The 71706-nt window shown below is 40.1% G+C and overlaps 3 protein-coding genes and 1 non-coding gene across 6 annotated transcripts; all 4 read left to right on the plus strand.

Moving 5' to 3' along the window:
• The first annotated feature begins 5979 nt into the window (after nt 1–5979).
• Nucleotides 5980–13021, plus strand: KRT222 (keratin 222). The gene is made up of 6 exons (XM_063109058.1): nt 5980–6075; nt 9180–9308; nt 10035–10255; nt 11832–11908; nt 12094–12229; nt 12793–13021. Exons 1-6 carry the CDS (start codon nt 5980–5982, stop codon nt 13019–13021), a joined length of 888 nt encoding a protein of 295 aa, XP_062965128.1.
• A 6674-nt stretch (nt 13022–19695) lies between these two features.
• On the plus strand, nt 19696–39093 carry SMARCE1 (SWI/SNF related, matrix associated, actin dependent regulator of chromatin, subfamily e, member 1). Of its 3 annotated transcripts, none has more exons than XM_063110807.1 (11): nt 19696–19797; nt 21715–21766; nt 21942–21985; nt 24975–25079; nt 30116–30196; nt 31247–31378; nt 31672–31843; nt 34913–35085; nt 35631–35732; nt 36527–36737; nt 38822–39093. In XM_063110807.1, the coding sequence occupies exons 2-11, from the start codon at nt 21760–21762 to the stop codon at nt 39028–39030; spliced, it is 1236 nt and encodes a 411-aa protein (XP_062966877.1). In that variant the 5' UTR covers nt 19696–19797; nt 21715–21759; the 3' UTR covers nt 39031–39093. The 3 variants fall into 3 exon arrangements, with proteins under 3 accessions (XP_062966877.1, XP_062966878.1, XP_062966879.1); XM_063110808.1 differs by having other exon boundaries at nt 38802–38879; XM_063110809.1 differs by lacking the exon at nt 21715–21766 and having other exon boundaries at nt 19761–19797.
• Nucleotides 39094–52906: 13813 nt separating this feature from the next.
• Nucleotides 52907–62951, plus strand: LOC134389704 (AP-1 complex-associated regulatory protein-like). The gene is made up of 3 exons (XM_063113284.1): nt 52907–52936; nt 53405–53446; nt 61961–62951. The coding sequence occupies exons 1-3, from the start codon at nt 52907–52909 to the stop codon at nt 62795–62797; spliced, it is 909 nt and encodes a 302-aa protein (XP_062969354.1). The 3' UTR covers nt 62798–62951.
• LOC134389810 (U6 spliceosomal RNA) lies at nt 59164–59269 on the plus strand. The gene has a single exon (XR_010024778.1). It is a non-coding gene; the product is annotated as a U6 spliceosomal RNA (small nuclear RNA).
• Nucleotides 62952–71706: the final 8755 nt, after the last annotated feature.

The raw sequence follows: 71706 nt of genomic DNA on the forward strand, positions 1-71706 counted from the left end.
GTAGAGGGGAGAAAAGAGGACCGCTGAGACAGGGGCAGAGGTTGAGGCCCGGAGACGGGAGCCCCAGGTCCTGCTTCTGAGTTTGAGACCCTGCAAAGCAGCAAAACTGGAGGTAAGTTCAGGGAACTGACTGTTTAGGACAACTGTGCTTTGCTTTCTGGACTGTAGCCCCAGGAAAGGGACAAGAGCCAAATAGGTTATGGCTGCACAGTGTGTCTGGGCGGATGGAACCTGATAGATCCGTGCCACCAGCATACAGGAGCATCAGAATGATTCTCAAGCCCTCAAGCAAGGTAGGGAGTGTGGGAGAGGGCAGCTGAATGCTGTAAGGACAAGTACAAATTAAAAATAAGAGGCTTAATTCTCACTTTTGAACATAAGGGAAGAGATTTTCCACCCTTCCTTTTTCTTTGAACATTTACTTTTTTAAAACATAAATATTATTGTGTACAAGTATATTTGAAGTTTACAACATGATGTTATGGGATACACACAGACAGTGAAATGATTACTATAATGAAGCAAATTGACATATCTATCATCTCATATAGTTACTTTGTTATGACAAGAGCAGCTAAAATCTACTTACTTAACAAAAATCCGAAATACCACACTGTTTTATTTTATTTTATTTTATTTTATTTTATTTTATTTTATTTTATTTTATTTTATTTTATTTTACTTTATTTGGTGACAGGGTCACACATGCCATCCACATAATTTTACTACCTATAGTCCTCATGTTGTACATTAGATGTCTAGACTTGTTCATCCTACATAACTCCTTCTTTGTATCCTTTGACCTTCATCAGCCCATTTTCTTCCCCCGCCCCACCCCTGCCCATGCTGACCACTGCTTTATTCTCTATCTACCACCATTTTGTTTTGTTTTGTTTTTTAAATTCCACATGTAAGTGAGATCGTGCAATATTTTTCTTTCTGTGTCTGGCTTATTTCACTTAGCATAATGTCTTCCAGGTTCATCCATGTTGTGGCAAACAGTCAGATCTACTTTTTAAAGGCTGAATAATATTCCATTGTGTGTGTGTGTGTATGTGTGTGTGTTACATTTTCTTTATCCATTCATCCATTGATGGACACTTAGGTTGTTCCCATATCTTGCCTATTGTGAATAATGCTGCAATGAACGTGGGAGTGCAAATATCTTTACAAGGTGGTAATTTTAAGTTCTTTGGGTATATACCCAGAAGAAGGATTGCTGGGACATCCAGTAGTTCTATTTTTAATTTCTTTAAGAACCTCCATACTGTTTTCCACAATGGCTGTACCAATATACATTCTCACCAACAGAGTACTAGGATTCCCTCTTCTACATACCCTCACCAACATTTGTTATCTCTTGTCTTTTTAATAATAGCCATCCTAACAAGTGCGAGATGGTATCTCAGAGTAGTCATAATTTGCATTTCCCTGATAATTAGTGACGTTGAGCACCTTTTCATATACCTGTTGGCCATTTTTATGTCTTCTTTGGAGAAATGTCTATTCAGATCCTTTGCCCATTTCTTAACTAGATTATTTCTTTGTTTGTTTGTTTTCTATTGAGTTTTAAGAATCCTTTATAAATTTTGGATATTAATCTATTATCATATATGTGGTTTGCAAATATTTGTTCCCAGTCTGTACGTTGCCTTTTCATGTTGATGATTGTTTCCTTTGCTGTGCAGAGCTTTTTGGTTTGATGTAGTCCCATTTATTTACTTTTGCTTTTGTAGCCTGGGCTTTTGGTATGATATCAAAAAAAAAAAAAAAAAAACCATCATTGCCAAGGCCAATGTCAAGGAAATTTTTCCCTATGTTCTCTTCTAGGAGTTTTATGGTATCAGGTCTAACATTTAGGTCTTTTATCCATTTTGTGTATGGTGTGCAATATGAGTTCAATTCATTCTTTTGCATGTGGATATTCAGTTTTCCCAGCACCATTTATTAAAGAAACTATTCTTTCCCCATTCTGTCCTCTTGGAACCCTTGTCAAAAAATTAGTTGACTGTACATGTTCGGATTTATTTCTGGGTTCTCTATTCTGTTCCATTGGTCCATGGTTCTGTTTTTATTCCAGTTCCACATTGCTTTGATTACTATAGCTTTATAATATAATTTTAAGTCAGGTAGCATTTACCTTGGAATACTTCTAAATACTTTCCCCTCTCTTTGAAATATACATAAATCCTTTCAAAGACCAGATAACAACCCTACCTTCCAGTTTCTCTGAAAGAGTAGGAGCCTAACATTGGTGTATGCCTTGCTCCAGATTGCAAAATTACTTCCTGTCATAAAGATATGAGAAGTTTGTCTTTCCTCTGGATAAGGAAAAACAAACTTCTCATATTAGCTGACACAGATGATCAAACCCAATTACCAGGTAGATTTAGGATGAACTATGTGTGACAAGTGGTGTTGTCAAGCCCTCTTATTTGAGGACTAGTTATTGTTTATCTTGAAAACATGCATGTGATGTTTTATCTACTTGGCAATATGAAAGGATGAGATTTCCTTCTGCCCTCGCAATTTCTTAGCAGATTGGCTGTGATGCACGTCACATTCTGCTTTAATGCTTATTCCAGAATAAAAGTGTTTTCTTTCTCTACTACCTTTGTGGAGAGGATTTCCGGATTAGGAGAAGATTTTTGTTTTTAATTATATTTCCCCAACAATGTGAATGGGACAGGTGGAAAGAATAATGACTGTATTAGTGGACACAGATTTAGACAGATGACATCAAGGACAATATGGGTCCCCTAGTCACAATTATGTAAGTTCCCTCAAAACTTAGATACAATGCTTTGGAGAAAAGTGTTTTAATATACATCTTCTATAGAATGGGAGCTCAAAATAAAGATTGCTATGTTATAGAAAAATAAAGTAATGTATATATCTTCTCTGCCTGAGTCTATGGACTCAGAATTGTGGTGACTACAGCATAAACTACTTGCTAGTGTTTGGCTACAGGAATCTTACTTCAGATGCTTGTACTAACAACTCGTTTCCTCTGGATGAAAAATGAGGAAGAAGTAGAAGGAAACTTACATTCATGACAATGATTCAAACTTGGCTGCATATTAGACTGACGTGGAGAGCTTTTTAAAAAATTCTTATGTTCAGGCCACATTCTGAGCTAATTAAATCAGAATCTCTGGGAGAGAGATGCACTCTGCACTATGTTTTAAAGTTTCCTAAGTGATTTCAAGGTGCAGCCACACAGACATCTCGTGGACGTCTCTAGAGCCAGAATTCTCAACCACAGCATTTTGGCAGTTGTGAGATGTGTTAGAACTAATTTGTTCCTATTAATAAAGGATGACATTTACAAATTATTTACTTTTTTAATAACCAGAGTGGATTTATGATAATCCCTATAAGAATGACACCCTTGCTTGCTTGCATTCTGTTACGATTTCTGAAGCATAAGAGAACAAGGTATACCTATAGCTCATGCACCCAGAATTGCATGGCCGCCACAATTTTATATGTGCCACAGCTTTTAATGAGCTATTATTATTGATTCTTTAATAAAGGGCAGTGTTTTTTAAAAGTACAGTAGCAATATTTTTTCCTTGAAGAATGGAATTTGAGATCTTAAAATAGTTAAATTAAATTCATTACTCACACGTAGAATACCTTTCTAAATACTACACCCCCCCCGCAAAAGAAATCTGGCACTATTTTCTTTAATCTAGTATGCACGTGGAGTGTTCCAGTGTTCTCATCTGAGTGAGCCAGTAGGTCCCAAATTCTAAAGCAGCATTGTCCAGTCCGGTAGCCACTAGCCACATGGCTATCGTGCACTCTAAATGTAGTTTGTCCAAATTAAGATGGGCTATAAGTATAAAATATACTTCAAGTCTCAAAGACAGTGTCAAAAATAAAGACTAAAATATCTCATTAGTATTTTATATTGATTACTATATTTCAGGTGTATCAGGTAAATAAAATATATTATTAAAATTAACTTCACCTGTTTCTATTTATATCTTTTGATATGGCTACTAGAAAGTTGAAAACTACATATCTATGGGCTAGCTGGTTAGATCAGTTGGTTAGAGCGTTGTGTTATAACAGCAAGGTCAAGGGTTCAGATCCCCATACAGGCCAGCCACCAAAATAAAATAAAATTATGTATGTGGTTTGCATTTTGGTTCACGTTATATTTCTATTGGAGAGCACCACTTTAGGGTGCATAAAAAATACCTGAGAGACCTGTTTAAAATGCAGATTGCTCTGACCAGCCCTCCATGGGATCTAGTTCAGTTCTCTGTGTTTTAGGCAGAGATTAGCAGGAGCTACATAAAGGAACAAGGAGCATTTAATTCATTGCTCCCTGGATTAAATTTAAAAGTTTAATCCATTGCTTTCTTCCTTCTCTTCCTACTATCAAGTACCTAATTCTCTTTATATTGCTCAGTCTTAATTACCGAGAAAGAGAATCAGCTTGGCCTATATAATCATCAATGACCCTCTTTAGTCAGAGCTTTTTATATCAGGCTACTTCATAGGTCTCTGGCCAATCTATGGTTGTCAAGGTGTGACTGGTGGAGAGGAGTGGGGTGGGGTGGGGTGGGGTAGATCAGATCAGACAGAACAAGGAATGACCTGGAACCTCTCCTCTCAGCAGGGGCTGTGGGTGGGCCAGCTTCATTTGGAGAGGGCTGTGGGAAAGCCTGGCACAGACTGGCCTGGCCAGAAGTGAATTAATTGAGAAATTAAAAGAGCAAAATACACACACAAAGGCCCTGCAAGGGCTGGAGCCAAGGTCTGATTATCCCCTGAACTGTGCCCTACACACAATTCAGTCAAGCCACTCTACAAATAACAATAATGATAGATTCATTCTCAGAAATATTTCAGTTACATCTAGCAACAAGCTGGCCAAATTGAACAAGGAATTTAGGTGGAGAGAGAGAAGATGCAGAGGCAGATGGGCAAGATATGGAATACAGCCAAGTAATCAAAGTTCCAGCCCCAAGGATGCCATGATGTCACTGTATGACCTTGAGCAAGACGACTTCACCCCCCCCCAGCCTCAGTCTTCTCACCTTTGAAAGTCATAAAATATCAGAGATTGTGAAGATCAGATGGAATGACAGATGCAGAGGTGCTTTTTGAAATTACTGCACAAATGTACTTCCAGGTATGAGTTGTCATTAACTATATGTTTACTATCCCACAATAAATCTTATCTCAATGAATATACCCTCCACAGAGACCAAATGGTTCTATTTCTTCAACCTTGCTAAAACATTGGAATTGTCAGCTCGCAGCTCTCATACTCTATTAGTGCTTTTCTCTAGCTATAACTTCATCTGTCATATGCCTTCAGGAACTCACCTCAGTACATCAAACTCTGCTATCAGGACAGCAGTCTGCCATGAGCTCCACAGTATGCATCTGAGGGCAATCAGTCCTGTAGCTGATGACAATTGTCAACTTAACCTGATGGTAGCTTTTTCCAATATCTGTCAACATTCTAATGACCTACCACAGCATTTCTGTTTAAAGAATCCAAATGGTGAGAAAAACTGCAAAAGAAAATTTTAGCCATCATGGTTTAGGCCCAGATTTATTTTCGTGCAATATCTTGAAAGAACTAAATATAATTTTCCATATGTTATGCCTCATTTTCTTTCCACGAAATAAATGAATTTTTTTCCCTCTAAAGAGCTCGATTTTATAGGGAAGCAATGCAGGAATACTGAGGATGGTTTTACTTTCCTTCTTCGTGGAGAGTCTGACATTTCTACCATACCAACATCAATAGGAGTGAAGGGTTTACCATATATTTGCGTAATTGATTAGAAACACAGGAATTTCCATGGCCTCTGAAAAAGGAGCTCTGCATCTTTAAGGTTCCACGCTGCTCTGGGCTCTGGGCTCTCCACGCAGGCAGAGCAGACAGGCTCTGCGGCAGCGACTCATCCTATCGATAAGGTTCAGTTAGCCAAGGTGGAGGATGGGAAAAGAATGGAACTGTCCCAGCTACTCAATGAGATCAGGGCAAACTATGAAAAGCTCCTCACCAGAAATCAGATAGAGACGGTGCTCTCAACAAGGATCCAGGTAATGATTTCATACAGACAGGCACCTTCCAGGATAAAGAGACAGTCCATGTCTACCCAATTCCTGTCCCAGCCTCTCTGAGGTACGGTATTTCCTTTTCAATGCAGCATATACTGGGGAAGGAATTTAGGTTTTACTGCAATGTGACTGGGACTACAGGGGGAAAAACTGTGATTATACTGTTAAATTACCATTAAATAAATGTTGATTGATGCATTCAATTTTCATGTAAATTATGAGGCTACTATCAGTAATAAAACACAGGCTCAAAATATAATAAAATGGTGCACTCTAACCTCTTTTAGACATTCTTCAGGAAGGAAGCATTTCAAATACCCGTCAAAGGAGTATTTATAGAGATCATTTAAACAACATCTTTAAAATAAAAAGCTTTCTAGAAAGATTTATTAGTGTGGAGATGAAACTAAGTGAAATGTTTCTAAAAGGTTTCTATCATCTTGTTAATGATTTCAGTTTCATACTAGATTGTTATAAATAGAAATCATTTGAGTATGTGAACATAGCATTCAGAAACAATGATATCAATTGTGACAATCAAAATTCCCCCAATTGGTAATGGTCCTTCACTTATATTATAGATTTTTGCTTTTGTACTATAAAATGAGAAATGTTTATTTCTGATACAAAGCTTGTAATATTTAAGTATTAAAACAAAAGAAAGCCAATTTAGATAAGGGCTAAATACTAATTTCATAGATTTCGTTTTAAAGTGACAAACACCTTTAGCAATTAATTAAGGTCTCAAGTCTTTAAACAAATTTACAAACAAATATTTTAGAATCAAAGATTCAATAATTTAGGATTTTTTTTTTTTTTTTTTTTTTTTTTTTTAGTTTACCTATTTGACTTCAAATTCTATTCCAAGCACTCAAATACAGCAAAAAGCTTACTTAAGCACTTCACCGAAAGAGAAAAAACATTGCTAGGAAATCACAGGTCTTTATTCCAGTAGCAACTCATTTTTTTAGGAACATAAATTTCACCTCTGGATAACATTTTCAGTCTTCATAAAGAATGATCAGTATCCTAGATTAAACAAAGTCACTGAGACATTTAAGTGTTGGAATAATTCATTCATCTTTTACAAAGAGAAAGGAAAAAATGAATAGATGACAACTTCTGAAAATGATAAACCAAATAAACACTTTATTTTGCAATAGAAGAAATAAAAGGTTAGTTTACAAGTCACAATGCTAATATGAGTAAATTCAAATGAAAAAGCAAACTAAAAGTAAGTTTTGTTTAGAGTACTTTTTAACTTAAAACTACTTTAGAGGATTTTTTTTTCCCAAAATAATTCAGAAAGTCAGCTGGAATAAATTCAAGAAAGTCTGATTATTTAATTATCACAAAATAAAGAAACATAAGCTGTTTTAGTTACTGACTTCTATATAACAAACCACCCCAAAACTTAGTGGGCTGAAGTAACCATTGTATCCTCTCTCGTGATTCTGTGGGTTGTCTAGGCTCAGTGGGAGAGATTCTTCTGCTGCATGTGATGTTGTCTGGGAGTGCAAATCCTGGGGCACAACTGGGCTGGAACATCCAAAGTGGCTCACTCAGGTGTTTGCACCTTGGCAGGGGATCGCTGGAAGGCTGGCTCAGCTGGGACAGCAGGCCTGTTTCTCTCTCACTCTATGTAGCACCTCAGAGTCTCTCCCCATCTGGCCTGTACACGATCTCTCCAGCAGGGTATCCCAATTTCCTACATGTTGGCCCAGGGCTCCCAAAAGCATAGAAGTAGAAGCTGTCGGGGCTTCTCAAAGCTAAAGCCTGGAGCTGGCACAGCTTCACTTCTGCCACATGCTCCTGGGTAAAGCAAGACACAGCTCAGCTCAGATTCAATGTGGAAGGGGACCACACCAGGACATGAATTTAGGACATGTGGTTCGTTGAGGGCCATCTGGGAATCTAGTCACCAAACAAGTTTAACTGCCACTTCCATACTTGAAATCCAAAAGACCAGTAGATACCAGCATTTTTATGTCCTCATATTTCAAAATTCTTTACATTCTCTTTTGTAGTTGCTCTAGTATGTGTTGCTTGCTATATAACTTTGCCAAGTTAACACTAATAACGAGTGATCAATAAACCAAAACAAATGTATGAATTGTGTTCTCTAATACCTTGCCCTAAATTTTATTCATAAACTTTCACTTTCTCCAACGTTTCCTTTAAAAAAAGAACCTCTTATACGATCAAATTAAATTTTTTTAATTTTAAAATGTATTTATATAAGAATGTAAAAAGTTATTTTTTGCTTCAAAATACTACAGTCAGTTCTACACATTGCTCCTACTGTTCTTGGAGCCAAATGCTGAGAATTCTGTCAACAGATAATTTCTTTTAATTTCAACACCAGCATAAAAACACTTAAAACTGAATAAAAATATTCCAATTGTTTTTTTTTAACATGAGGACATTTGGAAAACAACCTTTAAAGATTTCATTTTTGTTACTACCCCAGATGCCCAAAATTAACATGCCTTCTAAAAAGATCATTTTTGAAAAAGGTAAATCAATGTTGAGTTTTCTTGATCCAAGTCTATTTCAGAACTTTAATGTCTATGATAACTTAATTCTCAAAATTACTAGTAATATACTTTCCAGCAGTATTTACTCCCTGTCCATACACCCAGTCCTAGAATTGAGCAGTTTTGGATATAAAGTTGTTCATTTGCTTCTATAAAGCGGCCTAAAAGAAAACATGAGGGGAAACTAGTTAATTTTCAACCCTTCTTTCTTAATGATCCATAAATGATGAAAAGCTAAGAATGACAGGTCACAAACTTGAGGTCCTGAAAATTGTTTATTTTCATTAAAATAAATGTATTTTTCCATATTTCATAGATTTTCATAGTTGAAAGGACTTTTGGAATCATGTTACATCAGAGAAAACTGAGGCTGAGAATGCAATTGACTTCCTCACTTATTTAATTAGTAACTAAGCTTTAGGACACACATTTTGTAATTTAAAGAAAAAAAAGTTTTGATTCCTGTATAATTTTTCTATAATTGCTTTTAAACACCTGGTTTTCAAGAGCACTCTTTGTATTTGTTTGTGGTTGTTGGCTTTCTTATAGCTAGAGGAAGATATAAGCAAAAAAATGGACAAAGACGAAGAGGCTTTAAAGGCAGCTCAAGCAGAACTCAAGGAAGCCCGACGCCAGTGGTACCACCTGCAAGTGGAAATTGAATCTCTCCATGCTGTGGTGAGAATGACCTCCAAAGTGACTGCCCACTGAATCCCCAGATGTTATGTGATCAACAGAGGGAAGGGAATAATGTCCATTACTTCATATGAAACATGAAAATCAAGGCCACTGAATTCTATCCCTAATTCGAGTTCAATTACCCACCCCAGCGTCCTTGCATCATGGCAGTCACTGTTATCAATTCAATCAAGATTTGGTTCACACCTACAAAAAGTAATACTAGCTTATCACCCTGGGGTTCTCCAATTGTTAAAGCTGGAGAATAGAACATTTGTTATTATCCCAAGTCTTAAAGACAGTGGGAAGTCTTTTGTCCATTCCATTGAGACGTCCAATAGAAAAATATTTACACATTTTCCTGAAATGCCTATACAAGCAGTCTGCTCTGGCATTGATATTCAATATACTATTTAATATTTTAAAAATCAAATAACTCAGAGTGCTAATAATTGCACTACAGATGATTGTTTTTGTCATAGAAATTATCACAAGATTCCTTCGAAATACTTGTACAGTAAACTCTCTAATTATGCATATAAAATATGAATGTTTTTTAATTTGCATCACACACAAAGCTGTAAGGAAACACCTCTTGCATAAGTAAGATACAATTACTGCAACCTTTTTTTAAGAAAGAACACAATAGAATGAAAACATTGCAAATCAGATTTCAGAAATACATTTTGTATCTCTGTTTTACTGATGAGGATCTCTATAAAACAGGAAAGAGGCCTTGAAAACTCCCTACAAGCCAGTGAGCAGCATTACCAGATGCAGCTGCAAGACCTAGAGGCTGTGATTGAAGGACTAGAAAAGGAGTTACAGGAAGTGAGGCGCGGCATCGAGAAGCAGCTTCAGGAGCATGAGATGCTTCTCAACACGAAGATGAGGCTAGAACAAGAAATAACAACATATCGCCGCCTCCTAGAAAAGGAAGAACTCAGGTATCTAATTCCATATGATTAATAACAAGGGGCCAGAAATGCAGAGCCACTTGTGTCATTATTGATGTGGTCAGAGAAATTAAATCTAAAAAGCCATCACCACCATGGCATACTCACAGAGCTTATACAATAAAAGGGAATTACTAAGTACTGCCAAGAATATGTGGAAAAACAGTTTCCAGCCTTCTAAAATTAGAAACCAAATAGTCAAACAGGGCTATTACAAAGTCAGCTAAAAACAAAATGTAAACAATTCTCAATCACTACAAAAATGACCTTTCTTAACTTTCCCACTTTCCTTGCCATTCATCTCTTTTAGGATTAATCTGTGCCTTCTATGGAACATCACAAAGAAAGCCTGAAAATTTCACATACGATCACCACAACCCCCCCCACCCAGGAGCCCACCCCTCACCACACATCAAACACCAAAATAATAATAATAATAATAATAATAATGTGATTATATTACAACCATGAAAAGCAAAATGGTTCTGAGTCATGATGTAAAAAACTTCCAGATGTCCTGATAAGAAAAAGTATCAAAAGAGAAATTCTTATTAATTCACGCAATATCATAATCCACAATCACTTATAAGGTCATATAGCTTTGAGCATGGCACAACCTCCAATTTTCCATATTCCCATAAAAAGAAATCTTTATGTTTGCTTGTGTCAGAATTCTGAGTCCTCTACAAAGCTAGATGAAATAACTTCAGTCTATAATAAATCTTGACATTTACTAAATCTTTAAAAAACGAATTGAATTCAAAATATACTAAACTAGCTGAGTGATTGGGCAAGTTAGGAGCCTCTCTGTGCCTCAGTTTTCTCATATGTAAAATGGGAATAATAATATTACCTATCTCATAGGATTGCTGAGGATTAAGTGAGTTGATGCTTGTGAAGTGCTTAAAACAATACCTGCCACATTGTAAGTGCTAGGTAAATATATATTTATGTATGTATACGTGTAACTATATATATAAATAAAATAAATGGTTGTGAATTTTATTTAATTCCTAATCATTTAAGATGTTAATAAATTGGGCTTTAATATTCCTGTAATACAATTTTTTTTTAATTTTATGATGCTATATTTAAGACATACAAGAAAATATCAAGAAAAATATAATGAACACCCATATACCCACTTTCCTCAGTTTAAGAGGTAAAGTGTTTGCAATGTTGTTGAAGTTCCCTGGACACCTAAACCACATCCCCCAACCTCATTCTCCTCCCTCCACCTAAACCGGTTCCTGAATTTGAGGCATATTAGTCTCATACATTTCTTTATAGTAATATGTATATATCCCTAAATAACGTATAAATTCTTTTGCATATTATTTTAACCTTCCTAAAACTAGCTGCAACTTACATTCTTTTTTCACTCAATGTAATGCTTGGGAGATTCATTCATAAAGATACAGTGTAGCTTTAGTTCATTTGTTTTCACTGCTAAATAATATTTCTGTTGTATGAATACACAGTTTATCCATCTCTATTTGTTTCATTTATTTGCTAATTCGCTGTTGCTCCTTATATTATATTACAATATAATTCTTTCTAATTTCAGGTATTATGGTTGTATCCAAGGTGGGAAAAAAGACCAAAAACCTACCACAAGTAGAGTTGGTTTTGTTTTACCTTCAGGTGAGTTTCTGTTATAAATAAACTAACTTGAAAAGTGAAGTGCCATTTACAGGTATTATTAAAAAATTAGATTCTCTAAAGTACCAAAAAACAAGCAGTATTTGAATAAAAGTTTGACATACAATTTGACCATGAACAGTACTTCAGCATTGTAATTTCATATATCATAAATACCATTTTCACAGCAATTATAAATGAAATATCTTTTTCAACAAAAGCCCCACAAAAGTGTGAGAATGAAAAAGTGGAAACAGTGACCAAACAGGCAGCATTAAATGGAAATATCGTGAAGGAGAGCGGCGAAGCTCATGGCACTATTCAGTAAGTAAGACAACTTTGACTGAGAAATAGTAATAAACATCTGTAAAGAAATTAAGATCAGTTGAGTAATCCCAACAATTACTCTTCTTTCTTTGAATGTTTCCAAACATAGTTTTCATATACTGTGATTTTTAATATGAAATAAATATATTTATTTATGTTATATATTTTATATTTTATATTATATATACACACACATGAACACTTCAGAAAATTCAGGGGAAAAAAGAATCAAAAGATAATATGAATCTTTCCATGAACTTTTTGAAGTACCCCCGTATATATATATATATATATATACATACATTCAGATGAAAGAGTACTCAGTCCTTAATTCACCTTTTTTTCTAAAAATACAACCAAAACATGAGAATTCTGAAGAAATCCCACAGAATGCCTCAGAAATTATATTCATATGATTTTTAAGTACATATATTATAAATTCCACAAACTATAAATTATACAAATTTCTTGATTTGTTTTTCATAGAAATGGAATACATATTATACATTTTTAATATACCCATACATCTTCATATAGAAAGGTTTACTTTATCATTTCAGGACAGAGAAAGTGGATGAAGTTATTAAAGAATGGGAAGGTTCCTTCTTTAAAGATAACCCTCGATTAAGGAAAAAATCTGTTTCTCTTCGATTTGATCTTCATTTAGCAGCTACCGATGAAGGGTGTTTACAGACTAAACAGGATAATCTACCAGATATAGAAGTCAGGCTCATCATGAGAAGGTCATGCAGTATCCCCTCTATCAAACCTCCACCAGCAGCTAACTAATCCAAAGATAGCATTTGACTTGCTTTGAAAATGATATTAGGATGGACCGAGGTGGGCCATACTCACCCCCTTCTGTCTCAAAATGTAAGTTACTAAGTACGTATGGAAAATGTTATGATCAATATGTGATTTTCTTAAGAATAAAAATCAGTAAGGGACAAAAGTTTCTCTGAATCTAATTATGGATAAATATTTTTGGAGAGGGGAAGCTTTAAAATAAAATCAGAAATTCAGTATGGTTTCTATTTTATTCATTCTCCAAAAAGTCAGCTTTTTCCTTTGAAATTTTATCAGGCACTATAAACATTAAGCTGGCTTAAAGTCTTTGTAATTTTACTCAATGACTAAATAAGAAAAAAAGAATAGATTGTTTGAATATGATTGAATTACATTAAGTGTCGCACTGAGTTACTCATCATTATTTCATGACTGGTTAAACCTAAAAAGTTTGTTCTACTTAAAAAAGAAAGCAAGTATAAACAAACTTTTAAAGAAGGACTCACTAATCACTTAACTAGGATTTTTCCTTTTGAGACAATCATTTGTGCACTTACAAAAATAAGAGTTTTTTTTTTTCCATGAGCAATTCTAAGCAAATTATAGAACACACCCCAAAGCTAATTTGATGATTAAATGAAATCAAGTTAATCTACATCTGAAAGTTTTTTGTAATCAGTATCTGATTTCTAGAAGTTACTTTATTTGAAGAACTTTAAAGGTTGTATTACCCACCCACCCCCCAAAAAAATCGGAAGACCATCTGCACAAAGAAAACATGAAAAGCAAATTGAAAAGGTAGTTACTATAGTTACTAGAACAGTTACCAACCTCTCACCATCCCAATTTTTCCAACTGTAAAGTTAAATGTGATTATAGAGTGTTTGCTACAAGCCTTAGATAAGATACTATATGAAGTATTATATATATTTCTTGCAATCATTTATGTAAACTAAGATAACAATATTGTTATCTATGCTAAGAGTATTTGCAGGATTTGTTTTTAAATTGTTCAAACTGTAATAACTGTGGATAGAAAATACATTTGTGAATAAGTGAATACTGTTACAAAGTTTTTAAAATAACCTAATCTGTTTAATACAGGTTTATTTATTTTAAGACCTTAAATAATAAATACCTGTTTTAAAACATTAGAAATTTATAGGCTATTAATTTTTTCTAAGCAGAAAAAAATGGTTGAGTACCACTCACCATACTTTTTTCCAGCTGAAGTATTATCTAAGGGCTACAGCTATGTTAGCATTTTAGCACAGCCTTTAAAAATCAGTCCCTCTCTCTGTCTCTCTCTGTCTCTGTCTCTCTCTCTCTCTCTCTCGCTCTCTATACATATATATATATATATATATATATCAGAAAAATATGTTAAACTTTAACATAATACAGGGATATAAAATTTTTAATTTTCTTTCAATTACTTCAGATTTTTTTTAGCCTGGCTTATTCTATTTAGTGAAAAGTGATGATTTTGTTTTGTCAAGCATACAATAGCATGTTACATGCTTATTCTTGCATAAGCATCTGACCTAAAATACATCCTATATATAAAAGTTTCTTTCAATATTAGTTAAATGCTACTAACTTTATTAAAGCTTTAAAAATGCAATCATATACGCTATTGTACTAAAGTTACTGTACTAAGCAACAGTGATCATAATAAGGCAATATATCCAGTGTAGTCTATTGCAGTGTTAAAAACTCAGTACTGGGCATCATGAATGTAACTGCTTGTTATAGTAATTCCACTATGCAGCTATTGTGTGTGTAACATGTATGTTTTAAAATACAGTACTGTACTTGAATTTATAACAAAAGTTTTATTTGCTTTGGGACATTTTAAATTGGGATATGAATTTACCAAAGCAAATGATACCATTACAATAAAAAAAATCGAAACATAAACTCTAAAGCTGTGTTGTATTTGAGTTTGGTACACCATTCTTTTAGTTCAAAGATCTCTCTGCATAGTTAAGCAAAACAAATAATTAATTGCTCCAATACAGTTAGCTTATTTGGAGAATAAAGAAAGCTGCAATCACATCAGACATATTACGGTTTTTAACTTATTTTACACAAGAAAAATTTTAAATGGTATCTTAATATTTTATTCTAATAAAAAATCAAAATAATTACATAATCCCATAATTCTGAAGAAGGTATAATAATGGTAGCCACCATTTGCAAAATGCTTACCCAGCTCCAGGCACAGTGCTTAGCAGACTCATACATAATTCTCTTATCCTTACAGCAGTCTTACAAAATAAATAATATTATCCTCATTTGATAGAATAGAAATTAATATTCTTCAGTCTCTCTGGAATATTTCAAATGCATGCTTCCATAAGAAAAAACAAAAATAGAGAATAATTGCAGTTACTAACAATTGTAGGATCCTAGCCCTGACTCTGTCACTAACAATGTAACCAGGAGGATCACTTTAAATTCCCTAAGCTTCAATTTTCACACATGAAAATAAAGGAAAAGGTGATGCTTGCTAGTAATTCCTACCTTCCCTACCTCACAGCTGTTTGAAATATTTGGTAAAGCACTGCTCAAATACACAGAACTATTTGGGTGAAGACTGTCTCTGGGAGTGAAGAATTTGTGAGAAAACTTATAGCTGACAATGATTAAATAATAGTTCAAAATGCAACCGGTAAAGATAATACTTTTAATTCTTAATTGCTGCCAAAAAAAATTATTCTTTCCCAGTGAGGTACCCAGCTTGAACTACCATGATAGTTTTTAAAGTACAAAAATGTTGCCTAAAGATAATAAATTATTATTATTTTAAGCCAATAAGTTTTGGGATAATTTGTTACATGGTAATATACAACTAATACTGCACACAGGTATTTTTCTTATTCATTTGTTGGAGATCTTTATATTGTGAAGTTTCACAATTTACCCTCCAATTTCTTTGTTTTCCTAATACCGTTATTTTTAAATTAAAAAAGACTTAAGTTATAAAATGGTTAAATTAATTTGTAAGTTTCAAATGGAAATTTATTATGGTACATGAGCCAAAATTAAACTTTAGATAAGTAATTTGCATATACACATTACTCAAATTCTCAAAACATGAAATCAAAGGAAAGTTTGTTCACAGGGCAGAATTTGTTTCTATGTTTACAAGTTTGCATTATTAACAGACATACTACAAAGGTTCTGAAATAAGGTATATATAAAAAATCAGTACAAGCCTTTCCAGGTTTCCTACACACACTTAGACTCTAGACCAGGGTTGGCAAACTTTTTCTGTAAAAGCCTAGATAGAAAATATTTTGAACTTTTCAGGCCATAGGATCCCTGTAGCAAATATGCAACTCTGCCCTTGTAGCCTCAAGCAACCATAGTCCATATATAAATAAATGAATACAGCTGTGTACAAATAAAACTTTATTTACAAAAACAGGAGGCAGCCCAGATTTGACCTGTAGCAATAGTTTGCCAACCCTGGCCAAGACCTGGCCATATTGTCAATGGCTAATAGACCCTACCCCACATTCTCCAGGACCAATCTGTTTTCTAACATGTTCATTCTTTTCCATACTGTCAAAACTCATGTTCCAAATCCACAAGTTTATTTTCAGGGTAACACAAAGGGTTGCAAAAGCAAACCAACTTTGTTAAGTTCTATAAAACATTGTGAATCACTCTGTCCTGGAAATCTTTTAGGCTTCAGTATTTCACAACTATTTCTAGTGATAGAAACTGAATACCTGAAGGTCCTTCTGCTTTTATAGAAATAGCCAAAAAAAGTAGACAGTTGCACCATTCTGTGTATAATCAGACTTTTATGAGCTATTTGGCTCAGCTATATCTCTGTTCTCCCTTTTCCTATTTTCAGAAGAGAAAATCCATTCTAAAAGCTTCATCAGAACTTGTTACAAACTCCATGGCTCAGTGGTTGGTTTAAAATCTTTCTTGAGTCACAGACCTTGTGAAAATTTGTAAAAGGGAAAACCTTTTTTCCTCTACCTAGAAAAAAGTACATAAAAATTGTGTACAATTTTAAAGGGTTCATAGACCTCCTAGAGTCTATTCAAGGACTACTAGGTAGCCAAGGGCTGCAAGTTTTTCCTTTTCTCTCCGATTTTCTCCTTTTTTCTTCTTCCCTCCCAGTCACACTTCTTGAATTCTGTCTCCCTCACCAGCTTCTTCCCACAGCACTATGGAAAGAAATCAAAGAGATCTGGGCTTGAATCCCACTTTATCACTTACTAGTTTGTACTTTCCTGTCTTGAAGGAAGAACCCCCAAGAAAGTATGAGTGTTGTCAGAGAGGAGAGCAGGCCAAGTTCCTGGATCTTGCTGCCAGAAAGAAAACTAAATTACTTGAGCCTAAGACTCTGTCTGAGGTTAACTACTAGGTCCATGTGAGAGCTCCCAACAACCTTTATAGTTACATATAGTTTAAATAGTCATATTAATGCTGCACTCCATAGTTTCCAGGAATAATTACAATTCCAAACGTCTGTCCTGTAGCTTCCATAAATATCCTTATGCATGCAAGATCATATGTTCTGATGTTTGATTTGGTAGGGGAAAAAACTCAATGTAAGTTATGTCCATCTTGCTGGATATTTCACTCTTCAATTTTAATTTCTTCAGGACAAGGGAAGACTTTTTTTTCTATTATCTTTTGCCTATATCCTTCCTTTCTTAATTCCTCAAATCTTTAAGAGTATAGAAAGAACCAAGGGAATAAAATGAAATAGTCACTCATTTATTTAATCCACAAATATTGAGCACCCAAATGTACCATGCACTGTTCAAGATGTCCAAAGTCCCCACCTTCAAGGAGCTTTCATTCTGATGGGAAGAAAAAGACAACAAAAAAAAATAAACATGTAAAAAGTATAATATGTTAGCTGGTGATAAATGCTATAGAAAAAAACAAAGCACGAGCCATGAATAGAGAGTGGGGGTTGGGGAATGAATTGCGGTTTTAAATAGATCAGGAAAGACCTACTAAGAAGATAACATTTGAGTAAAAATCAGGTGAGAAAGTGTATCAGACAATGTCACTGCTCCAGTTAGATCCCCTCCTTTCTGTTTTCCTCATTTTTGTGTCACCCCTTTTACACTACAGTGTGCTTTGTTCCTAATATCCAGTACCTGCAGCTTTTCTTCAGAGGAACACTGAGATTTCACAAAGGAGCATCTCCCCAACACTGCATTTGCCCAATCTGCCCACCATAACCCCAAAGGCCCCAGAAGAAGCCGGGTTGGAGTCGCTGGGCAAAGGCAAAGAAAGAAGTTACTGGGATCCCTGCTGAGGCCTTCATGTACGTTACATTAATCTTTTACACGTCTCTGATGCTTTTACATTAAAAAAGCAATTTTATGTACATTGTCTCAAGCAGCACTCAGGTTGCCTGTTATCCTTTGATGACCTCTCCTTTAGTCTTTCCTTTCAACATGCTCTTCAATTTCATTAATCTCTATTAATGACTATAAAAATACTGGAGGCAGAAGAACTGGACAGAGTACCACTTATCCCCAGTTTTGCAGACTTCTAGAGATGCCCCAGTCCCTGCTGGCACACTCAGGATGGGGACTACGGGAAGCCCAAGAATTCAACCAGTCCCCCTAAATGTCAACACTGTTTTCAAGTAATTACAGGTTAGGGAGCCCATCTGTTTCTTCTCCCTCCACAGTGGCCCACAATGTCAGCCAGATGTTTATACATCCAAGCAAGGGGCTACTCACTCCATATGCTAAACCAACATACTCGTGATTTAGTGGAACAAGCCCTCGGGCAGACCAGAAAGCTGCCTCAATACACGTTTATGGAACATCTCATAATGGGTTAAGCCCTTAGTAGGCATTGGCTCTACGAAGCTGACCAATGCAGATGACTGAACAAAGCGAACTACCACGGTTTCTATCGAAGAGTCATGCGAGTACAGAGGATTATCAGGGGGGAAGTTCCAAGAGGTTATCGCAAAGAGACACTTGAGCTGGATCTGGAAGGGCAGATGAGCTGAAGCTGAAAGTGGGGACTGTCGTTCCCTGCGGCGGGAACCGGATGAGCCACAGCACCCCGGGCGCTGCCAAGGCACACAACCTGCTGCAAGGGGGTTAAATCTCTGAGCCTGGGCTCAGAATCCCGTGGCGATTACACCCGAAAAGCGCCTGGGAAAACTGCAAAGCTCCGTGTTGCTTTTCGCCAAGGCTAGCACAGGCACGAAGCCCTGAGGGCGCGGGTGAAGACGCCAACGCCGCCGAGTCCTCCACGCCTCCACCCAGCGGAAAGAAAACCCATCCGGGCGCGGGGACGGAGGCAGCCGGAGCCCGGCCCGAGTAGCGCGCGGCCCGCTCGGCCACAGCGGCTCCGCGGCCTCCCCCGGAGTGACTCCCGCCGTCTCCCGGCCCCGCCACAGCGCGGCACCTCCCGCCCCGGCCCCCGTCGCCGCGGTCGCTCTTGCTCCTCCCGGCCGCGAAATCTGGGCCTATCCCGCGGTCGGACCACCTCCGCCCTCTTCGCCGTGACGAATCGGCGCCCGGCTGAGAAAGGGTCCAAATTCGGGGAGTTTTGAGGAATCTACGGGGCCTGAAAAAAATCCCTGACTGTACTAAGCATCACCGCGTCCCCACTAGAAGGTTTATTTTTCTAAAGAGAGTCGGGCGAGGCCCGCGGAGAAACTGACGAGAGTGTGGAAAGTGCGGCTGCGGAAGCTCCGGACGCGAGGGGCGGGGCGTGCGCGGGACAAAGGGAAGCGCAGCCGGAGCTGCGGGCGCGTTTTCAGCCCGCCGGTGAGTGTCTCCAGTGGGCCCGACCGGGTCGGCAGGGTGGCGAGTCGTGGTGTCCCCGCCTGGCTGGACCCCGAGTTCCCAGGGGTTCAGGCGTGGCTGTGGGGCCCGACCTAGGAGCCGGTTGCGGCCTCCTTGAGGCCTAGCGGAGCGCAGGTTGGGAGGGAGTCGCATCTGGAGCCCCTCCTCGGAGCGAGATTGGCCCCTTCTGCTCTCCCCCCGAAATTGGTCAGAGCACCTGTGCATACCCCACTTTGGGGGAGTTGCTAGTAAAGTGCATCTTCTACGACAAACTTAAAGGACGACGTCAGAGGAAGCCCTCGGGGCAAGGCAAGCCTGTGCTCCTCACCCCCAGGAAGGTGGTTTCCCTTTGGTTCAGGCCGCGATCTGAGGACTCACCGTGTGGGGTGGAATGAAGAATGGCAGCTCGGAAACAGTTTGGCCTGGGTTTGAAACCCAGCTCTGGGTGTGTGGCTTTAGGCAAGTTACTTAAACTCTCCGAGACTCCTGTTTTTCATCTGGAAAATGGGGATAGCGGTACAGTATATATCCCGTGGGTAGTTGTACTGTTAAGCGAGATAGTGTAATGTCCTGTCCCATTTAAGGTGTTTATTCAACAAATGCTTATCGAGTATCTATGCCAGGCACCAGGGATGGATCCAGTGTCAAAGTGTATAATCACACTCTTAAGAGTTTATATTTCTAACAAAGGAGAGCAGTGATTTTGAATTATTAACAGTAAGGTGTAAAATGCAGGGAACTTGTGTCAGTTTTTGTCAGGGCTCTCCACAGTAAGGCCTACTGGATGTTGACAGCTTCCTTAATGTGAGCAAGAAGGAAATCTGCGCCAGACTCATAGGTTTCTGCCTGTTCTTTAAGGAAAAAGGGAGAGACCCAAATTGGACCATTGACAAGGTGTTTCTTAACACACCAGAACTCTGTGCTCCAGAGAGTTTCCTTAAAGTGCAAAATAGAAGCAAAAAATTATGTTTGATTCACGTAATATTGGGTGAAAGTACTCTAGTAGTCATAGAAGTCTATTTGCCTTTTTTCTAAAAATGAGTTTTTGTGTCTTTGTACCCCGCTATTTGTGATGTATGTGCACAAGCTCGCATGTGTCTGGTCCCTTTGTGAGCTGGTAATAGTGGGACAGTAATAAATTAGATGGTCCCTGTTTCTAAGCAGCACACGATCTAGCCATATTGACAAGTTTTTTAAAAAGTTATAATAAACATATAATATCATAGATCTATGTAAACTAGATAGGAATTCAGATGAGGGAGCAATTAATTCTGCCCAGGTAATTTATCAAGAAAGCTCCATTGAGGAAATTTTGAAGTGGGCTGTGAAGGATGAATAAGAATTTTTCAGGTAGACTCTCAAGATTTATTTCCAGCCCTTACAAAGTTATTAACTGCTGTAAGAGAATGTGAAACTAATTATCATACAATACCTTTTGCACTGCCTCCAGGAAAGAAATGCTGCCCTATTTTAATAGAAATTGTCATCCCAAAAGCAAGGTAGAGCTGTCAGTATCTGGTAGGCCTTGTTGGGGTGGACTCTGATAATACATCACATTCTATTGTCATTATCTTTTTATCAGTCTGATTAAATGTTTACATGGCATCAGCAAAATGTTTTCCATACAGGAGATGACTCAGTATCATAAGAAAAATACATTTCAAATATCACTCTAAATATCCCCAGTAATTTGTTTTAGCCCTTTAAATTCTGATTAGCCAAATGACCTACAAGAACTAGTAAAATATGCAAAAGCTTGATTACTAGGAGATAATGTAAAGTAATTTTCACTCAGAAATACCTATTAAACTACCCTATTCTTTAGGGAAACATTCTCTTATGCTTGCCGAGTTTTGATTCTCTTTTTATTTTTCCTTTTTTTTTCTTTTTTTTATTTAGTGTCTCAGATTCATTCTTAAGGAACTGAGAACTTAATCTTCCAAAATGTCAAGTAAGTTTCAATTTTTATATTTATCAATCTATGTTAATAAGAGACTAATGCCCTAGCAAGTGGGAATTCCAAAATACTCTCATTTTTTTTCTTCAAAACAGGACCATTGGTAGTTTTGTTGCATAGTATTATATCTCAGTTGTTTACAAGAAGTTATTTATTTTCTTTCAAACAGAAAGACCATCTTATGCCCCACCTCCCACCCCAGCTCCTGCAACAGTAAGTTTTAATTTTCTTGTTAATGTAATAGCCAAGTCTGGCCTTGATACAAAAACCCAGATGTCTTCCAGTGACAGTCACTCAATCATCACAGCAACAGGATGAAAAATTCAGCTAAAAAACAGCACTTCCTACTAAATAAAATAACTCTTTGCATCTTACCTTGAACCAACCCCAACATTTAAAGAAACATACTGTGAAATTCCAACCTCCTGTGCTCAGTTTGTTTTTATTTTTTTTAATGGGAAATAAGTGACAAGTTTAACACTTCTTTCTTGTTAATCTTCACTATTAAGTCTTTAAGTTGATATTGAGTGAATGCTCATTCTGGCATTTTTTTTTTAAACCTAACCTTCAGCTGGTTACATTTTTCTCTACTCTCTTGTCTCTATATAAAATTCTCGTGTTAAATCAAACAAAGCTTCTAGTTTTATAACTACAGTCATTGTAAATCTTTATTTTCAAGCTGTTCAAGTATGGATTTTATTATCTGTGGGTCAGATCTTGCTACTGAATTTTACTCTGCTTTATGCCTTATATTTTATTAGTTTGGGCATTGATATGTTTCAAAGTATCTAAATAATAGTTGTGAACTAATTTTTTCACCCGGCAAGCTCTGGTCCAGCTTGGTCAGCATGTAAAATAATTGTCCAACCCACAAAACAGATTTAACAGTAACTGTTCAGGACTTGTTGAAATGGCTTCCTTGTTGGGTTTTGTTGGTTTTCTTTTCTTTTTAAAAAAAAAAAAAAAACACTGTTAACATGACCATATCCTACAAAATCAGTTTTTTAATAGCTGTTAGCCCTTCCTTCCATACCCTCTTTATCACCTAAATTTCAGGCTAGTCTGCTTTTCACTACTAATTAGGTCCTTGTGAAATTTGGTTTTCTACACTAGATAACTAGTCTTATTTACTAACCCTTAGACGTATGTTTTAGTTATGTGTATCAACAGTTTGTTTTTCCTTAGTGAGATGCTTTTAAAAAGAGATAACTATCATATGTTCTCAGTTCAATTTATGTAATATATAATCTCTAAAGTTATTTCCAATTGATCTTAAAGTCCTGTGCTTGGTTCGTTTTTTTCCTTAAAGAACATTTCTTTTGACCATCTCCATGGCACTCTGCTAGTGGCTATACAGGTGGATTTGAACAATTGAGATTCTCACCTCAAAGAGCTAACAATGTACTTCAGCTTTGGAAATGGTATAAATATAATATTTTAGTTTCAATTTTTTTAAGTTTCCTTACTTATTTTTCTTGCATTATCCCTTCATAATGTTGAACAGTTATTCTCATTGTTTATGCAGCCTTCAAAGATGTCATTTTGACATAAATACTGCCTCCAACAGTGTATAATATCTGAGGACAAACGATTTTTTTGAGATTAAAATATTTCAAAAACCAAGTGTCCCCTTAAGACTTTTCATATGTAGAAAGAGATTTTTTACCTTTCTTTAGTCATATTTCTGTACCATTGTAATTTCACATTAACACACAAAATATAGAAGATAGGAATTAGAACATCCAAGAGAATGGATACTAAATGAATTATTCTCCTTCCTTTTTTTTTCCCATTACTTCTACCACCACCTTTACCACCACTGACATTACCACCACCATATCCACCACCACCACCTAAATGTGCCACGCCAAGTAATATACACTTCTTTTGTGCCTTTGATACTTCATCTGTGTTTTGCCTACTTAATTATGCTTAATTTGCGTCTTCTAACTATGTAGACTAGAAACTGATCAGTCATTCTCTTTTTCCCTAGAGAGTATCAAATGTAATATCTGTTTGAATGTCTTTCTGTGCAGTGGCATGTTTTAGAAAATTGTATTTATTTTGTAACAGCTACAGCTTAGTTGGGGTGTGTTAAGTGTATTTTACATTATTCAGTTCAGGACTGATACTGTTACTTGCATATGAAATTGAAATTACTGTCACTTATATTGATTGGGTTTCATTAGGTAAAATACCCTACTTTTGGTCTCTATTTGCTACATCTTTTTATGCATTATGCTTTGATTCTCATGAACATTGGATGTCGTTGTATTGACCGTGAGGCTACTGCTATATAAGAGCCCATTTGTGATTACATCAACACATAAAAAAAACACAAAAATCAAGAATTCTCTTGCTGCAATGAGCAGCTATTTTGAAGGGTCGAGAGCTATCAGGAAACTAGATGAAAAACGGAAGTTCAACTTTGTCAACTAGAAAAGTAGTTCACATTAAGACCAAATGCAGAAATTATTCATGATTGACCTATGGAAGATGGATCAAAGAAGAGATGGAAGAGAAAGCCTATAAAAGAATGACTGGGTCATAAAGATCAGATAGTACCCCAGAATGAAATTCATGCATTTATTACAAGTCTTTGTTTTGAAATCATGTATGTGACATCCATTGAATTCAGCATATGTTCTCTTCTATTGACAATTACTGACTTCCTGATTTGAGTCTCTTCTCATTTCTCACATTATATAAAATGATTTAAAACTGTCTTTGAAGGCAGATCCATTTCTTGTTTCTGTTTTTCATAGACAAATACATTGGTGGCATCCACATAAATGTCAAATCATGTTTTGTTTTGCATGTAGTGTTTTCTGACTTCCAGTTTATACACTTCAAGCCTTCCTACCTCAAACATCATATATCACTAAGTTGTTATATCATCTATTGACCGTAAAGTAATCCTGAATGTTTGAAACATTTCAGTGTATTGCTTATCTCAGAAAACAAGCCACACACATTCACACAAACACCCCCAGCCCCTGCAGAAAGAGAGAAAGAAAAGAAAAAAAAAAGTCACTTGCAGACTTGGTTTCTCAATGAAAGAAAAAGAACAATTACAACACACCATTGCTTGTTTAAATTCAGGTTGCTTTTGCATGCCATATGCAGATCATTTTTCATTTCTGTGTTTTCCTCGTTTGAGCTCATTTCTCATTCGTGTTTTTGTCTCATTTGTTTCCATCAGCAAATGCCCAGCACACCAGGGTTTGTGGGATACAATCCATACAGTCATCTCGCCTACAACAACTACAGGCTGGGAGGGAACCCGGGCACCAACAGCCGGGTCACGGTAGGAGAATCAACTATTACAGCATCCGGCAAACAACTGGAATTGACCAGAAATGCCTTCAGAGTTAGGTCCTCTTGAATCATAAGCACAGCCATTTTTAAAAACTTTTTTAACCTGGCTTTTTGACTATTTTAAACATTCATTGTACTATCTTACTCTGAAAAAAAAAAAGAGATCTGAATTTGTATATGGAAGAAAAGAAAAATCCATTCTGTTTGGTGGTCAGTAGGGGTAAAGCCTTGAGCACTTAACACTCATACTGTATGTAGACAAACTGAGAATTTCTTATGGTTAAAATATCCTTTTTGAGGTGAAGAATATCTTTTATTTTTCTAAGGTAATTGGCATTTGTCTGAAGGACTCAGTTTCTTAGTAAAGGTTGAGCTTTCAGACCTGGCCTTTTCGGGGCTGGAAAGCTTTTGGCTGGCCTACCAGTTTGAATTGCTACCCATAATTATTTGTCTTTTGGATTTAATAGTTGACTTTCTAACTAAAACTCATTTTTCTCCAGTTAAAATGAGAAAAGATTTTAACGTCACTTCAAAGAATTGCAGAATGAAAGTTGAATGAAATTAATTTGAGGTATCAGACTAGACATGTACAACTAGGTGTGCGTTTCTAATCTGTAGTACGTATAACGGATGTGATTTCTGAAACTTAGGATGTTTCATTTAAATGATCAGCCTATCAGAATTCAAACTTCAAAGTTTTTGTTTTAAAACCATCTTAAACTCCATCCAAGGAAGTTTAGGTACCAAAAGAAAATAACCATAAAAATGATTTACTGAAAATAAAGATAAATCCAAAAGTCAAATACTTACATACATTGGAATGTGGTGTTAGTGAGAATTTGTACAACTCAGAATGGCTGTAAACTTTTTAATACCTGTTTTTCATTTGCTGTATTCATAAATACTTAAGTGCCTTCAATGAGTAACTTCAAAAAAGCCCTCTCACCCTGTAGTCAAGCTAGAGCTGAAAGCTTGTAATTATCAAACTTTATGTCTGTCTTGGTAAGCATATTGCTTAGCTTGATAGATTTTGTTTGTCTAAATTTTCCATTGTTTCTGCATAATTTGTACTTCATAAGCATATCAAGTTTTATGTGCCATGCATATTTCATGGTATCTGAAAAGAATTCTGACAAACTTTGTGTATGTATGCATTTCACAATGCATACAATTTTTATGTGTATCAGTACATGTTTTTCCCTGCCCTACATGTGTTGTTTCACAAGTGTAGTGAATGGCAAGGTTATCAAATGGTAAAGAACATTTTCATTTAAACAACAAGCAGAATCAATTTTGGATCATTCATGTTAATGCAGAAGTTTATTTAAGGGCAGTGAACAAGAAAATGATTACTTTTAATAGCTCTATACAGTCAGCTCTTGATTATCTATATTAATGGAATAGAAATGGTAACTATAATATTAGAATAACTTGATTTTTGGTTTCTGTAAGCATTTTGCTCTTAACATGGATATAGTTGTTGGGATTCTCTGTTTTGAAAGTGAGACCATTCAGTGGAGACTCACTAGGAAAAGGAAAGTGTACTCACTACCTCTGGGCCTTGGTCAGTCATCTGTCTCACCCCGTTCCTTCTTGGCAAATGTGAGAACCCAGCATTTGGAGTGGACACTCCCTCTGGGAAGATTAGGAGAGTTGTTGGGCATGGAAAATTTGGTGTTTTGGTTCTTTGTGGTTGTTTTCTTTGTATTTTTGTATTATTGTCATCTTAACAGCAGATTAAAGTATAATTAAACTGTTGTGTGAAGGGATTAGAAAATGTGGAGGTTTTACACTACCTTTTTTATATGAGTTGACTTCAGAAAGTTCGTGGAAGGATTCACATTATCTCAATTTCATTTTTTCACGAACTTTTTGAAGTACCCTCATATATCTAATTTAAGCCGTATTAGGATTTAGTAGCTCTGATTTTGACCATTATCAAAGCATTTTAATTTTAAGACGACCCCAGTTATGCATTACTTTGGGGGGAAGGGCTCCTATTTGGTATTGTATGCCAAGTGCCTTAGGCAGTCAGTGATTTGAAAGAATGATTCTGTGAAGTCCTGTGAAATATCTTCCTGTAGACTGTGCAGAACATTGGATTTCCCTGATGACTCCAGTCCACTTGGACAGTTTCAGGCAATAAACACTTCATATAGCATGTTGAGACCTTTTGGCATCTTATGATAGCTATGAAATGGAATTCCTAGTCATTTCTTCATTCAGACAATGATAAGCATTCTCTTAAGTACAGATATGAAAACGGATTGAGACAAATGTTAAAAACACTGTATTTCTGTACATTAATGGAAATTCTGTCCTAGAAGAAAACCCTTAAATAAGACCCTAACAGAGAAACTGCCGAGAATTGGGAAAGAAACAACAACAAAAAACTCTGAGTAGCCAAGATAAATTCCTCAAAATCATGGACTTTATTCATAGGAGATTTCCTAGGACCTTACTCTTATGTAAGCACAGTTACTTGTTTTCCCAACTCATTGCAAATTGGAAGCAGAAAATTGGAAAGAGGGAGTAATGCTGCTAGAGGTGGGTTTCCTGATAGCAACAAGGAAAGAAACAGATCAAAAAAGGAACCGCACTCCAAAATCGTAACCCCTGGGCTATTTATTTAGTAACAAAGCCAGCAAGTTTTTCATACTTCTAACAGAAGGTTACACTACAGCAAAGCAGTGGTTGTTTCTAATTGACTCTTACTGAGAAAATTTTAAAGTGTGTTCAGTGAAAAAAACTTTTCAAGGGCAAAGAAATGTTTTAAGACATTGTAGAACAATGTCTGTCTGAGATGTTAAATAAATTGGAGGTGTATAATGATATAAATCTTTATTATCCTGAACACCAGCTGGAATTTAACTTTGTAATTGTTTGGGGGTATATTTTGGTGGTTTTTTGGCTTTTTTGTATTTGTAAATTGACTGGTCAATGTAATGAAATTTGGCCTCAATGTATAGGTGACTCGTGTACCTTTTGGGAAAAAGGAGGGGGAAATAAGCAAATTCATTAATGTTATAAAAAGCAATTCTTTGAAAAATATCAAAGAGCAAATGTTACTATACTTTGTTTTTAAAGTGTTTTAATTCATACTTAAAGCTTGAAATCATAGGCATTTTAAAATTCTTTAACCTCTTTAATTTTTTAAAAAATTAACAGTGGTTTACCACCTTCAGTTATGGGCACAATTCTAACTTTATTTGTAACCCACTTCATGGAATTCTGAAGGTTTATGTTGGATACGAGTTGGAAATGCTCTTTAATAACTTGATATGTGAAGAAGCAGACTTGTGTGTGTCCTTTTCCCTGAATCCATGACATAAGGTTAGCCTTACAGAAATTCCTCTTCCCCTTGAAAGATCTCCTACAAACCTTAATGTAGATCTCCCTGTATGTGCTGCTCATATCACCATCATTGACAGTTTCCCATGGCTCATCTCACTCCATTGCCCACTGCTGGCTAAAAACAGGGTCTGTCTGCATGGGCACCAGCATGGAAGGAGCAGAAAGAGAGGATACTAATTCAGAGGTGAAATGCTTTCTAACAACTTGGTATATGAAGAAGTAGAGTTATTAAAAAGTATATAAGGAAGGAGGGAGACCCTAGTAGGAAAAGGAAGCATTTCTTGATCACAGTGGAAAGGGGCGCAAACATGCTAATAATTCCTGACACTTTAATGAAAAGTAAGGATATGATTGGGACCCCAGCCCAGAATGGAGGAGTGTCCTTGGGGTTTTATCACAGTAGCAACAGAAGAGGAAGAGAACAAAATGTCACTTTAGTTTTCTCATAAGGATTTGCCAATACCTGCCTTTTGATAGAGTAAAGCCAGCACCTCTTCCTCCCACCACCCACAGCCTGGCAAAGAGAGTCAATATCAGGGGTCTCCCAGAAATTTTGAAGTTAAGTATGATTCAGCCATGATTTTTCTTATTCTGGGTCCTTAATCAAATGCAGTCATATATGTTAAGAGGAGACTAAAAAGTTCAGAAATAGGCACTCTTGGATTAGCATTATCTGGAGCATCCACCAGAAGCTGTTCGGTATCTCTCACCTAGGTCTTAGCCCATAAAAACAACCAGTCATCTTTCTCTTTGCTTCCTTTTTTATTTTTTCTCTCGCCCACTTTTTTCTTTACCTTTTTAAAAAATATTTTTCAGTTTCTCCTTCGCCTCCTTTTCTTCTGTCTTTTCCTAAACATCCCATTTTTCCTTTTCCTCTTATGTCTTTCCCACAAAACCAGAAATGTTTAATGCAATGGGGCTTCATGATATAAGACCTCAAAATAACATAATCAGGCCCCATGTCTGCCTGTTCTCTGTTACTGGTAAACTTGTTTGCTCCTACACTATGATTAAGACTAAGAAAGATGTGGCTAGTTTACACTTCTTGATCCCCTCTATAAGAAAACTACGAGGTACAGACAGAGAACCTTGAGGGAAATCAAATCTAGTCATGGCAAAGGATGTAAGGTTTGGTTTTTCTTTTTTTGTTTTTGAACCTGTGATATAGTTTTTCTGTTATTGTTTATGTGGGTGCGCATTTCGATAGAGGTACAAAGTCCCCTCTGTAGACAGTGTGAGTGTGGTAAGTGCTAAAGGTTCAGATTCTGCGGCAGATAATCAAGTGTTGACTGTATGTGTAATGGTAATTGAGCAAAATAAAAGGGTGCCAGGTAATGTCCTAAATGTCAGACGTTTGATATATAACCATATATTTTCAGTGTATGGATTATTACGTAATATTTTATTTGTTCTTTCAGCCAGGTTGTAAGAGCAGTGGCACTAAACTGCTAAGTAAAACATTTTTAAAATTATGTGCTTAAAGTCATTTTCTTTTGATATGAACATTTCTGAATTTGCAGTGATAGCTATTTTCAGTGGAGAAAATATAAGAATCTTGTATCCATGGACGAGTAGAAGAAAGGCGCATTAGAATTTTTTAAGGGACTCTCTTTTCAGTTTGCTGGTGAACTCCTTGCAATTGAATAATCAATGTATTTAACTCTTTTGTAGGCATCCTCTGGTATTACGATTCCAAAACCCCCAAAGCCACCAGATAAGCCGCTGATGCCCTACATGAGGTACAGCAGAAAGGTAGGCGCCCAGGAACTGGAAAGGAGTGAGGGCTGCCATCTTTGCTTCTTTGCTTCTTTGCTTTACATCCAATTTCAGATCGGCTTAGCCAGCTTTTCTATGCATATTCAGAGGAAAGGATAAGAAATTGTAGTTCTTAAAGAGATTAGTTCTGATTTCAAAATTCCAGAACTAAAATCCGACAAGAGGAACATGATTAAATACAAGGCCTCTTCAAAAAGTTAGTGGAAAAATAGAATTAAAAGATAATACAAATCTTTCCATGAACTTTTTGAAGTACCCTCATTAATTGTTAAAATCCTTAAGATAGACTATTCTGTGGCCATTAAAGTAATACCTTTTTGGGCAATATTTAATGACGTGGAAAGAGTGCAAAGTGAAAAAATATCTATAAAACTACATATATTAATATCTTTTATAAAAATAGTAAAAACCACGTATTAGTTTGAAGGGGGAAAAAGCCTGGAAGACAAAGTTATCTCTAAGCAGAAAGCTTATGGTAATTTTTATTGTCTTTACACGTCCTTGAATTTTCCAATTTTTTGGTGATGAACCTACATTACTCCTAAAATAAAAAAATATAGTCAGTATCTTTATTAAAGGGAAGTGCATGTTAACCTCTATCTAGAACTGTTAAATTTTTGGTCGTAATTATTATATACGTATTTGACAAAATGATGTATTGTATTCTGCAAATTAACCACTTTCCTTCTAAATTCATGTGAACTTTTAGAGATATAGACTTATTGAGTTAACTCATCTTAAGTGTCTACAGTGATTGGAGATATTCTTGGCCTATTAAATTTGGAAGTATTTAGGAGTGAAGTGACATGATACCTAAGATCTACCTTAAAATAATGCAGCAAGTTAAAGATGAAAAGAGATTCGGCCTGTCATTGATAATTGTTGAAGCAGGCTGATGAGTAATAGGAATTTGACACTGTTCTCTCTGCTTTTGTTTATGTTTAAAAGTTTCCATTTTAAAAAGTGTTTTTAAAGGTCTGTATATTTAGGCATCAATAATGAAATTGCACCTGTTTCCTTTTTAAGGTCTGGGACCAAGTAAAGGCTTCCAACCCTGACCTAAAGTTGTGGGAGATTGGCAAGATTATTGGTGGCATGTGGCGAGATCTCACTGATGAAGAGAAACAAGAATATTTAAATGAATACGAAGCAGAAAAGGTAGGGTGGGGCTGCAGGAGGATGGATACAATGTAAAGTGCATAAACACTGGCTTATTATTTGTAAAAGAAACATAAGATTTGATCAGAAAGCTGAGGCTGCACTAAGGGTCTTTCTGTCTGAGTCAAGTCACTTAGTTTCTCTAGGCCTCATTTTCCTTGTTTGTAAAAAGGAGATAACCATCACAATACCCTGCTTACATCATATCTTTTGATGTTCAAATGAGATAATATAGGTGTGCATTATTATCTGTAAAGTGTTAATTATAAAACTGAAAAACATTTGAATTTCAGATAGAGTACAATGAATCTATGAAGGCCTATCATAATTCCCCCGCATACCTTGCTTACATAAATGCAAAAAGCCGTGCAGAAGCTGCTTTAGAGGAAGAAAGTCGACAGAGACAGTCTCGCATGGAGAAAGGAGAACCTTACATGAGCATTCAGCCTGCTGAAGATCCAGATGGTAAGAAAATTTTGAAACTGTGGTTTTGTTTATGCTTTCTCTCAGAATTAAAATATGAGAAATCTCTTTAAGTTTTTATTTCTTAAATAGAAAGTGAAGCATAATTTAAGTGCCATTTCAATATCTTGATTATTTTGAGTATGATTTATGTGAATTTCCCTAAGAAAAAGAATTGCACTTTTCATGGCAGACAATAGTGAAAACTATTTATTCTTTGTCAAAATCCTTGTTCTGGGCCGAGCCCATGGCGCACTCGGGAGAGTGCGGCGCTGGGAGCGCGGCGACGCTCCCACCGCGGGTTCGGATCCTATATAGGAATGGCCGGTGCACTCACTGGCTGAGTGCCGGTCACGAAAAAGACAAAAAAAAAAAAAAAAAAAATCCTTGTTCTCAAAATCATGAAGGGTTTTTGAGTCACAATCGGGATTTTGCCTCAATTGCTTTTAAGAAGCTAATTGCCTTCTAGTAATATTGTTTTCTTATTGTTTCCCTAAATTTGTCGAATTCAAGACTCTTAAGGGAGAAAGTTAATGAGTGGGTAGAAGCATTATGAAATTTCCTTTCTAGTTAATTCAGAAATCCAACAAGAATTTATAGTTATAGCTCATGAGACCACTCTTGAGGTCATACCGATACAAATTTAATACATACACACACACATAAATGGCAGAGCTTCCTAATTGCCATTCCATGAATAGTTTGCATGTGTGCAGATTGCACTCCTCTTCCTCTGCACTGAGGCAGGGTCTGAGGCTGCACGGAGCCCCAGAGATAGCCACCTCCAGCTATGAGCACACACATCTGTATGTCTAGCGTGCCATATAAATATTATTTTCTCTTTGTGCTTCTGTGATGCAGAAAAGATTGGACACTCTACCTACAAGTGACAGAAACGTCACGAAAATAATTTAAGATCCCATTTTAAAGTAACAGTTACAAAGAGGAAGCTTTTAAGAGCTTTAAAGAAGAGACCAATGAGGGAGGAAACAATAATACCACCTAAAGAATTAATTGATACTCTTAAAAGGGAAAAACAAAAATGGTTTTTCAAAAGAATGAACTGGGATATTGACAATGTTCTCATAAATACAGATAATAAAATATAATAATATAGAGAAGAATATGTAATGGAAGACATATTGCAAGTTAGGCAGAATCAACAATGCTAAAGACACATCAGCATACACAGACCTTAATTACTCAGATGGGGTGATTAGTGCAAGAGAAACATACAGAACTAAGAAACAAGAAGAAGATCCAGTCTTCAAACAATTGGGAGGGTGGGGGTCAGTACAAGAGGAAACAGGCTAGCATCATATAGGCTACAAGTAGGAAATAGTTAAAGTTTTCATTAAGTGAAAGATAACAGCATGAACATTGAGGACTGAAAAGATTCACTTAGGAACAGTCTCAAACTGCTTTTAAGTAGGTAAGATCTTAATGCTGCTAGTAAGAATAGACAGGCAATAATAAAGATGCCACATAAGAATGACTTTAGACTTGGACTTTATCCCTTAGAGCTGAGTAGAAAGAGGAAGACTGAGGAGGTAGAAATGCACATTAAAACCAAGAGAAGGGTGGCATAAGTACAGTAGCTGCTACCTTCTTTAAGAGGACTGTCTAAAGATCTACAGGACATACACAGTTATCCACAGAAGACAGTGAAGGCCTTTTTAAATGAGAGACTATGAGATGAATAGCTGGTGGATTAGATAATAACTAGAAAAAATATACCCCCCCATATCCCATCCTCCCACAAAAAAAATCAGACAACTAAAGTGCTACAAGGAAGGACAAGTCCAAATTGCTAAGACATTATTTCCCCTACCAGTGAAAAGAAAGCAAAAAATAACAACAAAAAAAGATAACTTAGATGGAGGTAGTGCAGTTGGACCATATATATAACCTTACATGTGAAAAACCCTTCCTGAAAAAGCAAAAAGGTTACAGAGTTTTAAAACTCTGTCTTATCCCAATAGTTTTAATTTCACAATTATGTATCCTAAAGAAATTAGTCAAAAGGAAACAAAGGTTTTTTTTTAACTTTTTACAAAAACAAGAGTTTGTAGCTGTGATGTTTATGATAATTAGAGTTTTAGGAACTACTTAATTGCCAAATAATTAAGGAGGTGCTAAACTATGAGAGCAGCACAGTGTGGGCCTCTGCAGCAGGGTTTCCTAAACTGTCCCTTCACCTCTGGGGGGACACTAAGGTGATTAGGTGGCTCAGAGAGGAACTTTTGTTTTAATGTGAGAAAACATTCTCTTTTTTTTCAATTAATGGTACAGGTTGTTAGCAGATACGTGGAAAATTGTGAAGGTGATAAAGCAAAGGCTGAGATTAAGGAAACACTTGCATTGCTATTAAAAATAAGCAAGTAAATCAGACCCATATTATATGTATGTGAACTTGAGTAGTACCATTACATACTGACAGCAACTGTATAGGTGTACAAATTGACAAAAATTAAAAGTAAATTTGGAATCAGATATTTTTTTTCCCCATAAAATTACTTCAGGGCTTTAATGGTTCTTTAATAAAGTGTAAATGCTGGTGCGGGAAAATGAATATTGCTAGAGATAAGTTTTTCTCTGCAGTGATAAGTTGATTTTACAAATGGGCATTGTCATTTAATTTTTAAATGCTGTTGTGACAAAGACACCACCCAGTTCATATGTTGTTCATCAGTTAAATGCCTTAAATTACTACCAAGGGAGTGAAACATTCAGCAAAATTTCAATTACTGTCATCATGTGCAGCCTTTTTGTTGGTTCCAAAGCCAAAAGAGATATGGTTACAGCCCATTAGCATTTCAGCCAAATCCTTCTCAGACATACATTATCATTTAAAGACTGTGAGAAAAACTAATACCTTGGCCAGTGAACACATTTGTGTCCTCCGTATGGTTTTTATCAAGTGACTGCCCCAGTACTCCCATGAGGGTGGTCAGGCCCACTCGTTAGGCCAGCAAGGGCCATATTTCCTTCATAATTAAATGTTAACACTGTTACACTCTCCTGTTTATGGCTACTGGTGACCTAATTTCCAGGACGTCTTGTTCGTTCCAGATTATGATGATGGCTTTTCAATGAAGCATACTGCCACCGCCCGTTTCCAGAGAAACCACCGCCTCATCAGTGAAATCCTTAGTGAGAGTGTGGTGCCAGACGTTCGGTCAGTTGTCACAACAGCTAGAATGCAGGTTCTCAAACGACAGGTCCAGTCCTTAATGGTTCATCAGGTAAAGGCACAGAACATTTGTTACAATAAAATGGGCCTGTGCCGTAAATTCCAGATAACATGATTCTTACACCATGCGTAAATATACCTGTTAAATATTTCAGTCTAACCTATTCCAGATTTGGGGAAGAGGTTTAAGGGAGTGGACCTTTCCCAGAGGTTTAATAAGTTTGTCATTACGAACTGTAACATACAACCTTATAATGGAAGGTATATCCATTAAGAAATACGTGTGAACTCAAGAATTTTGAGGCACCCTATCAACCTACGGCTTTACTAAGTATTTTTTTTCCAAAGAAATTACTTATGCCTGAAACAGTGTTCTCTAACCTTTACTTATTAATCAGTCATTCCTCTGTGCTTCATTTTGTATTTTTAAAATCTTACCTGAACTTGTGATATAAGTAATTCAAATTAAAAATTCAAAACATTATTTGTCACGCTGTTCGAAAGTGTGGACCATTAAAAAATGAGACATATTCTGTTTGATATTTACTTTAGAGAAAATAATTAACTAATTATAAAGCTTGATCATATGTCTTACAGCGAAAACTAGAAGCTGAACTTCTTCAAATAGAGGAACGGCACCAGGAAAAGAAGAGGAAATTCCTGGAAAGCACAGATTCATTTAACAATGAACTTAAAAGGGTATCCATTTAATGTGTTATTTATACTTTTATCACTGTGCCTTTTACTTTTTTTTCTCATTCTTCTTTCCAAAGTAATGTTTTTACTAAATGTTGTTCACCTTGAAGTAGGGTTAACTTCACTATATAACCTGTAAGATCTTTGCTTTATAAAATATTTCCATTTTCTGGCAAAGTTGTAATAAATTTGAAATATCATATAGTACACACATAAGTACTAGGCCTGTACAGCCTTCTTATGTTCTAATTTAAACTCCATGCAGTCATTAATTATTTTCATATTGGGGGATTTTTTTCTTTTTTTTTTTTTTTTGTCTTTTTCGTGACCGGCACTCAGCCAGTGAGTGCACCGGCCATCCCTATATAGGATCTGAACCCGCGGCGGGAGCATCGCTGCGCTCCCAGCGCGGCACTCTCCCAAGTGCACCACGGGCTCGGCCCTTGGGGGGATTTTTTCTAATCCTCATTAGATGTAGTTCACAGTCTGTGCTTTGTATTAAAACAGGTAAATCTAGTATTTGGTAGCACTAAATATAAAATGGAAGCTTTATGTATAATCCAGTACTTTCAGTATTGCTTCTCCAACCACTCTTATATTTGATGTTATACAGCTGCTAGAGCAACTTTCCTCTCCTATGGACACAAGAGTTTCAGCATAGACCTAGAACCATGTTTTTTTCTCCCATGAATATATATAATTCATAGGCAAGAAAACCCACTTTTGAAACAATATCTCTGGTTCAAAGATTATTAAAAAGAAACATTACTAAGAGAATTTAATTTTTTCCTGACTAGTTGTGCGGTCTGAAGGTAGAAGTGGATATGGAGAAAATTGCAGCCGAAATTGCACAGGCAGAGGAGCAAGCCCGCAAAAGACAGGAGGAAAGAGAAAAGGAGGTGGTAGAGCAAGCTGAGCGCAGTCAGAGCAGCATCGTTCCTGAGGAAGAGCAAGCGGCACACAAAGCTGAGGAAAAGAAAGATGACGAAAGCATTCCCATGGAGACAGGTACCCACCAGCGACACCAAAGAGAATGTCGAGGCTTTTTACAATTGTCTTTAGTTTTGATTTTTCTTTCTAAATGCTTTTCAGAAGTCACTCTATTAATCTTTCCTTTTGAATTATTTTCCATGTGACCTACCCAATTCTTTCCAAATCTTAATCTCAATAGTAGATTTACTTAAGATGTTGGTATCAGTACAAAATAACAGTGGTCCATCTCCAGTCTTGCTGTTTGAGGTCTTGCTTATGTGCCCAGATTGATTCATGTCATTTTCTGGCTTGAGAATATAAAGTAGAAAGGTACAGTGGTTAAGGATACTGGCGCTAGAGTCAGACAGACCTAATACTGCTTTACTACTTGCTAGCACTGACTTTGGATAAGTTATTTAATCTCAGTTTCCTCATTTGTAAGTATTCTAGGACCTGCCTCTGAGATTGAGTCCAGTACTGGATTTAACATGGTATTGACACTCAATATTTTAAACTTTATTGTTAATATTATTTAAACAAGATGCAGTTATTGCTCTTAAGATGATCATCTTTGGTGTCCTAGGCACCAAAGCATTCAGCAGAGTGAAACCTGCAAGCCAGATCCTGCTGCCACCTGTTTTTGTAAATAAGGTTTTACTGGAGCACGACTACACCTGTCTGCTAACATTCCGTCCGTGGCAGCTTTTGGGCTGCAACAATGTAGTTGAGTATTTGCAACAGACTGCCTGGACCACAAAACCTAAGATATTTAGTCTAACCCTTTACAGTCGAAGATTGCCAACCCCATCCTAGAAGGACTTACTTCTAGGTATACTGATTTTCCTGATTAAAAGCATCCCTCAAAGTAAAAAATAACATGTAAAAGTTACATAAAGTACTGTTTAAATTGATTATTACTTTAAATGTTGAGATCACCTTCTTTTCTGGCACTATTTTGGTCCTGCCTAGTACGTTACATAAACAGGACTAAGCTAAAGGTAATTATGGGAAACACAAGCAAAGTCTTCCTGGCCCATTGGTGCAAGAAGTGGGAGGGACAATATCATAGTTTGTACTCAGATGATAACCTCTGATTGTCATACTTCTTACTCAGATGACAACCATCTAGAAAATATTTAATGGAATGTATCTTCACCAAATATTTGTACAGAATTTAATTCAGCAAATTAATATTTAAGATAGTTGGATTTTAAGTTTTATTATCTGAGCCTCTTTCTGTTTTGTATGAACGTGTTTTTATCTTAACAAAGTTGGAGCACGAGCATGTTTGTGGTTAAAGCAAGAGCTTGAAAATTAGAATATAGTTTTTTGCTCATTTTGCAACTAGACAGAACACTCAGTCCTTTGTCTCTGTTTTGTCACCGATGCGTGGGACATGTCTTATTCTTAAGGCCTGTCACTCTTTACTCATATTCCATCCTTTCAGCTTAAGGGGAAAAAAACTGAAGAAAATCATTTGAGACAGAGTAAAAACCTCATGCTCTTAATTTCTTGCAGGAAATGGCCTCACATGACTTTATTAAAGTATCTAAAATATCAACCTTATATTATTTCCATACCTGCTTTCTCCTCATTTAATCCAAAACACTTCAGAACAGCACTGTCTAAGAGAAATAAAATGAAAGTCACATGTCACTTTAAATTTTCTACTAGTGACTAGTGACATTTTTTCAATCAAGCAAAACAAGTGAAATTAATTTTAATAATGTAATTTTTTAACCCAGTATACTCCAAATAATATGATTTCAAAGTGTAATTAACATTTTTTTAATTATGAACTTTTTTACATGCTTTTCTTCATACTGTGCCTTTTAGTGCATATTTTATATGTATGGCACATCTCAATTTGGAAGCTAAATTTTCATCAGAACTATTTGATCTGTATTTAGATTTCATAAATTTATGGCTAAAAATAGATTTTCATACCCTAAATTGTTCCAAACATGCTGAAAAATTCCTCAGTCACTTTGGCTCATTTCAAGTGCTTAATTGCCACACATGGCTAGTGGCTACAGAATTGGGCAGCACAGCTCTATACTGTCAACATAATTAGAGTAATTTTTGTTTTGGAACTGACAGTGACAAATGTGTGATTACAGAGGAGACACACCTTGAAGAAACTACGGAGAGCCAACAAAATGGTGAAGAAGGCACGTCTACTCCCGAGGACAAGGAGAGTGGGCAGGAGGGGGCCGACAGTATGGCAGAGGAAGGAACGAGTGATAGCAACACTGGCTCCGAGAGTAACAGTGCCACCGTGGAGGAGCCACCAACAGACCCCATACCGGAAGACGAGAAGAGAGAATAAATATTGCCTTGTTTTATGTGTTCTGAATACTTTTTTAAATGAAAAAATGTTTTTTGGTTTTAATGGTGTTATGTGGTTTGTGTATTAATATTTTTCTTGTCCATATCACACCACCAAAGGCTTTTGGGCCATTTAGCACCATGAACCTAATGGCACAGTCAGTCACCTTTCTACGCCTGGTAAAGTGGCTCTTTTCCTTGGATCTTGTTTCTAGCCCTCAACGGCTGAAAGCCTCAGAATTTAGATTAAGTGAGAAAACACCCACCACTTTTAGAGAATTATCCTTTGATGCTGCAGAATCTACTCTTACCAATGCCTTCCTACAGCTCACTTGGGTGCTTACCAAAGCCATAGCTTTAAGCCTTTTAAACCTCCCCATCAACAGCTTCCTGAAAGTCCCCTCTCTTGTTTACTTTTGTAAAGAGTAGCTTCTTGAAAACATAATCATGTATGAGTATGTATTTGTTTACTTACCCTTTTTTATTTTTAATCAATGTCAGATATCAAGAGTTGTGTTAAGGAGTTGGGTGTAGCTTGCAACTAACTACACTTGGTTCTTACTGATCCAGAAATGGTCTCCATAGTTAAAAGTAGTTACTAGGTTATGAAATAGTCATTGAAATGAACACAGCACATATACATTATCTATACTGCTTTTTGTTATAATTAGTATTGTGTATGTTCTGGTAAACTCATCCTTATTGTACAGGAAAAAAAAAATTACTTTTTTTACCAGGTTTCCCAAAGACAGAATAGATCACAAAGCTTAAGGAATTGAATATTCCGTGTATTCGACTAGATAACTTCAAAATGATTAGCCCATTCCAGAAGCCAAACAGCTGGAATTAAGTTCATTCACTTGAAATTATTTTACAATAATCAAAACATTCAAAACCTCAAGGCTCAGGATCCCATAGATCAGAGCCTACCTTTTTGATAAACTCTTAGTAAAGTCTTGGAGACTAGAAGTAAGATAGTTTGTGACACGTAAGCTTCCCAAAAACTAGAATAGATTTTTACTGAATAGTGGTATATCTGATGGTATATGTTTCTTAAAGGTCCAAATGTAATAAAAAAAGAAGAAAAACAAAGGGTCTCAGTGTTTTTAATGCACTAAACGTTTATATGCAAGACAAACATACAATTTTGTTTCTATGGTGTAATACAGTATGGAATGGCTACTCATAGCCATTATAAATTTGCATACTCAGGCCCCTTGTGTCACCCAACTATGTCTGTAAACTGCTGCATAGTAAGTTCACTTGTACAAGACACTTATGAAAATCAGTTTCCTTATAGTCATGTCACATATGGTGGGTTAATCTTTGACTCCAAAAGTAAAGGGAATACATTCCTGAATTAACATGAGGAATATAAAGAAACCTATGGCATTTAAATTATCTTTTAAAAAACATGGCTAAATAATAAATGTAAGCTCTGTTCTTACGTGAGGACAACTCTGTACTGGCATGACTTAATTTACAGTGAATTCACTGCTGTTGAGCTCACGACACATCAGTGACTATGTATGACTCCACTCTGTTCAGCCTCCTGAGAGGATGGGAGGAAGCTTGATGTTGGGTGGAAACAACTCTTGACATCAGTTTTTCTGAATAATACGTGGAAACTTTCTCCTATTATTTTGTAAGTCAAAGAACTAATTTTTCAAATATCTGTTTCTGGGTGGTGAGCATTGTGGGGCTAAGAACTTTGACCATCTCATCCCCCTCTTTGATACATTTTAATTGGGCAGAGAAGTTATTACATAATATGAGTGGAAAACAGTTCCAGTGCAAGATACTGGGTTATGTACTTATGGTATCAAAAAGTCTCTAAGAGAATGGACGTGTTTCCTTTGCTAAGCTGGAGATGGCAGTGGGAAAACAAGTCTATCTATCTAGACCAAGCCTGCCCACTCAACAGTGGCAATTGGCTGAAGAGCAAATTAAGTCATAAGGAATTTGACAGCTTTTAATCTCAGGAGAGGGGAAGATTGAATTGAAATTCCCCTTTGTCACAGTCATACATGTAACATCAACGTTTGAGATGTTTCTTAGTTTGGGGGGAAAAAATGTTTCTGAGTTTGAGAATGTGGAATATAGTAGAGGTCTTTGATTATTTTTTTTTCCCTCCATATCTCCATAGGCATTGGGCAAGTAGCTTAAGCTCTGAGCCTGTTTCAACTATAAAATAGATTGAAATACTTTCTATCTCATTATCCTTACTGCTCCAAAAGCCATGGTTTTTGGTGCAATTATTTTGAGTATGCATAAAGTTTGAGGGCTTAAATTTTGTGTGTGTGTGTATATGTATATATATATATATATATGTATGTATGTATGTGTGTATGTATATGTATGTATGTATTTGTGTGTGGATTGCCAGTACGGGGATCCAAACCCTTGACTTTGGTGTTACTCTAACACCATGCTCTAACCATGTGAGCTAACCACCCAGCCTAATTTTATTAATGTTTAACAACAAATGGGAGAAAGGAATCCTCCATTGTCTCCTAGTTTTCTCACAGGAATTTCAAATGCTGTAACTTTCCCTGTCAACAAACAAGTTTTTTTAAATGGCTCTCCTACAGTACATGATAATTAGGCATTCTATAAAGCAAAGCATTTGGGAGAAGTAAATAGGAGCTATCCCACTTTAACGTGATAATGTGAATGCTTTCTGGAAAAGGTATAATACTTGGTATTTGAATAGGGAATCTAAGTCATGTATATCTATTGAAGTTTAACTAGATCCCTCCAAATTTTTAGTTTTGGTCCTACACTTTTAGATATCAGTTTTGGGTTTTAGACGGTGCTGACAGTGTGAAACTCTGGTTGCCTGCAGTTAAATGGAAGCTTTGGTTTCTCCTGTGAACAGGCATTGAAGCTGGGATTATACTTTGCTAAATCCTCATTTCAGAAATAGTTCCCCTCCACCCCCAAGCACGACCGCACACAGTCTGCCCACCTGGTTTCAGCTAGTGCATAAGTTTTATCTTGTTTTTCACCACTGGGCAAACCTTGCTGGAACAACAATAATTGACTTAATGATTTGCACGTTAGAGTGCATAACATCTTTGCAAATGAAAAATCCACTGTGTAATAACAAGTTAAAAGGGATCCAGAGCCTTTTTTAGAAGGAATTGTGCTCAATTACAATTTGGCTTACTGTGATGATGTTTCTTTGATCTACTAAAATACTGAGTTTAGTAGAAAACGATGTCAAAATGAATTATACAAAACTTCATAAATGTCTTAATATTAGGTTAAACCATATGAAATTGCCAGTGTAGGTTTTTATCTACAAAATGACAGTTTCACCTGATTCAACCTAACAATTCTGCATTTTATACTCCAAGAATAACCTCTTAATGGCAGTTTTCTGAGTGCAAAATGATGAAACTTTCGATTTACCAGACTGACCTGTACTTCTCTAATAGTTTCACCGCATATCATTAAACAAAACCCTGATTAAAATGCAATCTCAAAACTATCTAGTATTTAATAGCCTTATTTTTCAAATATATTGTGGTAAACATAGTTAAACTAGCTCGCTTATGTTTACATGTTTTCTCATTTAACACCAAAAAAATTTCTTATAACTTTTTTGCACGTATGCAGGAGTAAAAAGTGTCATGTGGGGAGGGGAAATTCCCAAGTGCTAAATCTCTTTTTACATAAAAACTGAGACAGTAACTGCAGAGGCTCATCTGTCTGATGAGCTACTTGAAAGGCAGGAAAGGTGGCCTCAGACTCCTTGACATTCATGAGAAGTGAGGACTTAGGTCAGTCACCTCCAGCACCAACCCAGCACTTAGTCCCCAGGTCCCTGAGGGTCACCTTGGCTCTGTTTGGGGAGCCCATCATCTCTTAAGACGGCTCATTTCTTTAGTTAACTAAAAGTATTTCCTCTCATTGAGCTAAAATCTTGCTATAATTTCAGCCCCCTACTTGTACACCGTGGAGCCAAAAGGGATAAAAGTAATCCTCTTCTAAGTAAAAGATCTTCAAATACATCAAGACAAGTGCCCTTGAGGTCATTTCATAACACACAGTTTCCATCCTCATCATCCTGTTGTCTCTCTTCCAATGTCTCTCTTGCTGGTGAGCTGAGGGTAGAGAAGGACTACCCCTTTTCTATTTCTGAATCCTAGACTGCTGGGAAGCATGTTTTCTCTAACACGGTAAAACTGTCGTTCCTCCCCAGTGCATCACACTCAATCAAGGCACAACATCTCCAGACCTTGGAAACCATCTGTCTAAAATAAGGGGGTTGTTCTTGTATCTCAAGGTCCTGTAGAGCACAAAAATTTTGTAACTATACTATAGATTCAAAATCCATGAAATGATTGTTGACGAATATTTCCATATGTGGCGAAATGGAGAGCGAGCAGGTTCAATTCACTAATGCAGTACTTCTCAAAGCTCAGTCATTTGCATACCATGTCACAAATTTTATTATTTCTGGGTACCACTTGTGCTATTATTGTCTAACTGCTTTCTTTGAATCAACATCTTCCACTTGGGTAATTTATGTTAAAAGGAAATTTTACATCAGCATAAATGTAAAACCATCGTCTTTTGTCATAACAAGAACACAATCATAAACAAATATTTTAGCAGTTATATTTAAATACTTACTATTTTAAAGAACATTATTTGGAAATCCTGCATACCACCCAAAATTACCTCAAGGATCCCACACAGTAGTCTGGATAATGGTCTTTGGAGAAGACTGCACTAACAAGAAGGTATATTTCCTGCTACCTGGAGTTGCAGGGACCTTATCAACTTGGAAACTATCCCTGGGTCAACAGCAGTTCATAACTCAAAGGCAAATTAGTGAAAGTTGATTCCATGATCACCGAATAATATAATAAAACCCAACACTTACTGAGCATTTACTATATGCCCATGTACTTTTTATTCTTTTTATTTTATTTCTTTTTATTTACTTCTAATTCCTGAAGTTAATATTAAAGTAGATCACTTTACCAATAAAATCTACAAGGGTACTTCAAAAAGTTCATGGAAAAATAGAATTGAAAGATAGTATGAATCTTTCCATGAACTTTTCAAAGAACTCTCATGTATTTATGATCTTGGGCCTGAGTTGATCAATCAACTCTTAAAAGACATTTTTCCTGGGGAAGAAAACATAGCCTCAGGCTGAAGCTCAAGGTACTAAATAACATGGAGATTGAACATTGATCCTAGGGATTTCATCGCTGTGGATCAATAACCCAAAAGACTCAAGACAAAAGAATCCATTTGGAGGTTAGTGTTCTTATAATGGAAGATGTAGGTGTAAAAACTATTCCCTTTTGAATCCTCTCCTCCCCTCCAGATCTCTCTATACCACCAAAATGGAAAAATACACACACACACACACACACACACACACACACACACAGAGAGAGACACACACACAGACTTAAAACAAATGGCTTGTGAAGTCTGCGACGATCCAAGACATTGTGCTGCATATCTGCATGTCTGACATGGGGTGTGTTCTATTTGCGTGTTACCCCATGTGGTTTCCTGTCAATCTGTGAGCAGTGGGAACCTTTTAAAAGACATCCCTGGTTTGAGTATCAGAAATTTCAGGAAGGAGCAACATCAGAGGGATATACTCTGAATTTTACCCACCTCTTCCTGTGTGTGTGCTTTGGATAGGTCTTCCTCCATCTCCTCAAAAACAGCCATATATCCTCAAACATTAGCTTTAAAATACCTCCTTGAAACCATCAAATGTCAGTCACAGTCTAAGTGGGCCATTCTCAAACTGAGCATCAGAATTTCTCCAGGGAAGCTGCCTGGGCCCCACCCGAGCCTACTGAATTAAAGAATACCACGGAAGAGCCTAGGAGTCTAACATGCCAAAGTTTTGAGAACCACCAATTTGATTTAATCCCCTCATTTTACAAAAGGAAAATCAAAACAAAAAAAAAAAAGACCAAAAAAAAGGAGAAGTGAGTGATTCTTCTCAGATCCAACTGTCTCAGGGCCAGAATAGAATTATTCTTTACAGCTTTGTCTGGGAAGAACAGATCCTCAGGATATTCAAAAAATATGTTCAAGCCTGGTTGGACTAAACTTTTCCAAGAGTTTAACATCCTTCAGCATGTGGTACTTTTTAATGTTTCCCATTATGCCAGTTTATTAGACCAGGATCACCTTTCCTTGCAATAAAATCTTTCTATTTCTCTCCCTAATTAGGAGTTGATAGCACCATTGGTTGTCTTATTGCCAGTGTTGCCAGACATCCAAAACCTGTTGTAACCACTACCCAGAGGCCTAGAGTTTGATATGCTGTCCAAAGAAAAACTAGTAAAATCCCACCCATAAAGGATGAAATTAGCCATGTGAAAAGAGGCAGTGAAGAGTTGTGGTTAAGAACACAGGCGTCAGCACAGTTCCAGGTTCAAGTCCAGTTTTGCCGCTTTAGTTTTCTCATCTGCACAATAGGGAGAAATTATCACAGTATCAATTTCCCAGGGTGGTTGTGCGAAGAAAATGAGCTTGTATGAAAAGTACTTTGTCCATTGCCTGGTACATAGTAAACATTCAATAAATTTTATCTGGTGGTTTCGTCGTCATAGTTGTTGTTGATGATGATATGATAATGATAACAGTTCAAGACAGAGCACCTGAGAAAACCTGAGAAACACCTAAACCCATTCAATGAGGGTATCTAAACACAACCAAAGTCATAACTTAATAAACTGTAGTGTAGGTCCAGCTGAGGCAATAGTGGGTTAACAGGACAGACAGTCAGCTTGGAGTTAAGAAAAAGGAAGTCATTCAATCCTTCAACAAATTGTTGTTGAACTCCTACTAGATGCCAGGCTCTGGGCTAAATGCTTTGTACACATTATCTCATTTAATCCTCACCACAACCTTATGAGTGGATATACTGTGAATATCATCCCCGTTTTACAGATGGAGTACTGAGATTCAGAGAGGTTAAATAACTAGTCCAAGATCATGCAATTAATTGACGGTGGAGACAGGATGCCTACCTGGGTCTGTTTGATTCGAGTGCTAGGGGTGATAGATACCCCCACCTATGAGATAAAAACTCAAATTGATAGCCAATTGGCCTTTCTCTCTCCTGCAACTCCTTAAAAGCACCAACACTTTTCTCATAACCTCTCCAGTTCTTAAAATGATTTTTTAAGAAGGTGAAGGGCTCAGAAGCAAGTAACTTCTCTATAGAACAGTAATAAAGGCTAGGATCCTAATAGTCATTTTCTATATATTTGTGCAGATGGAAACTTCTTCACTGATGACATTCCAAGTTGGAAGTTGCAGCTCTGTATTTTTAAATCATTCTGTTGGTGTTTTCAGCCAGGCCCTCCTTACAAAAAGTTCTCACAGCATACCTAATGAACCGCAATTATTGCCTGAAGTACATGGTTTAAACAACAAAGATTGAGCAAGTAGAAGAACTGGTAAGAGATCTAACTGTGAGATTATCTATTCTAAACACGTTGCAACCCAGCTGAAAACATCAACAGCAATACACATAATGCACCGAAGCAGGGGGCTGATGCATGGGAGCATCAAGAGAACCGTGCTTCTCAGAAGGACATGCTAACTGGCTGTTAGCTTCAGCCAGGCTCATGCCCAAAGTAGGATTAGTGTGGGCTCCAATTACTAGAACTGGAGCAAGATTATTTTTTTATTATCGCCGCCCACCCAATTTCCCCAGTGAAGTCTATGAACCAGGGAAAAGTGGATAGTTGATAGATACACTTGAAAAAATTGATGGAGCTCAGGAAACACTACCCCAAAATATGGCACCTTGGAATACTGAATATTTTAAGTTGAAGGAATTTGAGAAATGGCAGGTACAGCAGGGACTTTCTGAACTTCCCTTGAAGCAGGTCCTAAGACCGTCATGTGAGATGTGCCCTCCCTATACTCGGGGAAAAGGAGCATCCTTATCCCTGATGAAAGAGGACACCGAGAGAAACCTGAACAAACAGGCCTTGCTAAGTTCCCCCCGGTTCACTGCTCCCTTTCGTACTATAGTATTTTTCCATGACTTTTCACTCTTCATCAAACCTGGTATGAAAATGCTGAGGTTAACCATTTCTTTGGGTCTTCATTTCCTTTTGAAGGCTCCCATGTCACGTAAAACTTACATAAATAAACTTGTTAATTGTTTTTTGTTGCAGGGATCCAGCCAGGAACCTAGAAGAAAAAGATAGGTTTCCTCCCCTACAAAATCAAACCGATTTTTCCCACTCTGCTCTAAGTTGTCCTAGGTCAATGCAACTGGAGTGTCCTGCTGTCAGGGTAGTTAGAGCTCAAACACATTTGGAAGCTTGATAGCCTGAAACAAACCACAATCTATTTATACATGATTTGCTTTCTCAGGATCAAGAAACAGAGAGGGGGACGAGCATGGGGCTTGCCTGGCACGGTCACTCCACTGACAAGTGTCGATTCTCTGACACGGGCGTTCCCTGTGGGAGGGTTAAGAAGATGTGCTGTTTTCCAACCTGCTCTGGCTGGAAACAGAATCCCAAGTCTGATGGTGTCCGTGTGGTGTGACATAAAGTCCCACCTGGTAGAAAGACAAACATGCAATCCGAGCACCTGCCTCCTAAGCTTTGCCTCCAGCGCCCTCTACAGGAGCCTGTTGAGAACTGGATGCAGGGAACTAGGACAAAACCCCTGTCCCCATTTCTTGGGACTGAGGGGGACATTTAGTGCTAAAACTGGGAAAGTCTCACACAAACTGGGACAAGTTGATCATCCTACCAAGTAAAGGTGGACCTAAAGCTGGAGATAGGGAGTCGGATGGGGACTCTGAACTATAAAGCCTTTATCAATTTCTGGTTGAAGTTGGGGGGATGAGGAGGGGACCTAAGTCAAAGCCCCTAAGGCCCCTGAAGCAGAAAAAATGTGTCAGATTCTGCAGTCCAGGCTGGAGAAAGAGCCTGGTGACTTACGAGTTTCCTTTTGAGCTGTGAATCATTCTTTTGACTTTCTTTCACTCAACAAACAACCACTTAGTACCTATTATATGCCAAGAACACTCCTTGCCACCAGTAATACAAGATCCAGTATGACAAGGTCCCTGCCTTCCATCCAGGAGAGGAGATGTCTATAAGAATGGCCATAGTACAGTGGGTAAGGGCCCCCATGAATGAAAGACTTTGCACAGATGTGCCCTGGAAATGCCCTTGCCCTAATGAAAGGAGGGGAGCTCCTTTTCGTGGGCACCTGAGCACAGCTGGAAGCCTTTGGCAGGGGTCAGTCCCAGGGCCAGGGTGAAGGGGCAGGACATGAAGGAGAAGAAGTACATTTAACCCTACTCCAAAGCTAGAATACCTTCTCTGCCTGGCCCCCAGGGACTGACAGAGCCCAGAAAAGATGGGTGAACATCTTGGTGTGAAGTGTGAAAGAAGCAGCAATCAAATTTCCAGACAGCTGGTGAAGTAAATTGTGATACTAAAATACTAAAGGTATTTTGTGCATTCATGATGGTAAGAAAGGCTATGTAGCAACACGGGGTAATGTGTGTGCTATCAGACTGTGTTTCTTCACCAAGTAAACGTGTATTGGGATCCTTCCCATGTACAATTACATATGCATCCAGCTGAAGATTGGAAAAGAAAACAGAAACTTGATCCAGTGTGTTTAGTGGTAAGAATATGAGTGATCTTTTATTCTCCCCTCAAAACTAGGTTTAATACAATTATACCATTTTTATAATAAACAAGGATAAACATCTTTCATGTTATAAAGTTCACATATACAAAATTCTAATGAAAAATACAGTTTTTTTAAAAACTACTGTCATAAATTAGACCTGTTGCAAAAGGAAAAAAGAACAGTCCTGGATTAACACATTTGAAGTTACCCAGGAAGAGAAGGGAAAAAACAGTTTGCACAGAGGAATTAATTCTCCTTTCAACTCATGGGGCTTAATTATCTTGTCCTTCTTCCCACCCTACTGGTGCCAGGGATGGCATCGGAACACCCAGGCCAGAAGTGAATCCACTACCCAAAGCATGCCACGTGAGCCGAGCTGCCTCCAGGCAGGCTGGGAAACGTAATAAGGGGCTGGTATCCTTCCAAGAGATGATCTTTGAAGGATAACAAATCCAGGCTGCCACTGAAATGAAGAGATGGAGACTGATTCAGCAGCCGGGCTGGGCTGAGCAGCGACTTCTCACGACACTCGGGTTGTGCACAGATGACTCAGGAGGGAGAGAGGCTGCCAGGACAGGTGCTCAGGATAAAATCAGGGGCAGCCCAATGCCCACGAGGGGCAGCCACGCCAGCCGCCGCTCCCGCCTCACCCACCCCCTTCCCAGGCACTAAAGAGAAGGCTCAAGATTGTTTGTGTAAGTTGTTAAAACAACAGGATGGTTCCTGTTCATCCAGTTTCAAAACTCCAGAGATGTCAACGAAATCACGACACATTAAGTTCCCCACCCAAGGCCTAGCCCAGCACCTAAGGCCTCTCCCCGGTGAAGGCTAGGCCTTGATTAAGGAGAAGGAAGTAGGTATTAACTTGTAGGAAATCTGAATAGTTGTTGAATCAACTCCATACGTGAGCTTTGACCATTTGGGAACACAGTCAGAAGTGGCCGCCCTTGGGGGTTGCCTGCTCCTTTGCTCCTTTCAGCCTACTCTGTACCCCAGAATGACAGAAGGAGCTGGAATGTAGAACCTTTCTGATCTTACCCTGAAAACTCACCCCCTTCCAAACCTGTAGTCTGGGTAAATTTCCATAATGTCAGGGCCCCATTTACAAAGATTTCTGCCCCCTTCATCCTGCCCAGTCTAGCCAACTGGTCTGTCATTCCCAGATGCCTTGGCTAGGTGGACCCCGAGCCCACGATCCTGGCCCTAAAGGGATTTCAGCTCTCCCAGGTCCCTGGGGCAATTCACTATGGATGCTCCTTCCCAGCTGTCTCCCCAACCTCTTTGTTAGGAAACAAACAGCCTCTTCTCCAGAACGGAAGATGGTGGGCAAAGGCCATGCTCTGTGATCCAGTGATGGATCTTCTGTGTTCATTCAGTACTTACTGGTGGTCTCACAGAAAGCCAGGCAAACTCTGAGATGAGGCGCAGCCCCAAGGAGTAATTGGAGACAGAAGAAAGAAATGCACTAGAAACCTCTGGCAGGTATCATGTATGTATGTGGTCCTGTGAGCCAGGAGAACTCAGAGGAGGGAAGACAGGCGCTCCAAAGTGAGGAGCCAGGGACGACTTTGTGGAGGTGGCATCTGTGCTGGCCCCTCAAGGGCAGTGGAAGTGGTGGAAGGGCATGGCCTGAGGGAGGCAGGCTCTAGGCAAGTCAGGAGCTGAGATGGGAGGGGGCAGAGATAAGTCAGGGGGTGGGGGGATTGGGGGCCTCACGGGGTTCTTTTTTTTTTAAGAAATTTATTTTTTAATTGAAATGTATTGATCATACATATTTATGGGGTACAAAGGTATTTATACCATGTGTGATGATCAAATCAGGGTAACTAGCATATTCATTATCAAAGAACTTTATCATTTCTTCTCACAGGGTTCTGATTCCCAGCCCAGAGTGAATCTCAGACGCAACTTCCACTTCCTGCCCAGTAGGCACAGGAGAGGTCTTGGAGTGAGTGAGGCAGAAGAGGGGCCCTCTGAACCACGATTCTATAGCAGCTCATTTTCAGCCCTGCTGGGATGCCAGGTGGCCCCGCGTTTGACCTCTGTCAAGCAAAGTGGGGAATATCTCTTCCCTCCTAGCAATCCTGACCCCCAGCTTCTCCTCCAGCCCCACATCCCCAGCCCCCATGGAACTAAAACCCACAGGGAGCAGGTGAGGGCTGCCATGATGTCCCCTCCCCAACAGGTACCCCATCTACCCCCCATGTCCCAGCCCCTTGTTCTCAGTTCAACTAAGCCACTCTACAGTCTTTCCAAAAAAGCAATGGGAACCACGACCTGAGTTCCTGGGACCATCCCGATTTCAAATACACTGGCCCCCTAGCCCTTGGGCCTTCACACTTGCCCGGTCAGGCACTGCTGATTTGCAGCGCAGAATGTGCAGTCACCAAAGCAGGGGCACTGGGCTGGGAGATTCTGCCCTGACGTCAGGGCTCCAGTGTGGGACCATGAGGCTGCCCTGGTCTCCCATCCAGCACTCCCTCCCCTCCCCCTCCCCTCCATTCAGCTCTTGTGTTTGTGTCCATGTCCATCTGCACCAGGAGGCCGCAGTCTCTTGGAGGACAAGGACTTATCCCATTTGCCTCCATATTCTCCCCACCTTCCCACCAACCTGTTGCACATACTGACTTGTCGATAAAGTCTGTTAAAGCAACAAGAAAGGTTGAAGACATGCCTACTGGACTCCAGGGAAGACACCCCTGTCTTGGCAGCAGATATTGCAATCAGGAGTTCTCAAAGGCCTTGGGCTTTGGCATGGAGTGTCTCCAGCAGCCAGGAGAGTCCCATGGCTGGGAGAGATCAGCAGGTGGTGACTCAGCGCTGGGGAGTCCAGCTCCTCCCCTTCAGTGGCTGAAGGGCTCCACCCAGAGGACAGTCGCGTGGATTCCTGTCCACCAGGTGTGGATAAGCACCCTCCCAGCTTTCCTGAAGAAGCTCAGAAACCCCCAGCGCCTCTCCAGAATGACTCTACACAATGAATTACCTTCTTCTCCCAGAATAGCTGGTCCCCAGTCCTCACCTCCAGCCCGAGGAATGCCCCCCTTCTGCAAACAAGAGTGAAATTAGGGCAGCTGAGAATTCTGCCTCCCACCTGGGGGAGCTCGGATGAGGCAAGCCTAGGATGAGAACACACTACAAAAAAGTACACAGTGCTGTTTGAGCCCAAGGGGGTTTTTGGTTGTTGTCTGCAAGGCAAGAGGTACTGTAAGAAAATTCTCCCCTCCTCCATTTTCACTTCCTCTTCTCTCTCAACCCTGGGAAGGGGAAAATCCTACAAAGATTAGCAGCTGACGTGTAGAAGGACCAAAACAACATTCTTCTAGTTGCACTTGAACAGTATTCTCCGGCAGCCACCATGCAACTGGGTTCTGATGTTCCTGGCTCAAGGCCAGAAAGAATCACTGGATCAGAACTGACCGTACAGATGGAAGAGACCTCAAGGTCCTCTCGTCCAATGTGCCATCATACAGGGTCAAAGGACCCCAGCCTGGACTCGATGCTCTAAATGAAGGGTGCATGCTACCTTATTCAGGCAGCCCTGCTGAAGAACCTAGTCTCTTTATTATGCTAAACCACATGGGCCTACTGTTCACCGGTCCTTGGTAGGAGCCGCAGGGCCATTTCAGTGCTATAGAGTAGCCAAGAGCACCTTAATTCTGCCCAGCCTGCTCCCCCTCCCACAGCAAGTTCCCAGGGAAGCCAGACCAAGGAACCAATGGGAGCAAACAGGAGTCAAAGTCCCATTGTAGTCTCCAGCCGTACCAGTGCCAGTGATGTCACCAAGCTCTGAGAACAGGTCCTAGGTTTACCGGTACTGACAATAACAAATATTTGTGCTTCATGTTTTACTGCAGTGCCAGGCCCTGGGATGAGCAAAGCTGAGAGTAAACAAGAGAGAAGGGCGTGTTCAGAGGGTCTGAGCAGGGGGGCAGTGATGAGCGAGGAGGTGTGGCTGAAAGATGGCCCAAGCACGCCCGCCTTTGAGAGACACTAGGCCTTGACACATGCTGATGCTCTGCTGGCTGCTCCCCCACCCCACCCCAGCCTGATGAACTCCTACCCTGCCATCGAGATGCAGCCCAAACATGCCCTCCCCTATGAAGCTTTTCCCAGCACCTCTACTTCCAGATAGATAGAGATGCTCCCCTGTCTGTAGTGTAAACAGTCAGTGTCTTATACCAAAGGGTGTGGTCCCAGCCTGAGTCACCATGGTGTCCTCAGAGCCTGGCTCACGGCAGGTATTGAAGAATTATTTATTGACTTTCACCTTTGTGTCCCCAGTGGCTAATATATACAATGTACTACAGAATAGGGGCTGGGCAAATGCTGAATGAATGGTTGTACACCCGGTGGTGATAGGGCTAGCATATGGCAGGTCCTAAGGACAGGCACTCTGTCTCACACCACTCCTCTTCCCCACAGGGCTTGTGGTGAAGCAGCCACCGTGTTGGAGGGACTAGTCACTCAGCATTTGAGAATCACTCATTCAACAAATATTTACTGACCTCCTGCGATGTCCCAGGCTCTGTTCTAGGAGCTGGGGGCACCCCCTGTCCTCAATGAGTTTACATTCAATGGATAATGAGGCAAACTGTGTCTTTTGTGTGGTATACACACTACTCTTTCCCATTACACCTTCTCCCTGCCCACCCCAAACCCCTCGCTCTAGCACTTTAAGGTGCTAGTGACGCCCCGCTTCCTTCCAGGACAGCCTGCGCTCTTCAGGAAGGACTGGAGACGAGTGCAACGTGAGGGCAACTAGAAGAGTGAAATGACACCATTCAGTCGTCAGTGACAGCCTTGGGAGCAGGGGTAATTTTGCTTCCTCGTCCTCAAATCTCACTCTGCATCAACTGACAGCGTCTTCCGCCTTTGGATGAAACTGACCCTCCTATTTTAATTTAAGTGAATTAAGTAGAGTCAGCTTTCATAATTGGATGACACAGAAATGTCCTGATGGCCACCCTCGCCCTGAGCACCTTGCCAGCATTGGACCTTTGGCATGTCATTGTCCCCAGCTTCCTCCTGAGGTGCGTCACTTGCTTCTCTGGCCACCTGGTTTCTGGCAAGGAGCCTGTTAGCCCTTGCCCCTGCTTTTTGCAAGCATCGGGAGCAGGGTTTGCCAGCCTCGAGGATGACTGCCTGCTGGGATGTGGGCGCTGTTCTTGGGCAGCATCTCGCACTTTCCTGGGCAGCGTGACTACTTCACTAGGCACTGGAGGCGGGTGCTGAAAGGCTCTGAAAAACTCACGTGCACAGGATGAGGGGGCATGAGTCAGCCTTAGAGACCTGGCCAGTGTGGTTTTCCTCTAGAGCTAGGCACACAGCGCAGTCTCAATAAAGACTCATTAATTTGAGACAAATGATATAAAATGCATGAGAAGAACCGTCTAAGTAATCATGAGATGAATTGTTGCAAAGTGATAAATCCTTTTTTATAGCAAATGATCTTTTCTTAATTGGGTTTTCACGATGTGGATTTATTCAAGGTTTGAAGTGAATAGCACCCTTTCTGGATTAACTTTTCCCATATCCTCGCTGAAGTTGAGGGGCTGATGGCTCCTGAAAGTAGGAATCATTTACATAACCGTTTTCATACCCACAGCACGAGAGAGGGGTGTCAGTATAACCCCTTACCAGAAGAAAGCCTTACAATTCTGCAATCAGACAAATTCAAAGGACAGTGTTGTCAAACAAAAGCACTATGCACTCCACATTTCACAGTTAATAAGTAACATCCTCTTCATTCCTTTTCTGTTCCTGCCAGTAAATTGAGCTTGGCAGGCCTGCTATTTTCCTTATAATGCCAACTGATGAAATCGCCTGCCAAATGCAAGCCTTCATCATTAACGCCGGTGTCTCAGAAGGAGCTGCAGAAGACGGCCTCTCTCCCCTGCAGCTGGGAGGGAGAGGTGCCACTCTACATCAGAAAAGCAGTGCACAGAATCAGATTTGATAAGGTCTTAAGTTGAAAATTTTCTGAAGAATATAAATCCTACTCTTCTGGGCACTGTGTGGATTTGTGTAACTATTCATCATTGTTCCCAGCTGGCCTTGGTGAGAATAAATCTATCCCCGGACTCGTTTGTTCAACAAAAGGTTCTGATAAGATTCCAAAGATTTTAGAAATGGTTGCCATGTCCTATAAAAAGAACCCCCAAAGATACCTGTAATTCCAGCTGGTTTTCTCACTTGAGAACAGAGTGTCCTGGAAATAGCATTGTAGCCAACATCTCTGCATCCCTACACTGTTTTGTGGCCTTTTACTGTCACATCACAAGAGTCGCTGGCACTTTCCTCTTCCTCCACTTGCACGATGGAGCAAATGAAACCTAAGACTCTGCTGCCTTTAGAAACACAATCTGAAAGGCTCATTTGCTGAAATCAACAGGGCTAAGCAGTTTCTTCCTATCAAATCACCTATTTTGGATCATTCAAAATCCACCATGGGTGGGCATTCTAGATTTGTGCTCTCTCCCTGATCTCTCTGCCTCTCCTAAAGTCCCTCCCGGTTCAACCTGAACTTCTCCAAAGTCTTCAGAATGAAATGAGAGAAATCTTTATCACCAAGTCCCTGTCTCTTTGTTTTGTTTCACCAAAGCTTTCATCAGGGATGAAAAGTGGAGAAAGAAAGAAAGGAGTGAGGGTAGGATAAGCAATAATCACTAATCACTAAAAGTCACTAATAAAAAAGCAGTCTCTCGGTTAAAACTATGAAATGTTCATCAAGTTCAGCCTCACTCCGTAGAGTCAAATTTTGAGTATTTTCCTCTGCTGGGTCTAGTTTAGATTCTAATTAGTCAGACATAAATTATGGAGCTGGCTCATTCTTGGGAACCTTCAGGACTTCTCAGAAGCAGCAGCACCATCACGTCCACAATGCACCCCCCTACCCTGCCCCCCAAATACACATTCTTATAAGTGTCATCTACCTGGTTCTGAGAACTCTTGCTGCCATGTAACCGAGCACTGCACCCTTGGAGCGCATAGCAGTCCCTTCCCCAAAACTGATTCTTCACCCCAATCTTGGCTAATCAAAATACCACCATCCACTGGTTAAATGCATTCAATACACCTTACAATGGACCACTATACAGCCATTAAAAGTGATGTAGTGGAAGAATATTTAAAGACAACGAGGAAAGTTCATGATATATTTGTTACATGAAAATAGCAGGTTACAAAACAGCAGGTGCTATAAAGTATAAACCCATTTTTAAGGCATATATTCATTTTTTTAAAAAAAAGATTAGACAGTTATGCTAAATGGTTTTTTCCTTTTTGTGCTTTATAACATTTTACAATGAGTACTTTTAGATATAAAGAGAAAACATTGTACCTGTCTTAGGTTGAACTATGTCTCCCTCCCCCCAAAATAAATTCATGTGTTGAAGTCTTAAACCTCTCAGTACCTCATCATGTGACTGTTTGGAGACAGGGCTTTTAAGGATGTATTTACAGTAAACGAGGCCATATGGATGGACCCTAGTCCAATATGACCAGTGTCGTTATACAAAGAGGAGACTGGAACCCAGGCAACACAGACCAGGGGAGGGATGACCGTGTGAGGTCACAGCAAGAAGGTGGCCATCCGCAAGTGAATGAAAGAGGCCTCAGAAGAAACCAACATTGCCAGCACCTTGATCTTGGACTTGTAGCCTCCAGAACTGTGAGAAAATAAATGTTTGTGGTTTAAGCCATTCAGTCTGTGGCATTTTGTTATGGCAGCCCAGGCAAACTAAGAAACTCCCTGTCTTTCAAAAACTAGCTTAAGTGCCAGCCCTGCCATGAAACTTCCTCTCCTTCCAGCCTCCTGTTTTTATTGCTTCTGTGTCATTCAGCCTTGTTTAGAGTAACTTTGCTCACACTTCTCCCCTGCTAAGCTTCTTAAGAACAAGGCCCATGTCTTATCCATCTTCTTCTACTCCATCACTGCTTGCCTAGGTGGCCGCAAGGGCTCAGTGAGAGGCTCCTGGTAATGATGGAGCCACTTCCCTAGGAAGCCAGTAGGGGTCAGACCACCCGGGTGTTTCCTGGTGCTGGTGCTCGTGCTGGTGGTGTGCGTCTGTGTAGTATGTGTGTGTGCGTGTGTATGTGTGCGCGCATATATGTGTAGTGTGTGTGTGTGCGCATAGGTATGTGTACATATATGTGTACGTGTGTGCATGTGTGTATGTGTATTGTGTATGTGTATGCATGTGCGTGCATATGTGCATTGGTGTGGTTGTTGCAGGAGGACACCACCTTTACCAGCTGTGTGATCTTAGGGGCAGTCATACTTCACACCGAAACCTTAAGCATTTACAAAGCATTTTCAAATGCTTTCTCTCATCCGGTTGTCATAACAATTCCACCAAGGTTACATATTATTTCCTCCAGTTCACAGGTGAGGTAACCATCCTCAGAAAAGGTGAGGAACAAAACATTTAGTTGAGAAAACATGACAATAACAGCTAGAATGTGCCGGGTGCCTGGCACCACACCAAATCGTTCAGTGCATGCCTTGTCCCCATTAATCCTCACAATGAGCCTGGGAAGGAGGAATTACTACTAGACCCATTCTACAGGTGAGGAAATTGAGGCTCAGAGGAGGTGCCTGAGATCGCATGGCTAGAAAAGGGTGGAGCTTGGACTTAAACCCAAGTTTATATATCCACAGCCCATACTTAGAACCAATATGCCACACTGCCCCCCCACCACATTAACAAGTACATAAAAGGTGCTAAATGAGGGGAACGAAAAGGTATTGCTCCAAAACCCAGAGGCTGCGTCGGTCTGGAAAGGCTTCTTACGTAAGGTGAGACTTGCACTAAGCCTTTCGGACATGGTTGAGTGGAGAGCATGGGGTGGGGCCAGTCTGCCTCGCTTGGTGCTATTTAAGGCTAAGAGACTTACAAGGTAGATTTAACCACCCAGCTCAACTCCCCACACACATCTCAATCACCCAGTCTGTGCCAACCACCAGGCTGGAAGGTGCAGGGACACAGAGAGGATTAAGAGAAGGTCCCTGCCCTTCAGGAGCTCAATCTCCTGGGGAAGGCTGAACCAAGATGAAATGAATGAATACATCGCCATCATAGTCACGCTCTAGTCAGGGCTTGAAGTGAAAGTTGTGGACTCATTTCTGCCATTAATTTTCTATGAGACTTTAGGCAAATCACAGCCCATCTTATGGCCTCAACTTCCACACCCGGAAATGGAGTCAGTGAATATGTATTGCAGAATGTCTTCTGTGGACCAACTTCAATTATTTATACCCAATTTCCATTCTCCCAGGCCCACCTCACAGTTCTATTCATCAAAAAGTCTAATCCTAATAATTAAAATAAAGTAGGCTGTTTATTGAAGAAGGGGATGGAAATAGCACCAATCAGCAGCCCACACCCCTTGTCATCCCTGGCCCCAGGGTGAAAGACCCAGCCGGGTCACAGCATTCTCCCGGGGCCAGGTGATGCTTTCAGAGGAGACGGTGTAAATGGATTAGCCATGCAGGGCCCTGGGAGAGCAGGAGGAAGAGGGTGGAGTCAAGAACAACAGCATGGATGTGACACCAACAACAGCCCGCTTTGAATCCAGAGCTACAACTGTGTGAACCTTTCCCAACTTCTGTCCCTCTTTCTGAACTCTCCCCCACTGGAACAGGCCTCTTAGAAATGGGGAAAACAGTCTGTTGGCTTATTTCTTGTAAGACGCAAGAGACAAGAGTGAGTATTAAGGAATTGGCTCAACTACATTTTCTTACTTAAGTTCACAAGTTAAATAAATAGGAACGTTTCCCTGACTGCATCCAGTTGACCAGTGTAAAACTGCTTTCGATTCTTGAGCACATTTAGCACCTCGGTACATATTTGGTTTCTTTTTGTTTGTTTGTTTGTTTGTTTTAATGATGGGAGGAAAACTATCTGCAGCAAAAAAGTCTTCCATGTGGATCGAACCCTTCACCTTTCTTATCCCAGCCTCCAAGGATAACTGTCCAAACACAGTTTTAGGAAATGTTTGCTGCAATAAGATGATCCCTTCTCTGGAAGGTCAGGAAGAGAGGGGTCCCTTCCTTCCACAGACCCCCTATTCTGCCATCCTGGGCCTGCCTAAGTAATACAGAGCCTCTCGCAATTGCTCTCAAAGTTGCCATTCTGCAACTCGCCCGGCATGTCAACGGGTGGGGGCTCTGTAAGAAAACCTCACCTTCCTGAGCTGCTTCAGAACCTGAGAAGATGTGGTGAAAGAAAAAGATTTCCCAGTAACTGTGCCCACGGGGTTCCGGGGACTTCATAAGCTGAAGCCTGTGCCAGGTGAATCAAGATCTGGTGGAGTAACAGGGAGGTTCATTCCTTCTCTCTCAGCCCCTATCCGCACCCGAGCCTGCAACCCTAATATCAGGAGCTGAGTCAGGGTGGGCTGAGTCAACTTGGAAAAGTCACTGGGCTGGGCTGTTGGCTACCATTTTCACTAAGAACCCAGTGGCGCACTCGCTGGGGCAGCACAGATACTAAAATTGGAATGATACGGAGAAGATTAGCATGGCCCAGGGCAAGGATGACACACAAATTAGTGAAGTTAAAAAAAAAAAAAAGAACCCAGTGGAATCTGAGAAGTTTGGAATTTGCAGCAATCTTGCTAGCCTCAGGCAACTTTCTATGCAGCACTATTTAGGGATTATGCTCCTCGTAAGGGACAAGCCTACTAAAAGCTGGACATACCACCTGCCTCCCTGGAGAAAAGGAAAGGCTGCAAGTAAAGAAAGCCACAGGCAGCAGAGAGTTAGGCTGGGACAGCAGCCAAGTGGGGAAAAGTGTGACCCCAAGCCCCAGGCTCTGTGCAAGGACCCTGAGGCCTGGGCCCAACACCTGTCCTCTTCTGGTTGGGGAGATATACAAGGTGAGTAGAGGGGTAGTTTAAGTAGACTAAGTTGTGCATACCCCATCCCACCCCCAGCAACAACTTGATGCCAAAAGGCCAGGCCTGGTCAGGTCTGGTTGGGCATGCAGCTCAAATACCACCCGTGCCCTATGCGGACTAGTAGCCAGTACAGAGACCTGGGTTCAAGCCCCAGCACTGCACCTTGCTTGCTTTCCCCCTTAGAAAAGTTTCTGATTCTCTCGAAGCTTCAGCTTCCTCGTGTGTAAACTGAAGGACATTATCAGTTGTCTCCCAACCCATAGGGTTGTTGTGAGGGCAAAACGAGACAACTGGTGTAACGTGCTTGAAGAGTGCCTGTTAACTGACTATCAGCTACGCAGAGTCCTTCCAATCCTCCCAGCTAAAAATGTCCTCCGCCGCACCTTGAACTCGGGTCACAGCCTGGCTTTATCTTTCATTTTCTGCCCTTGAAGGGAAGATCCCTATTTGATTCATATCCACGGCATCTAATCAGAGTTCAGATGATGAGTGAGAATTTACATGATTCTTATGAGAGACAAGGAAAAAGAAAGAATGCGGAAACAGTGATGTCTATTGGCAGTAATATACAACTATTGCCAGCTGCCAAAACAAAAACAGATTGAGTTGATGGGGCATAGAATCCAGTTTGCTAGTTCAAGTGAAGGGGACGTTAAAGGTAGACTTGCTACGACTTAAGGTGTGGCCCGTGAACATCACCTGGGAGTTTGTTAGAAATGCAGAGTCTCAGACCCTATGCCAGACCTACTGAATGAGAATCTGAATTTTAACAAGATGCCCGGGTGATTCCTGTGCACTCTAAACTTTGAGAGACACCAGATAGAATAGTGGTTCCCAATCTTGGCTGCCTATTAGAATCATCTGAAGAGCTTGATACTCCTGATACCCAGGCTGTATCCCAGAACAATTAGAATCCTGTTTATTTTTGTAGCTCACCCAGTGATTCCATTATGCAACCATTGGTCTAGATCCACCCTATAATTTGCAGGTCAAGAAACTAAGGTCCAAAGGGGTGAACGGACTTGCCCAAGCAAGTGAGTAATAGTGCTTGGGACTTGAGCCCGAGTCCTCCCACTCCAGGGCTCACTTCACAGTACTTCACTGCTGTATGGCAGAGTTTGGGAAACGGGGCAAGGCGAGGGGGGCACCAGCCTTCCCCTTCTGGTTTGGCTTTGTCGTGGTTGTGTCCTCAGCTCAGGTCCCGAAGGAGGAGCTTCCTGGATGTGGGTGGCCTTACACCTGTGCATTCCCAGATGGACTATGTGCACGGAGGCCTCACCCTCCCAGGCTGTAGGTGCCAGAAGCCTGGGGCCAGGTGGACTCTGCTCCCTAACCAGTCGTCGGTCTCTGGGTTGGAGCAGCCCCGCACTCTCACCCAGCCAGCCTGGTCCTACTCTTCCCACCCCCCTACCCCCCGAACACACACACCCCAGTCTTCCCAGAGACACAGAGCACTGAGGGACTGTCCCACCACCCAAACCCTACAATTCTCAGAACTCAGGTGAGGTTTCTGAGCCCCCACAGCCTCAGGTCCTGGCTCCTCTCAGAAGTGCTGGGACAGGCCCGTTTTCAAGTCAGCAACCGCGACTGTCTCGAAACCATCAGGGCTAGAAGCTCCCTCGTGACTTGTTTTTGCTCTCTTGTCAGGGTTTTTGAGAGGGGGTGTGTTTCAGGCCTCTGATTGTCTCTGCTTGGTGACTTTTTCTGATGTGTTTTTGAAGTGGCTTTTTGTTATTCTGCCTCCGCTCACTTGTCTTTCTCAGCAGCGTGGAAAACACAGCCCGTTCTGCTATCCACTGAGCACTTGGATTCCATGTAAACAGCTCGCCTGGTGGCTTGACCAGGCTAAAGACATAGGAGGGGCCTGGGCTTGTTGAGCCCTTGAAAATAAGCATGCAGCATAAAGCTTCCTTATGCTCAAGGAGGAGGATAGGGTAGACACCAGAGAGCCAAAGGAACTTTCTAGGCACACAATTATTCTATTGATGGTCGAGTCAGGTCTGTTCCACAGCCCTAAAGCAGGCAAGAATATGGGCCTTCTCCTCCCATGAGCTACAAGTCTGTTAAAAGGAGGGCATCCACCTACCAGGAGCCTTTCTGGTCTCCTCTCCTGAATATTGACGGGTAGATCTTGCCAGAAGACTTTCTGGTCCCCTGAAAATTGATGGGTAGATCTTGACTGGCACTAATATGGTAGCCACTAGCAACATGCAACTATTGAGTGCTTAAAATGTGGCTAGTAAGGCTAAGAAACTGGAGGCTTTAAAAGAAGAGGAGAGTCTGTCTTTCTCCTCTCTCTGCTCCCACCATCTTGCAATGTGAGACCCCTGTTGCCACCACCAGATGGACTTTGGACTTCTCAGCCTCAGAAACTATCTAAGTATTTTAGAACATGCTCAAGAGGTGAGCACTTAACTATAGAGTTTGAGAATCTAGTAGACAGTGATGAGGGGGAGAGCCCAGGAAGCAATCATAGGCCTCTTACTGAGGAAGAAATTGTTGACCTAAGAGAAAGGCATTATGATTCTATTGCTGAAAAACAGAAAGATCTTGATAAGAAAATTCAAAAAGAGTTAGCCTTACAAGAAGAGAAGTTAAGACTAGAAGAAGAAGCTTTATACGCTGCACAGCGTGAAGCAGCCAGGGCAGCAAAGCAGCGAAAGCTCTTGGAGCAAGAAGGGCAGAGAGTTGTGCAGCGATATCATCCTTCCAACCATGGAGAATATCAAAGTTCAGGACCAGAAGACGACTTTGAGTCCTGTTTGAGAAATATAAAGTCACAGTATGAAGTTTTTCGAAGTAGTAGACTCTCATCAGATGCCACAGTTTTAACACCAAATACAGAAAGCAGTTGTGATTTAATGACCAAAACTAAATCAACTAGTGGAAATGATGACAGCACATCCTTAGATCTAGAATGGGAAGATGAAGAAGGAATGAATAGAATGCTTCCCATGAGAGAACGTTCCAAAACAGAGGAAGACATTCTCCGAGCAGCACTTAAGTATAGCAGCAAGAAGTCTACAAGTAATCCTACATCAGCCTCTGATGATTCCAATGGGCTAGAGTGGGAGAATGATTTTGTTAGTGCTGAAATGGATGATAATGGCAATTCTGAGTATTCTGGATTTGTAAATCCTGTATTAGAACTGTCTGATTCTGGCATAAAGCAATCTGATGCAGACCAACAGACTAGATAGGGTAAAATTGCGTAACCCTGTTTATCAGTTATGACCAAATGTTAAAAACCAACTAGAATGTATAAATTGTTTTGTAAGGGGGAGGTAAGAAACCATGTTGTAAATGTGTATTGTATTAGAAAGGAGTAAGAATGATAGGATAGATTTGATTTGCTTCAGAATTAAGTGCAATTTCATCATCTGCCTTCTGCTTTTCAAGACCAATTTAATAATTTTATCATGTTACCAGTTACATTTAGTTCTTTTCTTTATAGCATTCCTATTTACTATTGCAGATTTTCACTTAAAAAAATAAAGCATTTTACTTCAAAAAAAAAAAAAAAAAAAAAAAAAAGGCTAAGAAACTGAATTTTTAATTTTTTTTTTTTTTTAATTTTATTTTGTCGATATACATTGTGGCTGATTATTGCTCCCCATCACCAAAACCTCCCTCCCTTCTCCCTCCCCCCTTCCCCCCCAACCATGTCCTTTCTGTTTGTTTGTTGTATCAACTTCAAATAATTGTGGTTGTTATATCTTCTTCCCCCCCCCCCGTTTGTGTGTGTGTGTGTGTATGTGTGGGTGTGAATTTATATATTAATTTTTAGCTCCCACCAATAAGTGAGAACATGTGGTATTTCTCTTTCTGTGCCTGACTTGTTTCACTTAATATAATTCTCTCAAGGTCCATCCATGTTGTTGCCAATGGCAGTATTTCATTCGTTTTTATAGCTGAGTAGTATTCCATTGTGTAGATGTACCACATTTTCCGTATCCACTCATCCGATGATGGACATTTGGGCTGGTTCCAACTCTTGGCTATTGTAAAGAGTGCTGCAGTGAACATTGGGGAACAGGTATACCTTCGACTTGATGATTTCCATTCCTCTGGGTATATTCCCAACAGTGGGATAGCTGGGTCGTATGGTAGATCTATCTGCAGTTGTTTGAGGAACCTCCATACCATTTTCCATAGAGGCTGCACCATTTTGCAGTCCCACCAACAATGTATGAGAGTTCCTTTTTCTCCGCAGCCTCGCCAGCATTTATCGTTCATAGTCTTTTGGATTTGAATTTTTAATTTTATTTAATTTAAATGAAATTTAAATAGCCAGAGTGGCTAGTAGCTACTGGGTCGGACTGTGCAGCTTAAAAGCAGTGGTTCTCCAACTTGGCTGCACATTAAAATCACCTGGGGTGCTGTAAAACACTGATGCGGTGAGCCGCTCCTGGTGACTGAGCTGCGGAGTTCTGAGAGCTCCGCAGGTGACTCTAACATGCAGCCAAGTTTGAGAATCTCCAGCCCAAAGGATTTCCAACAGTTCTTGCAACTTATGTTCAACATGTTGATTTGGTTTCTACAGTGTTCAGAACTTAAGGAGCAAGAAATTTACGTAGGGAATCAACGCAATACCCTTAAAAATGTTTTCTCATGTTCTAAATGTAATACATGTTCATAGTAGAAAGCTGAAAAAATTTAAATAAACCAAAAGAAGAAAGTTAAAATTCTGTAAAATCTCACCACTCAGAGATAAAGGGTTTAAACATTTGGGTATATATCCTTCCAGACGTTTTCCCATAGATAGTTCCTTATTTTCCTTCAAAATTGGGATCATACTATGCTTCTTATTTGGTAATTGTTTTTGTCACTTTGTTTATTTGATTTAAAAATATTCTTACGTCATCAACTGCAATGGCTACATGTTATTCTATCATACATGTAAACCATAATTTATCTGAATTCATATTAACATTGGCCCTGTTTTTCCATCACTTTAAAAAACATTACCACGAATATAATAATAGCAATAGTTTTATGAAAAGCCATTCACTAACCCCTTAGGAGAAAGGAAGAAAAGAGAAAAAGAAAAGAATTAGGTCAAAAGGCACACAGAATTCTAAGCCTTTTCCTGAATGTTTACCAAATAACTCTGCAGAAAAGTGGAACCAGTTCACATTACTATCAACAGAGCATGAGAGAACCTATGTTTATGCACGCTGGAGCTGACTTTTCAAATTTAACGAGCTTTGAAAAGAATTTTTAAAAAACCACCAACAGACAACTCATTGTTCCAAAGTTCAGCACACCTTTAATGAGCACTGTGTACCGGGTGCTGCCTTAGGTGTTTGTGATAAAGATGAACGGAACGCATCCCAGAAAAGGGCAGAATTAAGGACTTGGCTTTAAGTCAAAGAAGAACAACATAGATACTAGATAGAGGTACCAGAGTCACAATGGGGAGCAGAGAAGAAAAACTCGTAATTCTTCATGGCTTTGCTGGGAAGTCTGAGGCGGTGGCATTTCAGCTGGCTCTAGAAGGATGAAAACAGGCACCGGTGAGAGGTAGGAGGTGGTAGTGTTTGGCAACCACCAAAAGGTGCTGGAGGTGCATGGAATTAGAAGGGTGTCACCTCCACCCTCCACTGGCTCCTACAGTTATCAACCGCCATAGTCAGGAAGCTTCTCCTTGGGTCTATTCAACAGCCTCTTGTCACAGCTTAAATCCCTTCCTCTGGTTATTTGTAGCGGGAATGGGAGACAACTTGGTTGCATCTCCATAGAGTCTCCTTCAGAGACTTCTAGACCAAGACAAATACCAAGCGTGATATGTTATGTTTTTATTGATGAGTTGAGGACTTTAGGGATTATTCTCTCTTTTTTTAAAAAAGAATATTGACTAGTAATGTCATTGTTTCCATTAAAAAAAATTTAAAAGTTGCAGAAGTCAAAGCCACAGGGCAAAGGTCATAGTGATCTGGATTCCCCAAGACCCCAGTCCCAAGTCCAACTCACCCACCAGTGTCAGCCCTGTGTAAAGAAGGAGGCAACCAGTTCAAGTCCTGGCTCTCCTCCTTAGGATCTGGGGGGAATTCACTTCATCTCACTGAACCTATACAACATGGATTATAAGAACAGTGAAAAATTAGGTTTGAGGGGAAGCGAAAGCATATTGTTAAAAATAATAATAATCACAACCAGTGACTCTCATCAATGTGGGCCCATGATCAAACTGGCCAGCTCCTCGCCTTCTCTTTTCGTGAGTCTCTGTGACCCACAAACACACACACCCTCTAAACTGAGTCTAGCGTGTAGTCCCTCAGGAATAACGCAAGTCCCCAAAAATGACCTTTCTTCAGAAACTCACTAAAAATGAATTAAGGAACTTGCCCAAGTGTGTCTACGAAGGGCATGACAACCACGGGACCTTTTCCATGCATTAACCGACACCCCTCCTTTCCCCAATTCTGCCCTGTGACGTCAGAGACTGAATCAAATTTCCCTACCTGCCTGCTTTGACCGCCCCTTCTCCCAGCCCTGTATGATGCACGGCGTCCCTGGAGAGTCCAGTCCCCCACATCATAACAGAACAAAAACAAAAACAACAGAGAAAAAATACCAAACCTTTCCCTTGCCGCCCCCGCCCACTCAATGCTGGGTTGCCCACACCGTGGGGTTCTTTGTTTCAAATACTAGAAATGAAATGGCCTTTTTTTTTTCTCTTTTCACTTCTGCTATTTATACAGAAGTCCTTGCCAGGGGCCTCAGCACTAAACCCACCATAATTCGAGTTTATTTTTAGTTTTCTCAGCTGTAGAAATGTACAAAATGCCAAAATGGGTTTGGGTGATTCAATCAACAAGAGGAAGGAGAGGGAACAAGAGAACAAATGCTGTGGAGAAGCTCTGGGGCCCGGGTGTCTCACCGATGCAATTTCATTTCAACCTCACCGAGACTCTTAGAAGAAATCCTATTATCAATTGCATTTTTGCAGATAGCGAAACTGAGTTTCTGTGTAGTTATGCAACTTGGTCAAAGTCAAACAATTAGTAAGTAGCGGGACTTGAATTTGAAACCAGGACTGACTCAAAAGCCAAAGTTCTTTGTGCTGAGCCCCCCACACCCCCTCTCTCTGGCCCCCACAGCAAATTCACACCTATCTCTTTACCTGTGTGTTTGCACTCTCTCTGCCCCAGCCACCTCCATACTTTGCCCTTTTCTGCTTTGAAACAAAAATAGGGCCAACCAGAGAAGATTCTGGAAATTCAAGGTTTGATTTTGTTTTGCTTTGTTTTTTTCCAGCAGTGGCATGTGCCTCATTCCAACCCATGTCAGTGATTGACTCCTTGACCTCTAGGAATCCTGTTGGGTGGGAGAGCTAAGGGGAGGCAGAACTCTCTAGCTGCTATGTGAAAGACTGCTGAACTTGGAGCTACACAGATCTAGGTGGGAATCCAACCTTTAAGGCACTTAAATATGGCTAAGCCTCTGCTTCCTCATCTATAAATTGGCAGTGATGTGACCACCTTGAAGGATAGTTGAGTGACCCAAATGAGATCATGTAAGGGAAAGGGCCCATGTCAGGCTCAAGCACATAGTAGACATCCCATAAATGTCTCCTTCTTCTCTTCCTCTGTCACCTCCTCAGGAGTGGCGTACAGGGCTGCCACCAGGGAGCCTGGCCTGCAGAGATCTTTGCTAACTCTCCCTAAGGATCTTCAGTTAGGCCTCCCCCAAACATTTTCAGGGCCCAGGCAAGAGCACAAACAGAGGCTTACATACCACATGCTCAGAGAGTTACCTCCTAAATCAAGCTAATAAACTGTTAAATAAAATAGATTCTATCCCATTTTGAAAATATCTACAAAATGCCAAAATGGCAAAAATACATTTTCAGAATGATCTAAAAGGCCAGGTTCAAATTTAGAATTCTCAGATTCCTTGGAGAGCTTCTCCCCCAGCTCCCCTTTTTCTACTCCCCAGCCTGCACATCTGAACTCCGTCCACAGTCAGCCTTTGGCCACCACTTGAGTCTAGTGGCACACACACCATCTGCACAGTCTGCTCTGGAGGGGATTTTCCCAGGGAAGGGGTCCATGCAGGCCTGAAGGTGGCTAAGGGATCTTTGGTCAGGTGTATTAGTCCATTTCTGTTGCTTATAACAGAATACCTAAAGCTGGGTTATGTGTAAAGAAACAAAACTTATTTCTTACAGTGTGGAGGCTGGAAGTCCAAGGTCCAGGGAACACATGTGGTGAGCACCCTTTTCTTGGTGGCAATGCAGGGTATTACATGGTGAAAATGGACTAAGCAGGAGAGCCAACCTTCTCCCTCACTCTCCTTTTAAAGCGATCAGAACCACGTTCATTACTCCATGAATGGATCAATGCATTCGTGAGGGCACAGTCTTCACAATCTAATCACCTCTTAAAGGCCCCGCCTTTCAATTACCATAATAGAATTTTCCACACTCTTAACACAGTTACAATGGGGGTCAAGTTTCCAATACATGAATTTGGGGGAGACACATTTAACCCATAGAAGTAGGAAATTCTGGGGGAAACATAGCAGGGGGACACAGACCCACCATGGCCCCATCCTTTACCTGACAGAGAGGAGTACAGTCTGAAAAAGACCAGAGACAGGTCTCTGAGGGGCGGGTCTCCTCCACCCAGCTCTTGGGGCAGAGAGCTGGAGCCACAAGAGTTACCTCATTCTTCTTCCTGAGTTAGGCCCTAGACCTGACCTTTGAAAGGAAATTATACTTTTGATCATTTCAATCTATTTGCAATCATCTTTCTTTCTTCACCCTGGGCAGGGGCCAAGGAGAAGCAGATTCCAGCATGCATACTTTGGTATTTACACATAGAATCTCTTCTGCTCTATATTTGTTCTTTGCTTAAAAAGTCTTTGCTCCAGAAACTATAGACAGAAAACAGATCGGTGGTTGCCAGGTGCTGAGGGTGGAGGAAGGGATTGATTACAAAGGAGTATGAGGGGATTTGGGGAGAAGGTGGTGATGAAACTGTTACATACTGTATCTTGCTTGTGGTAGTGGTTATATGCACAGCTGCACGCATTTGTAAAGATCCTTAGAACTATGCATTAGAACAGGTGAATTTTACTATATATAAATTAAATCTCAAAAAACTATGTAATAAAAATTCTTTGCTCCAAACCATTGTAAGAAAGGAGCAGGATTTAAAGGGGGGAATGTGTTCAGACATCTAAGTTAACTTCCCTTGGTGTGGCATTTAGAGTGAGTCTGTGTAGTGGACATCTGTCACATTCACAGCTGCCCATCATCTTATGACCAGTCTTTCTTCCTGGAGGAAACTTCTTTGTTATTGTCCTGTATCCCCAAGTAGAAGTCAACAACTCAAACTCCCAGGCTCTCCTGCAGCAAGGGACAGGCACGTGACCTACTCTCCACCAATCAGAAGCACTCATTTAGACTGATTCAGAACTGAATACCTGTGGACACCAGGGCTGCCTGGGGCTCCCATTTCTGCTGGTACGGGAGCAACAGAGGCATGCGACTTCAGGACTTTCAGTGGTTGTGACATGGAGTCCCTGGTTATCAGCTACTGTGATGTAGGGGAAAGAGGATGGATGGGGGAGTTCCATTTCTCCTCGCTGCTATTGGAAAAGTCTTTAACTTCCGTCAGTCTCTATTTCCTCACCTGTAGAATGGGCATCATGATTGCTTACCTACAAGGGTTACTGTGAGATGAAGTGAGGTGACTCAGGGTCTGGCATACAGTAGGTGCTGAATAAGCATTAGCGCCCAACCTTTTTTACAATACAGAAGATCCTTGAAATCGGTGATCTGCCTCTCAGTGTAGTAGCTCCCTGAAGGCTGGGCTGTGGCCCCTCATCCAGCCTGGGAGCAGCCCCAGAGCAGGGGCTACGTGAGTTTTACTCAGAAGCTAAAGCTGATGCTGACCCTTGAGGAGCAGGGGCAGGTGGCCCTACAGGTAGCTGAAGGTATGCCCATTAAGCTTCCCTCCTCTGCCCAGCTCCTCCTTGGCAGTACCAAGGAGAGGCTACTATTTCATGAGCTGTAGGTGGAGCTTGTTTGGGGCCAAATCAACAGAAATATGCTTCAGTTTAACTCGCCCTTTTGCTGAGCACCAAGAATATGCCAGGTGCTGTGTTAAGTATCTAAGAAACAAATAAGGTGCCACTTGGTTAAAACCTGATAAAGGGAGAAAGATGATTCGTATCACTTGCCTATGATACGAATTTGACCAAGAGATGTTATCACAACAGGTGAACAGTGTTCTGTGGGTGCAGGGGCTTCGAGAGTTCTTCAGGAGGTGACGGTCTTGAATGCTGAGTTAGCGTCCGACAGAGGGAGAGAGCACCAGAGCCACCTTAGCCTGACAGAGGAGCAGATGGGAAATCTCAGAAGAATGAAAATGCTCAGTGCTTTTGAGGAACCGAAAGTTGGTCCAGAATGGTTGGAGCACAAAGTGGGTACAGGTGGGACGTCAGGGGATAGAGGCCAGGGATGTTGAAGGTGCCATGTTGAGAAGGGCATGGGGCACAGGAAGAGGGTCTGAAGTAGATGTGTTGGTTTCAGGACTCCTGCCATTTTTACTTTCTGACCAAATCTCTGCTATGATTTCCTAAACATACACAATAACCTAAGCTTCTCTGAGCCCACAGCCCCTCCAGGAGATAATCAATGGAAGCCACAGTTGTGAGACCAGAGAGGACAGCCAAGATCAACTGGTCCAAGCTGTGGATGAAGAAACAAGAGAAAGGGGCCTCCGAGAAATCTGGTCGAAGCCCACGCTGGAACCGCACACTCGTTCCCACTGCAGCAGGGCAGTCTCAGGCCAAACAAGCATTAAGACGCCTAGGCTTCCTAGCAACTGAGATGTGCAGCGTTGGCCTGGTGGTGGGCAGGCTGAGGGGCGGGGAACGGGCATTCTGGATTTCTAATCCATCACTTGCCACGGGACCGACCTCATCATCTCCCGTCCCTGCATTCACCACAGAGTTTCTTTCAGTCCGGGCTTCCAGCGGCCCTTGCCACCCTGCTGAGATAAAGGTCACTGCAGCAGTCAATGTCAGGTCTCACTGGAGGACAAAATGAGCCAGAGAGATCCCGGGCAACCCTCAGCCATACACAAGGGCTCTGGCTCGGAGCTGTTGAGGTCAGTGGGACAGCGTGGCCAGGTCCCACCCTCTCTGGTTGGCTGAAACTAGAATGGTGTGAGGTTTTGCTGAGCAATTCTGGAAGAATAAACTGCTCCCCTGCTTTCCCTTTCACCTTCCCTCAGACCCCCACCCTCACCTGCCCCCACCCCTTCCCTCAAGGAGCTTGGCAACATAAAAAACATAGACGCATAAACCCCTCCCTCTCGATGCCCAACCGTGAACCCACGCAGCAAAACAGGAAGCATCTTCCTGTAAAGGCAAACCCATTGTTCTCTCTGTGCACACGTCCTAACAAGTGCAGGAAACCACCACCAGGCTGTGGCAGCAGGTGTCAGGGCGACTGAGGTCCCCCACCAGCCGGTGCCCAGCCGTCCTTCCCTTCTCTCCCTCCCGAAGAACCATCCCCTCCTCCCTGCAGCCTGACAAACTCCTCACCTGACACCTGTTGGGCTTCTCTCTCTTGATGGCCCAAGATCTGATTAAGACCTTAAAAAGCCCTGAACCCTAAAAAGATTATAATAGTCTCCCTCTGAATATAATTCCTAATACTGGCCAGACAACACAAAATGTACACATGTGCTGAAATTAAAAGAGCTTCTTTTCAGATTTTCTGATTACAAAAATTCTAGCTAAGTTCAAAGCAGAACATTTCTCAAATGTTGGGTGCCCCCACCTGGGTGGGGCCCTCAGTCCATGCCAAATCAGCCTGTTGGGTTGCCCAGCACCAATGGAGGCCCATTTCCTTGGCTTCACACGAGAACAAATCATTCCCAAGTGAAATAAAACAGGGATTGGAGGTAGGTCAGGGGTGAGAAGTGTGATCTTGAACTTTGTCCATTGAATTATAATCCCAGAGGGACTGGAAGCCATTCGACACTCTGAGTAGAGCCTAGAAATTGGGACTTTGGCCAGGGCTCCATATGGAAGAAAGACAGGACTGAGTTTCTGCAGACTCGTCTCCCTCCAGGGGACTCTAGCTCTG

Source organism: Cynocephalus volans, chromosome 10, assembly GCF_027409185.1.
Source record: "Cynocephalus volans isolate mCynVol1 chromosome 10, mCynVol1.pri, whole genome shotgun sequence".
Taxonomy (NCBI): Eukaryota; Metazoa; Chordata; class Mammalia; order Dermoptera; family Cynocephalidae; genus Cynocephalus; species Cynocephalus volans.

Coding starts and splice junctions, on each gene's coding strand:
- KRT222 (XM_063109058.1), top strand. CDS start 5,980: ATGGAACTGTCCCAGCTACTCAATGAGATCAGGGCAAACTATGAAAAG. Junction 9,309..10,034: donor TTGAATCTCTCCATGCTGTG/GTGAGAATGACC, acceptor TCTATAAAACAG/GAAAGAGGCCTTGAAAACTC. Junction 12,230..12,792: donor GAAGCTCATGGCACTATTCA/GTAAGTAAGACA, acceptor TTATCATTTCAG/GACAGAGAAAGTGGATGAAG.
- SMARCE1 (XM_063110807.1), top strand. Junction 35,733..36,526: donor TTAACAATGAACTTAAAAGG/GTATCCATTTAA, acceptor TTTCCTGACTAG/TTGTGCGGTCTGAAGGTAGA. Junction 36,738..38,821: donor AAGCATTCCCATGGAGACAG/GTACCCACCAGC, acceptor GTGTGATTACAG/AGGAGACACACCTTGAAGAA.
- LOC134389704 (XM_063113284.1), top strand. CDS start 52,907: ATGGTGTCCTCAGAGCCTGGCTCACGGCAG. Junction 52,937..53,404: donor CAGAGCCTGGCTCACGGCAG/GTATTGAAGAAT, acceptor GCTTCCTTCCAG/GACAGCCTGCGCTCTTCAGG. Junction 53,447..61,960: donor GGACTGGAGACGAGTGCAAC/GTGAGGGCAACT, acceptor TGGACTTCTCAG/CCTCAGAAACTATCTAAGTA.